Here is a 71,820-nt window from a genome sequence, read left to right as displayed (position 1 = left end):
TTTCTTAGTTCTTATATTACTATAGTAATTTTTTGTTTAGTATTAGCTCCTTATATTGTTGTACCATATGATATGATAGATTAATATTGAAAGAGAACTGCTTCTTCTCTCCATATATATGCATGATTTTAATTTCTTCTGTGGCAGAAATTGTTGTGCTGGTAGGTTATTATCAAGGTCCTCCAGTGATGGCACCGCCACAATATGCTGCTGCACCACCACCAAGAAGAAATACTGGCTTCCTTGAGGGATGGTAAGCTTCCCAATTTCATATTCTGCCATCTTTTATTATTAATTAAACCTACGACTATGTTACGAGTGCACTAAAATTATAAAATACATGTTAAAATATAAATTTACATTTGAAAATAAATAATTACATATATATTTATATTGGTGACTGATTTTAGTAGTCGATTTTGATGTACGAATAGTATTTTTTTTATTCAAATGATAAGATGAACCTAAAACTGAATAAGATGATTAAGATCAGAGAATATTTTAATTGGATAGCAATTAGTGTGTATTTCAATTAAATGCATTAAATAAATAAAATTAAATCCTAACAAATATGTTATATATCTTTTTTTGTTTTTGTGTAACTGATGTTTTTTCCTTTTTGGTTCCCTCTCAGTCTTGCAGCTTTGTGTTGTTGCTGCCTCCTAGATGAGTGCTGCTGTGACCCGTCCATCATATAAGTTGATCATGTGAAATTATTCCTAATAAAAGAAGGAAAAAAAAATAAAAAATGTTCAAGCTAGTATGCAGTTTGATATATATTTCCAGTTAGAATATGTGTAACATGAATATAGTTTGTTAATAGATACTAACTTCTTTATTAATTCACTTCAATTAGGAATTCTTTCTCTAGAGCAAGTTTTTGGGATGGAACTCACACAAGAGACCAAAAAATTAAGGCAAACTTGTTTTAAAGTTAATTACAAAAGGAGAAAACTTTTGGCCTCTAAATCTTATTCATCACTTAGCTAAACTACTTGGCTTGTATATTCATATTCTAAGTAGTAAAAATAATACTTATTAGATGGTTTAAATACATTATTAGATATTAACATATTTTAAGAAACTAGATGATAGATTTGACTAATTAGTGCTTATTGCAATGCTTGTATTTTAGTTAGTTTAGTAAGACAAGTTTTTGTATAGGAATTATTATTTTTTATTTTCAATACTAAAAAAATCATATATTATATTTAATACTTTGTTTATGAGTTATAATATTTCGTTTATGGATTATGATTTTTTGTTATTATGAAATTTTAATCACAAAATTATTTGTTTAACGCAATAAAAATGATGGTAAAAACCGTCTTTTTAAACGATAAAAAATGTCACTTTAACCAACCAATGTCAAGGTAAATACGGCGGTTCAAAAATATTGTTTTAACTAACAAAAAACGTCGTTTTAACCCAGTAAAAACGTCGGTTTTAAACACCGTTTTAACCAATAAAATGGCACTATCAGGAAAAAACGACGGTTTAAAAACGCCATTTTAACCCGGTAAAAAATGGCGGTTTTAAATGCCATTTTAACTAATCAGAATGCTACTATCAGGGTAAAAATGGCGGTTCAAAAATGCCATTTTAACTAACAAAAACCGCTGTTTTAATCCTGAAAATAACGGCGGTTCAAACCGCCATTTTAACCGACAAAAAATGCCGTTTTATTTGGAAATAATTGCGGTTTGAACCGCCGTTTTAACCTATCCAAATACCGTCATTTTAACCCAAAAAATTGTGGCGGTTTTAATTAGAATAGTGCCCAGAATTACGTCACTTTCTGAAACTGCCGTTCTTGGTAATAATGGCGGTTCAAACTGCCGTAAATACCCAAAAAAACTGCCATTTTAACCAAAATTTTTTGTAGTGGAGGAAGAGAAGCCACGTTACCGTCAACTTGTACCGAACAAAAATAACGCCAACGTGTAGAGGAGGAAGATATGAACACTTTTATCGTATTAGATTATTGATTCGAATTACAGATTTAAAGAAATCGAAGCTGAAAGTCATGGAGGTTTCACATTTTCTCTCCCTCATTTTCGGTCACTTCTCTTTCAATTTTTCTCTTATTTCCTCAAGTTCATCCGGTGATAAATGAATGAATGATTATAGACAATTGGTGATAAGTTATGATTTGTGGTGTTTTAGGCATTATAGATGTCATTAGTTATATATATATATATATATATATATATATATATATATATTACAAGCCACTTTTCTTTTCTTTTCTTTTTTCTTTGGGTCTCGGCCAAATGAATGGAGCTAATCAACGGATAATAATATTAAATAATGATTAAGGACAATTTATGATTAAGTGATTAAGTGGCATTGGTTATATATATGTATATATACATATAAGCCATGTTTCATTTTCTTTCTTTTGCTCCCAAATGGCTTCGGCCAATTTTTTTTTCCCTTAAATCAATTATGTATTTTATTTTATTTAGAAAAATCATATAATAATTTTAATTAATCCAAATTAAAATGGTAATAATAATTATAAAAATCAATTTAATTTTGCCTATCAAAATAATTTCTAATAAATAGTTTAAACTAATAGAATAAGTCATAATTAAATTAAATTTCAATAATTATAAAATTCTTTTTAATTACTTTTGGTAAAATAATTTTTTTAAAAATAAAATCTCAATAAATATAATAACTCATAAATAACTAATTATTTAATTTTTAAAAACTCAATATGTTACATTAAAATTCTTGAAAAGGATCACTAGTCTACTAAGTACAATGTTATTGAATTAAAAGTAGATGATAGATAAGAAATTTTTTTTGGATTCTTTAGCTATAAATTTAAGCTTTTTTATTTTTGATGAATAAATTTATTTTTTCAACTGGTCTTTATAAAATTAATTAATTTGGATAATAAGTAATACTCCAAAAGTACTTAAAATTCAATTGTTCTTTTTATGTGAGTTTTTACTCTTTGTGTAATAAACTAAATTTGTTATGGGAGATTGTTTTACAAAATTTTATGTATGACACAAAGATATTTTTCAATCTTAAAGATAAAAATGTCGTCCAATTTAAAGATAGGCGTATATAATTTTTTTTAATTCTTGAGTTTAAGTTTATGTGTGTGTTATCTAATGTAATTTTTTTCACTTTATTTATTTAGCTTTGTAAGATATGAACAACTTAGGAGTAATATTGGGAATATTTTAAATGAGACTGCATTCTTAAAAATTTTTGAAGCCAAAATCAATTTATTAAAGGAGATAGATACAGTAATTTTCTTAGCTGAAAAAAAATTTGAAAAAAGAAAACAATTTCAATTTATTGCACAGAGATTATTTTTATTTATTCATCTTATTTATTTCGATAAGTTTTTTTTTCAAATTGCTGTTTGTGTTGTCTTGGCTACCATAAGTCATATTATAGATCCTCTAGACTGGTGGTACGGCCAATGTGAATGCAACAAGTCTATCTATGCTTTTACAAAAATTGTTAAGTGATCAAATTGTGACCGTCTTCTTTTATCCATAACTCCAAAATTTTTATTTATTTTTTAAGTTAAAGTCTAATCACAGTGGATTAAATATTGAATAAGTCTATATTTAATTTTTTTATGCTATTTTTTCGCTAACCAGATACTGAATCAAGTTTGGTGTCATTGATGACTATAACTGCATATTTTGTAGTCTTTAATAAAGAGGCAAAATAAATTTTAAAAAATAGCTGTGTAGAGATACTTGATCCACTTTTATTGGTAGGTTATAATCAATATTTACTTTTAAAAACATTAGTGGAGGTATTTTTAATAATAGTTTTTATAATTTTTTATTATTAATATGTTAAATGATATTCTACACAAAGGAGATATATGTGATATACCTAAACTTTTGCTTAACCTAATTGACAAGACTTTTTTTTATCATTGAAATTTAAATATCTGATAATTCATATTTTTTAATTTATAAAGTTAGAAAGATGACCGATGATGTGAACTTCATAAATAAATTCGAAGAGGTTCATCCTATTCAATTGGAGGTGCAGTTACAATTAATTAATTATAATTTCCATTAAAAATTAAATAACTTTTTTATTTCTTGGTCATTGATAGTATCTAATTTATATAAAATAATTAATAATTAATTATAATCTTAAGATATTGACAACACCGATGGTTTACTTCCAACTTTAAACAGGAGGAAGTAAAAGGTGCAAAGGAAGTTGGTGCACGTGTACGCAAAACTCACACTATTTCGTACAACAGCAGCAGTACCAGCAAGTGCACTGGGTCGTCCAAGTAATACCTGAGCGAGTTAGGGTCAATCCCACGAGGATTGTGGCTTGAAGCAAGCTTATGGTTGTCTTGCAGGTCTTAGTCAGGCAGAATCAGAAGGTAATTGGATTATATTCATCAAAAGAAACTATTTAATGCCGAATGAGTAAAGCAAGTATTTTCAGGGATAGGAATAGAGTTGAGAGTCGGAGTTGCTTCATCTTTCTTAAGTAACTCTGGTACTATCATCTTCTTTGCTTGTGAATGATCTTCTTCTATGGCAGGCTGTAAGTGATCAAAGCCACGCCAATGGTCTTTGATCTCCTCTGCTACAGAATGAACGCCAGGGCCCTTGGTATTCAATCCAATGGAGGGTGAAGCGCATAGCAATCCATTCTCTTGGCAATCCTACTCAAAACTCCACAGACAAGGTAGAATCTTTCGGATCATAAAATGTTGCTTCTTGGATCTAGCCTATACCACGGAGATCGTAATCTCCCCGAAGACCGTAATCTCCCCGGAGATCGACTAAACTGATGTCACGAGAAGTCCCCAATGAAATCGTAGATTAACCATCTGAGAGATGTAAATCCATAGCTGTTGATTCGTGCTTTCCAACCAAGTATTCACATGAACCCAAGTAGACGCGGGTGTTTGTCAGGCACGTTCGTCTTAATGTGATGAACAGAGCCAATTTGTCAGATCGTCCTGTTTCGATGAAGATCGGAATATATATCTTAGAGATAGATCAGACACGGATCGAAGAAGAAGAAATAGTACTTTTATTAATTCATAGGACTCAACTGGCCTCCTCCCTCAACCTAAGAGGTTTAAAAACTCATACTGAAAATGAAAACAATGGAAAAACGTAAAAATGGCAGACCTCTCTCCCAAAGGATGAGGAAAGTTGAAGAAGGTCCGAAGATCCCCGGGAATGGTTGTATTTAAATTACATAAGTTTAATCCCTTAAATAGATGACTAGTAGGGTAAAATAGTCTAATTAGTGCAAAAATATACTTGGAGCCCACTTGGTGAGTATTTGGGCTTAGCTTTGATGAGGTCCACATGCATTGAGGTCTCTTGGGCTTGGATTGCCAGCTAGGGGTCCTTTCTGAGCCTTTTGGACATTGGGCTCTGCTCTTTGGGTATTGGACGTTTGGAAGGGGGCTGGAAGCTAGCGTTGGATGCTAGTTTTGGGCCTTCTAATCCGGAGAAAAGTATGGACTATTATATATTGCTGGAAAGCTCTGAAAGTCAGCTTTCCATAGTTGTTAAGAGAGCTCCATTTGGACTTCTGTAACTACAAAAAAGCTCTTCCAAATGCAGGTAGGTCAGATCTAGACAGCATCTGCGGTGCTTTCTCTATCTCTGAATCAGACTTCTACTCCAACTCCTCAATTTCAGCCAGAAAATACCTGAAATTGTCCAAAAACACAAAAACTCATAGTAGAATCTAAAAATGTGATTTTAACACTAAAACTTATAAAAAATTATTAAAAACTACTAAAAACTATATGAAAATGATGTCAAAAAGCATATAAAATATCCGCTCATCACAACACCAAACTTAAACCGTTGCTTGTCCCCAAGCAACTAAAAATATAGTAGGATAAAAAGAAAATTAAGATACAATAAATTTCTAAGTTTCAAATGAAGCTTAGTTAAAATCAGATGAGCGGGACTTAGTAGCTTTTTGCTTCTGAATAGTTTCGGGATCTCACTAACCATTGAAACTCAGAGATGTTGGCATCCTTAGGAACTTAGAATCCAGATGATATTATTGACTCTCTTAGTTAAGCTTATTTTGATTCTTGAACACAAATTTTTGAGTCTTGGCCATGACCCTAAGCACTCTGTTTTCCAATATTACCACCGGATACATTCATGCCACAGACATTTTACCTGGGTGAACCTTTTCAGATTGTGACTCAGCTTTGTTAGAGTCCCCAGATAGAGGTGTCCAGAGTTTTTAAGCACACTCTTTTGCTTTGGACCTCGACTTTAACCACTCAGTCTCAAGCTTTTCACTTGACACCTTCACGCCACAAGCACATGGTTAGGGATAGCTTGGTTTAGCCGCTTAGGCCAAGATTTTATTCCTTTGGGCCCTCCTATCCACTGATGCTCAAAGTCTTGGGTCCTTTTACCCTTCTCTTTTGGTTTAAAGGGTTACTGGCTTTTTCAATCTGCCCTCCTTTTCCTGCATTTTTGGGCAGTAATGGATTTTTCTGCTTTATAATTTTTTTCTTTTTTCCATTTTTCTTTCTTTTTCGCATGCATATAAATTTTTTTTCTTTTGCAACATGATTTTTCTTTTCCTTTTTGCTGCTTTTTCTTGCTTCAAGAATCAATTTTTAGATTTTTCAGATTATCAATAATATTTTTCCTTTTTTCTTATTCTTTCAAGAGCCAACATTCTAAAATTTCAACTTCAAACATGCACTATTTAATCATACATTCAGAAAACAAAAGCAAATGACACCACATCAAGCTAATTTAACTAATCTTATTTTAAACTTGAAATTCATGCATCTCTCAATTTTTTAAAAAAAATTATTTAAGTAAGGTGAGAGATATATGGAACATTTTACAACTTAAAGACATCAATGCAAATGATCATGCAACTAGGACAAGAAAACAGGAAATAAAACAGACAGAAAATAGAAAAATAACAGACAAAGAGATAAAGAGAACGAATCCACCTGGATGATGATGGCTACTACTCCTCCTTGAGGATCCGATGTAGTACTTGATCTCTTCTATGTCACTCCTTTGTCTTTGTTGAGGCGGCTGCACAGGCTCTTGGGCATGCTTCCTAGTTTGCTCCATCCTCTTCTTCCATACTTAAGAGTAGTAGAAGTCAAAAAGCAAAGCTTTTGCAACACCAAACTTAAGAGTTTTGCTCGCCCTCGAGCAAAGTAGAGTAGAAGAAGGTGGGGTAGGTGGAGCTTCTGTGGGACCTCTTGATCTTGAGAGGCTAGGGAATTCCAGATTCCCTGCTTCTTTGCACTGGCGTTTGAACGCCCAGGGGCTGCTCCCTGGCTAGCGTGCAACGCCAGCAATGCTCCCCTCTTGGGGTGTTGAACGCCCAGGAGGGCTTCCTCACTGGCGTTCAACTTTAACACTCCACTTGGAGTGTTCTGTTTTCACTACTGTGAAATCTGTCTCTTGACTGATGCACATGATCATGACTCTAATAACTGAAAGAAAAACAAAAAGAAAATAAATGGTTGAGTAAAGTTGGGTTGTCTCCCAACAAGTGCTCTTTTAAAGTCACTAGCTTGACCTTCAGCTCCTTAAGGAGGTGAGTAAGGGCTCAGATTTTCGCCCCTGATGGTGAATTTTCTGCCTATCCTCTCATGAATGAGCTCTACATGCTCTAGAGATAGGACACAGTTCACTATATGTGGTAGGACTAGATTCTTAGTGAAGACAACTCTCATGCCATGTGAGAGGCCTTCAGTTGGGACTTTTTTGTCCTTCCAGCCTTTAGATACTTTCTTATTAGTACCTTTGTGCTTAGAGCTTGTTGAGGGCTGCCCAACACCAAACTTAGAATTGATGTCTGGGGGCTTTGCAGAGCTCTGCACAGAAAGAGAGGGTTGTCACACCAGGTGTTGTACTATTATCTCTCTTTTAGAGGGAGAATTAGGATGAGGCATCTTGAATAAGATGTGATCCTCTCCTAACTTTAGGGTTAGTTCTCCCTTAGCCACATCAATGATAGCATTGGCTGTGGCTAGAAAAGTTCTTCCAAGGATGACATAGTCATCCTCATCCTCTCCTATGTCCAACACAATGAAGTTTGCAGGGATGTAATGGTTTTCAACTTTAACTAACACATCCTCTACTATGCCATATGGCTTCTTCATGGTCTTGTCTTCCATCTCTAAAGAGACGTGTGCAGCTTGTACCTCAAGAATTCCCAACTTCTCCATTACTGAGAGTGTCATGAGGTTAATACTTGATCCTAGGTCATACAGAGCTTTTTCAAAGGTCATAGTGCCTATGGTGCAAGGAATCAGAAAGCGTCTAAGATCTGGAAGCTTCTGAGGTAGCTCTTGCTGAAGCAAAGCATGGAGTTCTTTCGTAAGCAGTGAGGTTCTTCCTCTAGAGGCTTTGTACAAAATAGTTTGGCGTTCAGCTTCATTAGAGCTCCTAGGAAACGAGCAACTCGCTCTTTCCTAGTGTCTTCATCCTCACTGGAGGATGAGTAGTCATCAGAACTTATGCACTACAGAAGTTCATTCAAAGGAACCTTTATAGTCTTTATGGTTTCCTTTGGTTCTAGGCTAGAGGGTTCTTGAGTGGGCTTCAGGCACTCAAAGGGTGTGCTTCGGTTTGGCGTTCAATGCCAGCTCTGTCAGCTTATTGGGTGTTGAACGCTCTTGCTATCTACCCTGACTGGCATTAAACGCCAATCTCTCTAGCATTCTGAGCGTTGAACGCCTAGCAGGGATGTCTTTGCTGGCGTTCAACGCCAGCTTCCCTGTGCTAGTGGGCGTTGAACGCCCAGTGAAGGCTTCTTCACTGGCGTTCAATGCCTTCCTATTCTCCTCCAATTCGGCCTCAACCTCCATGGTTATGGCCTTGCACTCTTCTCTAAGATTAACCTCTGTATTACTGGGAAGAGTGTCTGGAGTGATCTCAGGGATCCTCTTGCTCAGTTGACCAACTTGTACCTCTAAATTTCTAATGGAAGATCTTGTTTCATTAATGAAACTGTGGGTGGTCTTAGTGAGGCTGGAGACTAGAGTGGCTAAGTCAGAGAGGCTCTACTTAGAGGTCTCCATATTCCCTTGAGAAGATGGGAATAGTGGTCTATTGTTGAACCTATTCTGCTTCCTACCACCTTTATTGAAACCTTGCTAAGGTTTCTAATGATCCTTCCATGAAAGGTTAGGATGATTCCTCCATGAAGGGTTGTAAGTATTTCTATAGGGTTTTCCCATGTAATTCACCTCCTCTATGGTGGGTTGATCAGGATTATAAGCTTCTTCTTCAAGAGAAGCTTCCTGATTACTGCCAGCTGCAGTTTGCATCCCAGTGAGATGTTGAGAGATCATGTTGACCTGTTGGGTCAAGATCTTATTCTGAGCCAAGATAGCATTCAGAGTCTCAACTTCATGAACTCCTTTCTTCTGAGAGGTTCTATGGTTTACAGGATTCCTATCAGAGGTGTACATGAATTGGTTGTTTGCAACCATCTCAATGAATTCTCTAGCTTCTTGGTATGCAAAATTGTTATTCAGGTTGTGAATTATTGTTCGAAATTGATTCCCTGGTGATGGCACCAAAAACGGATGCACAGAACCATGGTCTAAACATATCTTCACAACTTCGCATAACTAACCAGCAAGTGCACTAGGTCGTCCAAGTAATAAACCTTACGTGAGTAAGGGTCGATCCCACGGAGATTGTTGGTATGAAGCAAACTATGGTCACCTTGTAAATCTCAGTCAGGCGGATATAAAATAATTATGGAGTTTTCGAAAATAATATAATAAAATAAGGATAGAAATACTTATGTAAATCATTGGTGAGAATTTCAGATAAGCGTATGGAGATGCATTCATTCCTCTGAACCTCTGCTTTCCTGCTGTCTTCATCCAATCAGTCTTACTCCTTTCTATGGCTGGCTTTGTGTAAGGATGTCACCGGTGCCAATGGCTACTTTCAATCCTCTCGGGAAAATGGTCCAAATGCTCTGTCACAGCACGGCTAATCGTCTGGAGGCATCACCCTTGTCGTTGGTTGCATCCTATTCCTCTCTGTGAAAATGGTCCGATGCGCTGTCACTGCATGGCTAATCATCTTGGAGGTTCTCGATCATACTGGAATAGAATTTACTATCCTTTTGCGTCTGTCACTACGCCCAGCACTCGCGAGTTTGGAGTTCGACACAGTCATTCAATCCCAGAGTCCTACTCGGAATACCACGGACAAGGTTTAGACTTTCCGGACTCTCATGAATGCCGCCATCAATCTAGCTTATACCACGAAGATTTTGATTAAGAGATCTAAGAGATACTCATTCAATCTAATGTAGAACGGAAGTGGTTGTCAGGCACGCGTTCATAGGGAATGATGATGATTGTCACGTTCATCACATTCAGGTTGAAGTGCGAATGAATATCTTAGAAACTGAATAAGTTGAATTGAATAGAAAACAGTAGTACTTTGCATTAATCCTTGAGGAACAGCAGAGCTCCACACCTTAATCTATGGAGTGCAGAAACTCTACCGTTTGAAAATACATAAGTGATAATGGAGTTCATTGGTCTCGGCCCTAGAGGGGAACCGGAGTAACCAAAGCTACGAATACAATGATAAAAAGTTCTATTTATAATAAACTAGTCACTAGGGTTTACAGAAGTAGGTAATTGATGCATAAATCCACTTCTGGGGCCCACTTGGTGTGTGCTTGGGCTGAGCTTGAAGTCTACACGTGGAGAGGTCATTCTTGGAGTTGAACGCCAGCTTTTGTGCCAGTTTGGGCGTTGAACTCCACTTTGCAACTTGTTTCTGGCGCTGGACGCCATAATTGGGCAGAGCTGGCGTTGAACGCCAGTTTGCGTCGTCTAAACTTGGATAAAGTATGGACTATTATATATTGCTGGAAAGCCCTTGATGTCTGCTTTTCAACGCAATTGGAAGCGCGCCATTTTGAGTTCTGTAGCTCCAGAAAATCCATTTTGAGTGCAGGGAGGTCAGAATCCAACAGCATCAGCAGTCCTTCTTCAACCTCTGAATCTGATTTTTGCTCAAGTCCCTCAATTTCAGCCAGAAAATACCTGAAATCACAGAAAAATACACAAACTCATAGTAAAGTCCAGAAATGTGAATTTAACATAAAAACTAATGAAAACATCCGTAAAAGTAACTAGATTCTACTAAAAACATACTAAAAATAATGCCAAAAAGCGTATAAATTATCCGCTCATTACTTCTGCAGGTGTTTTCTTCAATTAGAGGGATCCACCTGCAAAGCTATCCAAGGAAATATTAGATATCTCAGATAAGCCATCACAGAACACGCCTATGAGGGACCATTCTGAGAGCATATTAGGAGGACGTCTCCTGATCAGCTGCTTGTATCTTTTCCAAGTTTCATAGAGTGATTCACCTTCTCTTTGTCTGAAGGTTTGAACTTCCACTGTAATCTTGCTCATCCTTTGAGGAGGAAAGAACTTAGCCAGAAAAATATTAACTAGCTTTTCCCAAGAGTCAAGACTCTCTCTAGGTTAGGCATCCAACTAGAACTTAGCTCTGTCTCTTAAAGCAAAGGAAAAAAGCATAAGCTTGTAGACTTCAGGATTAACTCCATTAGTCTTTACAGTATCATAGATCTGTAAGAACTCTGCTAAGAACTGATGTGGATCTTCTACTGGAAGTCTATGGAACTTGCAGTTCTACTGCAGAAGAGAGACTAACTGAGGCTTAAGCTCAAAATTGTTAGCTCCAATGGCAGGTACAGTAATGCTTCTGCCATAAAAGTCAGAAGTAGGTTTGGTAAAATCACTAAGGACCTTTCTAGGCTCCTCTTGTGGTTCGGCTATATCCTCTATTTCTTGTTCAAAACTTTCTGAAAGGTCTCTTCCAGAGTGTTGTGCTTTAGCTAGTTGTAAACGCCTCCTTAAAGTCTTCTCAGGTTCAGGATCAAGAGTTAAGAGGGTTCTTTATCCCTGTTCCTGGTCATAAACAAGAAAAAAAGAAAAAGAAATGAAAGAGACTGCCAATAGACAAGAAGCTCCTCCTTAAAGTCAAAAGTAGATGAAGAAGAAGAAGATAAAAAAAATAAAAATAAATAAAATAAGTAAAGGAAAAATACCTTGGATATAGTAGATAAGAGTAAATAAGAGAGGATGAAAGTTGAGAAGAAAGAATAGAGAAATCACAAGAGAGCTTTCTGTGCCAATTGGCAAGAAGCTCCAAATGAGAAGACAAAGAATTGTAGGCAAAGAGTCTATTATAGTAGAGTTGAATGAATAGAGATGAGAAGAGAAGATGTATAAATAGAAAATGTAAATTAAAATATTTTTATTTTTATCTAATTTATTTAATTAATTTTTGAAAAATAGCTTAATTAATTTAAAAAGAATTTGAAATTTAAATGTTAAATTTTCGAAAATAGAAGGGAGAGGGAGAATTAATTTTTCGAAAATTGAGAGAGAAGGGAGTTAGTTAGGTGGTTTTGAAAAAGATGAGAGAGAAGAAGAGAGATATTTTCGAAAATTAAGGAAAAGAAGAGTTAGTTAGGAGGTTTTGAAAAAAAAGAAGAGAGAGAAATAGAAATATATTTTCAAAAATTAAGATGAGAAGAGTTAGTTAGGAGGTTTTGAAAAAGAAAAGAGAGAAAGAAGAATAGAAGTGATTTTCGAAAATTGAGAGAGGGAAAAGTTAGTTAGGTGGTTTTGAAAAAGATGAAAGAGAAGATAAGATATTAATTAAGAAAAGATAAAAAAACAAAAGATAGGATAAGAAAAGATTTAAATTTAAAATAAGATAAGAAGTAAGATAATAAAAGATTTTGAAATTAGAATTTGAAATTAGAAAAAAATAAGATATGAAATTAAAAAGATTTGAAATTGATTTTCAAAAAAGATAAGATTTTAAAATTTGATTTTGAAAAAGATATGAGTTAAAAATTAGAAGTTAGAAAAGATAAGGTAAGAAACAAAAAGATAAGATTAGAAAATTGATTTTGAAAAGATTTCATTTTTAAAAATTTGAAATTTGAAAAAGATAAGATGAGATTTTTAAATTTTAAAAAAGATATGATATGATTTTGAGAAAGATAAGATTTTTTTGAAAAAGATATGATTTTTAATTTTTGAAAATATTTGATTTTTTGAAAACTTGACAACTAAGATATGATAAGATAAAATTTTGAAATTAAAATCTGAATTTTTAATGCAAAAATTCGAAAATTAAGTTAAAATTAAGTTAGAAAATATATATTTTTTTTATTTTTGAATTTTATGATAAAAGAGAAAAACACACAAAACACACAAGACTTAAAATTTTTAGATCTATCACCCCTTTATTTTCGAAAATTTTTGGAGAGAAACACCAAGAGACACCAAACTTAAAAATTTTAAGATCAAGACACATACAAGACTCAAGAACACTTTGAAGATAAACAAGAACACAAAGAACAAAATTTAAAGACTCAAAGAACTAAAGAACATTAAAAGAACACCAAACTTAAAATTTTTAGAAAACTAAAACCAAATTTTCGAAAATTGCAAGAAAAAAAAAAGAAAACACCAAACTTAAAGACTTGACACAAGAATTAACCAAAGAAAAATTATTTTTGAAAATTTTTTGAAAGAAAGACTCAAAGAACATGAAATTACCAAGAACATACACACATTCAAAAAATGTAAGGATTAAACAAAAATAAAAATATTTTTGAAAAATTTTTTGAAATTTTTGAAAATTAAAGAGGGAAAAATAAATTTAAAAGACACAAAGACTCAAACTAAGAACAAAAATTGAACAAAGAAAAGAAAAATATTTTTTGAAAAAGTTTTAAGAAATTTTTGAAAAAATAGAAGAAGAAGATGAAGAAAACAAAAACTAAAGACTCAATTAAAATAATATAAAATAAACTTACCTGATCTAAGGAGCAAAACAATCCGGCAGTTTGTCCAAATTCAACAATCCCCGGCAACGGCACCAAAAACTGGTGCGCATGTATGCAAAACCCACACTATTTCGTACAACAGCAGTAGTACCAGCAAATGCACTGGGTCGTTCAAGTAATACTTGAGCGAGTCAGGGTCGATCCCACGAGGATTGTGGCTTGAAACAAGCTTATGGTTGTCTTGCAGGTCTTAGTCAGGCGGAATCAGAAGGTAGTTGGATTATATTCATCAAGAGAAACTATTTAATGCTGAATGTGTAAAGCAAGTGTTTTCAGGGATAGGAATAGAGTTGAGAGTCGGAGTTGCTTCGTCTTTCTGAAGTAACTATGGTACTATCATCTTCTTTGCTTGTGAATGATCTTCTTCTATGGCAGGCTGTAAGTGATCAAAGCCACGCCAATGGTCTTTGATCTCCTCTACTACAGAATGAACACCAGGGCCCTTGGTATTCAATCCAATGGAGGGTGAAGCGCATAGCAATCCATTCTCTAGGCGATCCTACTCAAAACTCCACAGACAAGGTAGAATCTTTCAGATCAGAGAATGCTGCTTCTTGGATCTAGCGTATACCACGGAGACCTTATTCTCCTTGGAGATCGGCTGAACTGATATCTCAAGAAGTCCCCAACAAAATCGTGGATTAACCGTATGAGAGATGTAAATCCATAGCTGTTGGTTCGTGCTTTCCGACCAAGTATTCACACGAACCCAAGTAGACGTGGGTGTTTGTCAGGCACGTTCGTCTTAATGTGATGAACAGAGCCAATTTGTCAGATCGTCCTATTTATCACGATGAAGATCGGGATATACATCTTAGAGATAGATCAGACACGGATCGAAGAAGAAGAAATAATACTTTTATTAATTCATAGGACTCAGCTGGGTTCCTCCCCTCAACCTAGGAAGTTTAGAAACTCATACTGAAAATAAAAACAATGAAAAATGTAAAAATGGCAGACCTCCCTCCCAGAAGGAGGAACGTTGAAGAAGGTTCGAAGACCCCCAGGAATGGTTGTATTTAAATAACATAAGTTTAATCCCTTAAATAAATGACTAGTAGGGTAAAATAGTCTAATTAGTGCTAAAATCTACTTCTGGGGCCCACTTAGTGAGTATTTGGGCTGAGCTTTGATGAGGTCTCTTGGGCGTGGATTGCTAGCTAGGGGTCCTTTCTGAGCTTTTTGGATGTTGGGCTCTGCTCTTTGGGCGCTGGACGTCTGGAAGGGGGCAGGAAGCTGGCGTTGGACGCCGGTTTTGGGCCTTCTAATCCGGAGCAAAGTATAGACTATTGTATATTGCTGGAAAGCTCTAGAAGTTAGCTTTCCATAACCATTGAGAGCGCTCCATTTGGACTTTTGTAGCTTCAGAAAAGCTCTTCCAAATGCAGGCAGGTCAGATCTGGATAGCGTCTGTAGTGCTTTCTCTGTCTCTGAATCAGACTTCTGCTCCAACTCCTCTTCAACTAGAAAATACTTGAAATTGCCCAAAAATACAAAAACTCATAGTAGAATCCAAAAATGTGATTTTAACACTTAAACTTATAAAAACTTAATAAAAACTAAATAAAAACTTCTAAAAACTATATGAAAATGATGTCAAAAAGCGTATAAAATATCCGCTCATTAGTAGTTATTCAAAAAATGAGTTTTTTTTCTTAAAGTTAAATTATAATTTTATTCAAAAAAATTATTGAGTTAAAATAAAATATGAGAAGAATGTCTTTAATTTAACATAGTGTTTTATACAAAATTTATTGCTTTCATTTTCCAATGAGGTTGCAGACAATGGTGAATCCGAAGTGTTGAAAAATACTATTACGCCAATGAAGTGACTATCGTCGGAGTGGAAAGATTCGAGGGCGAAAGTAGATACCTCAACTTGAAAGATGATCAAGGTTGAAAATAAAAATTGAGAATTTGAATGCACATGTTTTTGAATTTCTTTTTAGAGTCTATCTAATAAAATAATGCCAAACATATGTTTGTTTTGGCGAAAATATTATTTTTTTTCTTGCGGTGCTATTTTTCTTTTTTTTTTTTTTTTGAATTTTTATGTTTGGAATTTAGAATTTTTTTACAATATAAGTTAAAGTTATTTGGTTATTACTTGTGATTTCATTTTCAATTCACACAGTTGATATTTTGTTAATTTCTAATTTAGTATTTGATGTCATAAAGTTTTAAATTTGTAATATAAATCATTGTTGATACAATTAAGTTGGTTGTTAATTTTTAATGTGTAACTATTTAAAAGAAACTATTTCTAATTTCTAATCGCTAATCAAAGTATTGTGTTTAAAATTTTAAATTTAAAATATAATTTTTTTTGAATTCTTATGTAAGCAAATATGTTTAAAAATATTTTTAAAAAATTTATATAATTTATAAACAAATGTGCTAACTACAAAAAATTATATTAAATTGAATGGAATTACTTATTTTGTAAACATGTGAGAGTATTTATGCTATTTAAAAGAAAATTTTAATTTGACATTTCTCTATACTTAATTCTGTTTCTAATGTTGGTCCTAAAAAATTGAATTAATTTAGTAGTTTGAAAAAATTTAAATTTTTTTCTAAATTTATTAATTTCTAAAGTGTAGTTAATTTTATTTATTTTTATGAGCAAATAATAGGATTGATACATTTTACGATGAAACTAAAAAATCATTCCTATTTAACAATTTTTCTAGCTTTCAAGATGCTTGCTATTCTATGGGACTACTGTGTGACGATAGGAAATTCATTACAACTATTAATGAGGTAACTGAATTTGTATCTGGTCATCAATTGAGAAAACTATTTGTAATGCTACTGATATCTAATAGTGTTGGCAAACCATATCGTGTTTGAAATGCACTTAAATATTATTGTGTGACGAGATACTATATGAGAGGAAAAAAGTATTTAAAAACCAATATATTTCACTATGTCTTATTTTTTTATATCAATATTTTATTCTCTTTTTAATTTTGTTTTTATTAATAATATTAATGGGTTTTATTTTGGAATTACTTATTAAATATTTCATAAAACCGTTGTGTGCTTTTACTAGGACTAAACATGATTGATGACGAATTAAAAAACCTCTAACTTATTGAGATCGAAAGGATACTCAATAGCAATGCGAGATCTTTAAGAGACTATCAATTAATGCCATATCTGGAGCTGTCTAATATTCGCCTTTTTCAAAATTAGATAATAGAAGAGGAGTTAGCATATGACACAAATGAGTCGACTCATTCAAACTTATATACAGAACAAATGATGACTCATGAGCAAAGTTTAGTATTCGATAAGATACTCAATGCTATTATTACTGACTCTGGTGATTTTTACTTCTTTTATGGGCTTGATAGGTGTGGTAAGACATTTATTCTGCTATTCAGTCTAGAGGAAAATTTATTTTAAATGTTACATCCAGTGAAATTGTGTCTTTACAAAGGTTCTGTAAATCGAACCGATCATCAAACCGCTCGAACTACTGGTTTATCGATTTAGAGGTTCAACTATGATTCAACCAAAATAACCAAATTATAATAAAATAACATATCAAATTATAAATAAATATACAAACATATAAATATATTCTGATATAAATCTTAAATAAATACAAATTAAAAGTATAATTCTAATTAAAATCTCATAATCACATTTCAATACAATACATAAGTCAAATATAATATTATATGAAAATTAAGATAGTCACAAGAAACAAAAAAATTCATTGAATTAACAAATCAATAATAAATATTCGATCATCTACTTATCTAGTTAAATGAGTTAATTCAATTCATCTATTTGTTCATTAAAAACAAAAATGACAAATTTATTTCTTCTCTAACAAAAAACATATCATAATGAACAAATAGAAATCCTGAAAAATTTTTAACAAAATTTTCAGCATAATTTTAATAAAGATTAACAAGATTTTTAGCTGATGACAATTTTAGCAAAATTTTAGCACAATTTTAATAAAGATTAACAATCTTTTTTCTAAAAATTAACCCCAAAAAAAATCCAACAGTGAATTAATCATTCAATGATTCAATCAACACCAAAAATACAGAATATAGAGTACAGAACAGTAGTGGAGCATAGCTAACCATTCAATGATTCAAGTTATGGGAGGAAAAGCTCTAAGATAGTTCAATGATAGCTAACAACCAGATATGCGTTCAATTTTGTCAGAATCAAGTAACAATTCAACAATCATCAACCATAATTTTATATCTAAAATCAGTAACAACAGAAATTATGTGATAGCAAATTAGTTATTACAATGAAGCAGCAACACAAATTTGGCAACAACAAAACCAACTGCAACAATTAAAATACTTTATGCCAAAATTAAAAAATTAGAGATGCAATAGAAGAAGTAATAGAATTGCACATTGAGAGTTTAGATCTCAATTGAGCAAAATGTGACCTCACTGTGGATCTGTTGTCGCATGACGGAGCAAAGCAATGGCACCGAGGTCGTTGCCTCGGTGAACGAGGAAGGAGAAGATACCGCGATTGAAGGCAGCGACAGGGTGCTAAATGGCAATGAGGACGGAGGTGCGATGAACGGTGGTAGCGCGATGAACGAGAGTGGTGCTAGTGGTTCTGCGGGTGTGCTTCACCGAAACCTCACAAACAAGCACGATGGAGCTGTCGCAATGCAAAAAAGAGACAAAGGGAGCACTGAACACTGACCTTCAGCAAGCAGACGAAGATGATGGCGACCAGAGGGTAGACGAGGACGACGACGACCAGCGGGCAAACAAAGACGAAAGTGACCAGAGGGCAAACAAAGACGACAGCTACCACGAAGAAGCTGCTCGACAAAGACGACGGTGGTGGTGGAAGCTAGGGTTGCCGTTTGAGCCTTTAAAGTTTGGAGGCTAGGGTTGGTTGGGTTGCTTTCTAATTCAGGAAGGGGCTGGAAGGAGGAGTGAGTGAGTTAGGTTGTGAGGATGCTGTAGTTTGATTAGGGTTTATTTGGTTTGAAACAAAACGGCGCCATTTGGAAAAATTTTTTGAAAACCGGTCGGGTTTAGGGTCGGTTTGATTGATCGGTTCTTGCCCGGTTCGACGATTCAACAGCGATTTTCAAATTTGGCAATTATAGTTTCTAACCGAACTGCAAATCTCATCGGTTAACAATTTGACCGGTTCGACCGGATGGTTCGAACCAATTTTCAGAATCTTGGTCTTTACTCCTACCTGGTGGCAAAAAAAACTCATTCTAGATTTTTAATACCCATTACAATTACTGATGAATCTACTTGTCACATCAAACATGGTAGTTTGAAGGCTGGGTTGCTCATCCAAAGTAGCTTAATAATTTGAGATGAAACTCTAATGCTCAATAAAATGCACTTTGAAGCACCTGATCGGATACTCAGGAATTTTATGTCAATTACCGATCAACATATGACACATCAATCATTTGGTGGTAAGGTTGTGGTTTTAGGAGATGATTTTAGATAAATACTTCCGGTGATTCTTAAAGAAAGTAGATCCGATATAGTGTCATCAGCTATTAACTCATCTATCTGTGATCGTTCTGTAAGGTTCTGAAGTTGCATACGGACATGAGGCTTCTAATGTCTTCTTCAGATCAACATGATAGTAAAATAAAGAGATTTGCTAATTGGATACTTGAAGTTGGAAATGGAAATATTGGTTCTGCTGTTGGTGATGAGTCAAAAGTTAAAATTTTAGATGATCTGCTATTTACAACAACTGATGACCCTCTCTCTCACTTGGTAGATTTTGCATATTCAAATTTGTCACAAAATATGTCAGATTATAGGTATTTTTAGAGTAGGACAATTCTTGCACCCACACTTGAGAGTATCGAGAAGGTAAACGATTTCGTCTTACAGATTTTTCAGGGATAGAAAAGGAGTATCTAAATTCTAACATAACATGTCAAGCTTATGAGAATGAAGACATACAACACGAGTAGTTCACACCACAGTTCCTAAATAACATCAAATGTTCGGGACTATCAAACTACAAGTTAATTTTGAAGCTAGTAGCCACAGTAATGCTACTGCAAAATATAGACTAGACTTTATTTTTATGCAACGGAACAAGGTTAATAGTTAATGAACTTGGCAACAATGTAATTGGAGCGATGGTAGTGACCAGTTGAAATATTAGCGAACAAAGTATACATTCCAAAAATGAACTTGATCCTTTCAGATTTAAGGTTGTCATTTAAGTTCCAGCAGAAACAATCTCCATTAAGAGTGTGCTTTACAATGACAATAAACAAGGATTAAGGTCAATTATTATCATATGTAGGGTTTTATCTACTAAAATCAATGTTCACTCACAAGCAATTTTATTGCTTTGTCGAGAGTTAAGAGTCGTGGTGATCTAAAAGTTCTAATTCTTGACGGAAAACACAATATAAAGTCATTAATAACAAATGTTATATTTAAAAAAAAATTAATAATATTTAAATAAAAAAATATTATTTTACTAACCATGTTAAATTAAAACTAGTTTACCCATATTTTTTCTTTCTCCATGTGTAACAAAAATTAGCCTCATTTCTCGTTTGGAAATCTACAAAGATGTGAGAGTGAGAGAGAGAGAGACAGGCGAGAGAAAAAAAAGGGGGAGGGGCAGAAAGTAGAAACTGCGAAAACCGAAACGGGAGAGAAAGGAAGACAGTTGATTCTGATTGGGACAAGAGAGAAGGAATTAGCAATGGGCAACTCTGAGTCTCAGTCAGTTCCAACCGATCCCCGTTTTGTTTCAGCTTCCAGGTTCCTCTTTCTTTCGTTATTTCTCTCTCCACACACACTCTCATTCGATCTGAGTAATCTATAAGATAAAAAAAAATGTTAATTCTTGCAGAGCCTTTACTCACCACGAACTTGAAGACTTAAGGTCTCTCTTCGATTCGCTCGCTGCCAAGTCTCAGAGCAATGCCCAATACATCTCTTCCTCTGTTTTTCAGGTTTTCTTTTCTCTCTCTCGTGTGTTAATTGTTCAATAAACCCTAATATAATCCCTTCTTTTTCATTGTAGTCATATTTTGGACTCCATGGCCCGCTTGGGGATAGAATTTTCCATTTAGTTACTCAAGAGCGCAAGGATCAGCATTTAACTTTTGAAGACCTCGTTGTTGCTAAGGTCACTTACATAATCATCATCATCTTTTGTTGTTATATCCCTAAATTAGATTTATTTGAAGTTTGATTATCTGTTTCGCAGGCTACTTACGAGAAAGGAACAAGAGATGACATTGAAGAATTCATCTTTCGCTTATTGGATGTAAATGGGGATAAATTTGTAGGGAGGTGAATTTGCTATTCTTGCTACTGCTAGTTCTATGCATTTTAAAAGTTAACTCTATTTGTAGGTCTGATCATAGCGGAACACCCTTTTTCTTGTGTAAACAATTAAACACTAATGCTGTTTTACTTATTTTCTGATTCTTATTCTTATATTGATCGTTATATATTTCTTTATGAATAGGTGAACTTTAGTCACTTTATATCTTGATGTCTCTCGCCTCTATAATTATTCTATCTCCAAGCAGCCGGATTTCATTCCTTAGATTTAAAAAACTTTGTTAGTTTTAATCAGCTGATATTTGTGATTTGCTTCTACAACTGATGGTATTGTCATCCCTGTTGATATGTTATTTGTGATTTCTTATTTAGAATAATGATATAGCCTCCTAGACATCTTTGTAAATGCTCACTAGAATAAAAAGCAAATATTTTCAATGTATTGAAATGTCAAATATTCAGTTATAATACTCTGTTGAGTATTGATTTACTTTCTTTTCTGCCCCTTTTTATTTTTTTGTTGATGCATGTGGAATTCGAGGTGCAGGTCTGATTTGGAGTCTGTTATGATTTCCATTTTTAAGGATATATTATGCATAAAAGATAATGAAGCTAGATCAAGTTCAGATAAGGGCATTGTCAACATATTTCTAAATGCTGCAAATTTCTCAATGCATGAAGAAGGGTGCACTGAGGAGTCTATGTCTTTTGAGGATTTCAGAAGTTGGTGCACTCATGTCCCATCTGCTAGGAAGCTTCTTGGGAGCTTGCTGATGCCACCTGATTCAGGTATCTGGTATTTAGTTTCCAATGTTTTTGTCATCAAATCACAGTTGTATCAAGATGCTATGTTGTTTCAATAGAACAAACAGTCTGTCCATTTGATTGGATATAAATTGCTAATTGAGTTTCATGTAACATCACTTCAGTCTTGAAACTGTTCACATGCTGTCCAAATTATACGTAAGCATTCCCAAGCTCACATAAAACAAGAAAATTGTGTAAAGGATTAGATGTTTGGCATCTATTTGATGTAAAGCTCATGATCCTTGGTTGCTATGAGTGCGTTTCTATCATTTAGGTGCTATTATTTTCAGAACTATAATGTTTCTGGTGCCAAAAATGGTGGTTTACCCTTTTTGCTATCTACCTTGTTTTGCTTAGAAGTTAGAACTCTTGTATGTATATGTTGGACTGTTAACATGCAATTCATCACGCCATATTCTTCAATTTTTGACCCTATTCAATTTGGTAACTGGTACCATTGTTTAGATGAAGTGCTACTGGATTTAATTTGAGTAAATCCATAGTAAGTAATTGTTGTGAGTTCTTATTTCCATAATTTTGCCATGTTCTAGGACGACCAGGTTCTCAAATTCCAAACTTGTTGACCTCAAACGACATTGATCCTAGCATTTTACTTTTGAGAAAGGAATATGCTTGGCATATAGGAGGTGCACTTTCTCAGCACGAGCTGGAAGATTGGATGCTTTTATATCATAGTTCTATTAATGGTCTTAGTTTTAATACATTCTTGGGAAACATTTCGTAAGTAAATTATTTTTGGCTTTCAAACCATTCTACTCCTTTATTTATTTATTCTTAAATCCCTGAAGATGCATAATGAACAGTGACTTGTGTCTATGGTTGAACATTTCTTTTCTCCCTTTGTAAGTTGTAGCTTATGGAGCATGGCTTTAGCACTTTGTTTTTTTCTTTTTTTTTTAGCATGAACATAAGTTAATTGTGGCAAAGATGAAGATGTTAAGTGGATGAGTGGTCATACGCGATTGGATAGAATAAGGAACGAAGATATAAGAGAGAGAGTTGGATTAACATCTATTGTGGAAAAGATGGTAGAATCGCGTCTCAGGTGGTTTGGACATGTGAGAAGAAGACCGACAGAGCATCCAGTCAAGAGGGTGGATGAGATGGAAGATGGACAAGGGGTGAACGACAGAGGAAGACCATCTATGAGGTGGTCAAACGAGATTTACATGTAAACGGTCTCTCTGTAGACTTGATACATGATAGAACTCAATGACGTCGTTTGATCCATGTAGCCGACCCCACCTAGTGGGACAAGGCTTTGTTGTTGTTTTTTTTTTTTGGGATTTTTTTGGGGGGGGGGGGATGATTTTTAGCGAAGCCACAACTCACATTGAAGCTAAGATAAAGTATGTGATATAGTTCTTCAGAATGATCATATCTGTTACAATTCAAAAGCCAGCCTGTCTTAACTGCTATTGGAGATTTATTTCAATTTGCTCATGATACATGGGCTACAGATGATGTTTTTAGGTAGTTCAGGCCTAGGCAGGTCCAACTGACATAAGTTAACATTCAGTACACTGAATGGCATGAAATTGAACAAAGAGAACCAGAAAAGCAAATTCCATTTGTTGTGTAACTGTATTAAATAGAAGATAAATACACATTTTGAGTAAATGCTCGGAAGAGTATTGGTTCAAAGCTAGCAAGCAGCCAAGCAGTTGGTATTGTACATGACACTTATTAGCAATGTTGTCTCTTGCTTGTCATTAGGTTTAGAAGCTAATAACTATACATAGAATTAACTTCTATGTTGTTGAACATAAACTATCATCATTAGGAGTTTCATTGTTAGAGTCCAAAACCTCATGGCTCGTTGGTGGTAATTGCAAAAGTTGGATGTAAAATGCAACTTATGTTTGGTGATAAAAACATTTGTGATAGAGCATAATTTGTAGCTTATCATTTTCTATTGTTTTCTTATGGTAGTGACAGATAGTAAACTTTCTGTTTCTTGGTATGATTGGAATGCATAACTCTTAATTCCAAACTGCAGAAATCATCAAGGCCCCAGTGTGTTAATTATTAAGGATAAAGAGGGTTATATATATGGAGGATATGCTTCTCAGCCATGGGAACGGCATGCTGATTTTTATGGAGATTTGAAATGTTTCCTTTTTCAACTGAATCCAAAGGCATCCATTTTCCGGCCTACTGGAGCAAACCATAACCTACAATGGGTAACTTCTGCTTCTAATTACGGATTTTAACAATCACTGATTTTGGTTAGGCTGCATACATTGTACCCTAGATGTGACCCTTTCCCGGACCCTATGTTAACGCCAGATGTTTGTGTACTGATCTGCCTTTTCATTTGTTCTGAATTGTAGAATGTTATTGTTATTCTCTCCTTTCATTTTGCATTAGTGCGATAGTGTCATTTAGATTAAATAACATCAATCCTGCACTAAGAAGAATAATTAGCATCAACATGAACATTGAAAAACTTTACAGATTGTCTTAAAAGGAAGATGATAAATTTGGTTGAACATGTGAGACTACAAAATGTATTGATCTCAAAATCTTTCATGGGGTTTTATTTAGTTGCTATTAGGTAACTATTTGCTATTGTGTGGATTAGAGTTCTGATGCTGTTATTCCTCTCTTGAATGTCCATGTCTTGCAGTGTGCCATCAATTTCAGTTCGGCAGACATTCCAAATGGCATTGGATTCGGAGGACGAGTTAGTCACTATGGTGTTTTTATCTCGGCAAACTTCGATCAAGGCCATACATTTGCGTGTTCCACATTTGGTAGCCCGTGCCTCTCTAAGACCAACCGCATATTGCCGGAAGTAATAGAGTGCTGGGGAGTGACTCAAGGAACGGTTCTAGGCAAGAATGATGCCGTCAAAGGCACCATACTCGAAAGGTTTAAGGAAGATCGCCACATGCTCAACATGGTTGGGCTAGCGAATTCCAGTGAGTGAGCTAGCCCTTCATCCTTTCTTCGTGTAACTCTAGTCCCATAACATGACACCACGTTTATATATAGCATTTTGAGAAGTTTTTTATTCCGAGATTATTGCATTCGTACAAGTCTCACCAGAAACTGTTGAATATATTGCTATATACCCAAATTCTGTTACTACCTCGTATGTTGCACCGTAAACACTTGATCATGTAAATGTTTTGAGAAGCTTGCTTTATATATAGATTGTATTCGAATCAATTATCCAGTGACGCACTCAAAAAGTAATGACAATGAATCGTTATTGATTAAAAAGGAGATGAAGACAAAAAGGAAACCTATGCCGCAGTAAGATGTGTAACCTAACAAAATGGAAACAATGTACGATGAAAAACATAAACAAACTTCCTCTCCGTCTTCTTGTTAATACCTAATCCTGGGAGCAGTACCCCGTCCAAAAGCGGAGAGGTTCTGGTGGACGGGGACAGGGTCAACCTCAATAATGCCGGGCGTGCCAGAGATGCCGAGGGAGGAGACCATGTCAAGAGTCTCTTGTCGACAGGGATCTCGAAAAGTGGTGTTGATGGCGGAGACGTTGGGGACAAAGTCCATGCGGCGCTTGCACTCTACCTCCTGAAGCTTGAGAGAGATGCCCCTCACAGGCCCTTTTGGATGCACTTCATGAGGTGGGTTGAGAATCCCCCAATCTTGTTGCCGAGCCTCTCAGGCTACGATGGCCACCTCTTCTAGAAGCTCATTCGAGAGTCCCTCTATCACCTACCTTCACGACGCTTCATCATCTTTGACTCTTCGTACACACTCGTCCCATCCCTTTTCTTTATTGCCTATTTTTAGGAATGGATCATCTTAATTTCCTCCTTGATTGTTTGGTAGTGTAATTTCTCACCTTATATGTCTTAAGTGAGAATATGAGAGAAAATATTAAATATAAAATATCACACTTTATCAAACAATTAAGGGAAAAAAAAAAAGGATGCACTCTATTCTCTGTGAAACTCAAGACCATGCCCCTACTACTAACTACTACTACTAGGATTTTATTTCTCTGAGTTGTGTATGATGCTATGTATACTAATATGTATACTAGGACAATGGAGTAGGCTCTAAGCAATCAAAATCAATTGTCTACTCCAAATCAAATTCGATAAAAATTATGGCTTTTTGGATCGATGAATTTAGATATTTCGAAGTGAAGAGATTAATAAAGTGATAAAGAGGAGATAATTTTCGTTTGTAGCTTTTACTATATGTGAGTTTTAAAATCTTAATTTATGAATGATTACCCTCTTATTTTATTACTTTACTAACTCCCTCACTTTAAAAGATTTTGGTCTCGAATCAACTTCTTATAAAGTGCATATTTTACTTAAGGTTAAAATGTCACAAACAACAGCATGATGAAAGTGGTGAGAAATACACTGCTATCGATGGTGCCAGATTTCAACGGCACTAATTTCTTTGAGATGTGTATGATGGTATGCAAAAATCGTGCTCACCGATTTTTATTGTTTAATTCTTTTTCGGAAAAAAAAAATCCACCTTCCGATTTTTATTATTTAGTTGTTCTAAAAAGAAATTCAGAAATCGCATCTAACAATTTCCTTTCTAATTTTTTTTTTAAAATTCAAAAATCTCACCCAACAATTTTTCTTTTTGAATTTTACATAAAACGTCCCCCGGATGTTTATAAAAGAAATTTGCCTTAAACTGTATTCATCCTAATCCTGGAAATAATTAATAGTTTAGATAATTTTACTTTTATAAATAGTTAATTAATTTTTTAAATGAAAATATAAAACATTCCCACCATAATTAAAAAAAAATTCACCAAAATAATATAACCACTTGAAAATTTTTATGAACACTAGTCGATCATTATGCTATCACTAACAAATATTTTCTCATTCTCCTTTTAATCAAATCCAACAAAAGTTATGATGTTACAATGAATAACTAAATACTCCGAAAAACTACTCTAAAATCCATGAATAACTAATACATTCCACTGAAACACTCAAAACAAATGTTAAAGCTATTGAATTGAAAAACATATAAGTTCCTAACTTAAATAAATGATGAGCAAGTCCAACCTTTGCCAAATGGTTGTGAGAAAAAAATAAAATAAAATAAAAAGTGATAGTATCATCCATGCAAATGATAAAACAAGAACTTGTTTCCATGGTTGAATGCTTCTCCTAACGAGACAATCGAACTTGATCCCTTGAAGAAATTAAGTAATTAGTGATCAACTAAAATTTATAGGTAGTTACAATTTTTTATTTTATTTTATTACAGGTGGTTAATGCACTTTTAAATATTTTTTATACATTATTTTAAAGAAAGTGATATTGACTAAATTATAAGAATAAAATAATTCCACCATTAATTATTTGAAAAGACAAATATGAAGGCACTTTAACCTCTAAAGTGCAATATGCATTTTGCACTTTAGAAGAGCTGTTTTCGTGTTTTTCTATTGATTTTTTAATATTTATGCGTGTGTGAAAGATATTTTTTAATGGATAATTCAATTTAAATCTCAAAAGTTTGTATTAAATAACATTAATAAAAAAATAAATCAAATTAATCTATTTCAAATGGTGACTATTTCATATCATGTTTGTTTTCTCTTCAAAATCAATTCAAATTACACCACAAATATTTTTAATGAGAAAAAAGCTCAAAGAGTAGCAAAATTTATTGTTGGCCAACACTTTTAGCTATCATCCCAATTTCTTTAGTTTAGCAATCAAACAACATACTTTTAGCTTTCACTTTTAAACATTACTAATTAACCGCGGACAAAAAATTCCAGCATTCTTCTAGAATATATTTGTGCAAGGGGAAGCTGAAAGGTATCTGATCTTGTATTTGATGCAGAGCTTCAGCGAGAGAGAAGGGAAGAATCAGAGAGAGAGAGAGAGAGAGGAGAAAAGTGTGGAATGTTATTGAATCAAGCCAATGTGTGCAGTTACAATTAGGGTATATATACAGTAGCTAAGCATAACCAATAATTGTCAATTGGGCGTAACTGCCTAACAACTATTCCTCTAATTTGTATAATCTACATGCTCATCTATATTGGTTATTGTGGACTCACATATACTATCATGCCCCCTCAAACACAAGGTTGGTGAGACAGCAACCTTGAGTTTGTCACGGCAATCAAGGAACAGGGAGGACGAAACTGCTTTGGTTAGAACATCTGCAAGCTGAGCAGAGCCAGGAATATGGTTAACCCGAATGGTGCCCTTGTCTATATAATCCCGGACAAAGTGGAGGTCTAACTCAAAATGCTTGGATTTAGAGTGGAGAATTGGATTAGCAGCCAGTAATACAGTACCTTGATTGTCACAAAAGAGCTTAGGAGTAGTAGTTAAGGAAAATTGCAGCTCAGTTAGCAGGTTTCTCACTCAAACCACATCAGCCACAACAACTGCCATGGACCGGTATTCTGCCTCAGTGCTAGAGCGTGCCACAACAGTTTGCTTCTTGGATGACCACGAGACTGGATTGGGACCAAGGAAGACACAGGTCCCACTGGTGGACTTGCGATCATCAGGGTCACTGCCCCAATCTGAGTCACAATTAGCCAAGATTGGTAGATTCCTCCCTTTCTGCAAATGCAAGCCATGATGCAGAGTCCCACTCAGATATCGAAGAATGCACTTGACCACCTTCCAATGGTCCTCAGATGGGGACTGCATAAATTGGCATACTCGATTTACTGAGTATGCAATTTCAGGCCTAGTCATGGTCAGATACTGTAAGCTACCAACTACACTTCTGTATAAGGAAGTGTTATCAAAGGGAACACCCCCAGTAGCAGTGAGTTTCAGTGTGGAAGGCAGTGGTGTGGAGCAGGATTTGCAACTTTCTAGCCCTGCTTTCTTCAGTATGTCCTGAATATATTTTGTTTGTAAGAGGGAGAGACCTCCATCTGCTGTCTTGATAACCTGCACGCCAAGGAAATAATGCAAGTCCCCAAAGTCCTTGAGAGAAAAGTTGAGATTCAGCTGCTGAATGACCTGACTATTGGCAGAGCCAGAGTCACCTGTGAGAATTATGTCATCAACATAGACAAGTTCATACAACCTGGACTGAGGTGTGACTCAAGTAAAGAGGGAAGTATATGATTTGGTGGGGATGAAGCCCAGGCGCTTGAAGGCACCCAACAGTTTCACATACCAGGCCCGAGGGGCCTGCTTCAGACCATAGAGAGCCTTGGTAAGCTTACAGACCAGGGTTCCATCTCTCTGCTCATAGCCCTTTGGCTGGGACATATACACATCTTCAGATAAGTCATCGTGAAAGAATGCGTTGTTGACATCTAACTGCTTGATAGGCCAGGAGTGTGCAAGAGCAAGGGACAACATAATACAAATCGAAGCAGGTTTCACTACAGGACTAAATGTTTCCTTGTAATCCAGCCCTGGTCTCTGATGAAAGCCCTGGGTAACCAGCCTGGCTTTATATTTGTCAATAGATCCATCAGCATTGTACTTGATCCGAAACACCTATTTGCTATCAATGGGCTCCCAATTTGGTGGCAGTTTCACCAAATTTCAGGTATGATTCTGCATGAGAGCGGAGTATCTCAGCATCCATGGCAGCCCACCATTTTGAATCAGAGAGAGCTTGTTTCACTAAGGTAGGCTCGAGTTTAGCATGAAGGGCCCGGGGCTTAAAAATGCCCAATTTGCCTCTGGTAACCATGGGATGACTGTTTTGAGTCACATGGTTGGTAGATGGAGGTAAGACATGTTCAAGAGACTGAATGGGAATGGGGACAGCCTGGACAGCCGGTGCATCTAAGAGTGTAGTTGTTGGGGGTCAGAGCCACACAATGAGGTATTTGTGGGTGAGAGTGTTTGAAGAGATGAGGAAGTAGTAGGAGGTTGATGAGTGGTGTTAGTGGATAGACTTGGTGTTATGGTGGAGGGTTGATGTTGTGCCAAGGGATAAGCAAGAGTGGGGAGACGAGGAATGGTGGGGAATGAGGGATTGTTAGTGGAGACTCTGGTGATTTTGGGTGGAGGCTGAAAGTGGAGAGTTGAGTCTTTGAAAGGAAAAGGAGTCTCATTAAAGATCACATTTCTAGTGATCACAAACTTTCCAGATGACAGTAGGCACTTGTATCCTTTGTACGAATTTCCATAGCCAAGGAACACTGCTGGTTCAGATCGAAACTGAAGCTTGTTGTGGTTATACGGCCTCAAGTGAGGATAGCACAGACAGCCAAAGACTCTTAAGGCATTATAGGGAGGCTTCTTGCCAAACAAAACCTCCATTGGTGTTTGGTTTTGCAGTGTGGGCATTGGTAGTGCATTAATCAAGTAGACAGCAGTTTGGAAGGCTTCACCCCAAAATTGTGTTGGCATTCCAGTTTCAGCCAAGAGTGTGAGTCCCATCTTAATCACGTGGCGGTGCTTACGTTCAGCATTGCCATTTTGTTGAGGGGTATGAGGACAGGAGAACCTGTGAGTCACTCCACGAGACTGTAAAGACTTTGACAAATTAACATATTTAGGTGCATTGTCACTTTGAAGCATTTTAAGCTTAGTATCTAATTGCAATTCTACCATTTGCTGAAAATGATTAAACACTGATTTGAGTTGAGACCTAGATGTTAACAGGTAAAGCCAAGTGTATTTAGAGAATGCATCAATGAAGTTTGCAAAATAGACATTTCCATTAGAGTCAGGGGAGGGAGCTGGTCCCCAAATATCCAAAAAGACAAGTTGTAATGGAGCTGTGTACACTGTCTTAGAATCAATAAAGGGCAATTGATGTGATTTTCCTAAACAACAAGAAGCACAAACAGAATTAGGAAGTGAAATTGACTTGTTACAATTTTGAAGGACTGTAGAGAGAACTTTATTTGAAGGATGGCTGATGCCAAGGCATCTTAGGCTAGTTTCACTAGCCTTTTTCTTTTATTTTTAGTTGTTTTATGCATTTTCTTGAGCCTTAAGTAATCATTTGGGCCAAATAGTCATGCTTGTCTTAAATCATTCAACATGAAGATTTTGATGCAAATTCCATGAGTTTTTAGTTATATTACTTGAATGCTATGAATGGAAGATTTCTCATGAAATTTTGCAAGACTTTGATGCAATTGTTTGGATGATTTCAGGGAAGAAGAGGCTAAGCAAGGAAGCAACAAAATCAATAAAGGAAGCTTGAATATCAAATGTGGAGTTTAAGTTCCAGTTTAAGCCTAAACTGGAGTTTAAACGCCAGAATCATGAAGGCTAAGAAATGCTAGAATTGAAGTTTAACCTCCAGTTTAACCTTAAACTGGAGGTTAAACGCCAGAATGAAAAGTCTCACCAAAGAAGCATTCCACGTTTAACCTCCAGTTTGACCTCAAACTGGAGGTTAAACGCCAGAATGATAATGCCACTCAGGAAGGAGTTCCACGTTTAACCTCCAGTTTAACCTTAAACTGGAGGTTAAACGCCAGAATGGGAAAAGCACCAGGGAGCCATTTCCACGTTTAAGCTCCAGTTTGACCTCAAACTGGAGCTTAAACGTGTTCGACCAAGTTTTCCCCTCCAGGGTTGCTCTCTCCATTTCCACGTTTAAGCTCCAGTTTGACCTCAAACTGGAGCTTAAACGTGTTCGACCTCCAGGGCTACCTTTTCCATTTCCACGTTTAAGCTTCAGTTTAACCTTAAACTGAAGCTTAAACGTGCTATATGGAACAGCTTGACCATGCCTTCTTCAAACATAAATAACTTGAGCTACAAAACTCCAAATGAGGTGATTCAAAATGCATTGGAAAGAAGACATCTAGAGCTTTCCAAGCATATATGGCATGCATGGTGGATACTAAAAATTGAGGGAGAAAACAGCCCCGTAATGTGCATAGAAGAGCATAGTACCAACATGCAATCAGGCCAGCTGACCTCTTCACCTTCCATGGAGTATAACTCGAGTTGTAGAACTCCAAATGATGCGCTTCCAGTTGCATTGGAAAGTAGACATCCAGAGCTTTCCAAAGATATATAGAAGTATGGGGTGGACAATGCAACTGAGCTCCCAAAATTGGCATTTTCGAGCACGTTTAAGTGACTTAAACGTTGGCTTAAACGCTGTAGAACCAACCAGCAACCTTGTCACCTTCAATCAAGCATAACTTGAGCTATAGAGATCCAATTGAGGTGCTTCCAGTTGCGTTAGAAAGCTGACATCTATAGCTTTCCAACGAGGTATAATAGTCTATATTTGGCATCAAATTGGCAAGGTTGACAAGAGAACAAAGTGACGACTCAAGAAAGGGGGTGCAACGTTTGAGTGTAGTTTAATGGATCATTATCCTTTTTGGATCAATTATGTCACTCTACCCTTCAAGCAAGCAAGGCCCATCAACAACACCAAATCAAGGCCACAAGAATCATCTAGAATAGTTTATTTTCATTTGATTGTAATTTGCTTTGAATTTCATTTTCATTTTGTAATTTAGGGAGCCTATTTAAAGGCCTTAATTTCTACATTTGACAGAGGGGGATTGAAGGGGAATCCAGCCCCTGAGGGGGAGAGAACTGGAAACCATTTTCTTTTAGTTTTGTAATTGAATTCAGAGCTATGACTCACTAAACCCCTTTCATTGGGTTAGGGAGCTCTATTGTAATTCAATGAATCAATAATAGTTTATCTTCTTCTTCAATCTTTTCTCTTGAATTTTGTTAGAAAGCTTCTCGATCTAATTCCATTGAGTAGTTGTCTTGGGAAAGAAACTACTCATACTTGGAATCCTTCGGAGCCTTGGGAAAGGAATGGAGGATTCATGCTAGAGAAGCTTTCTCACAGTGGATTGGATTGGGGTTTGGATGGATATTGTGACATGTAATCCTACCAAATTGTGGTTCATGAAATTGTGTGGTATAATCAGTGATCAAGCATCATCTCTTCTTATGAACATTTAAACCAAGGGATTGGGAATTTGTTTGTTTTTAGAGAGCATTGGTGAGCCAAGGAATTGGGATCCAATCATATAAGATTGCCAAGCAAAATTCAATGAATGCATTGGTTGAGGAAGAGATATACATGTTTTGATTCGGAGATTTCAATATCTCCTAAACCCAATGAATTCCCCATTTCTGATTTCCACTTTCTCTTTACATTCTGCAATTCAATTCTTGCAATCATCCCCATTCCCTTTTAATTTCAGCAATTTACATTCTGCTCTTTAATTCATGCAATTTAAGATTCAGCCATTTAATTTTCTTGTCATTTACTTTTCCCGCCAATTTTACATTCCGCAATTCTCATCTCAAATCTTGATTCCGCTCAACTAGAACACACTTCTAATCCGAATTGCTCACTCAACCAATCCTTGTGGGATTCGACCTCACTCTATTGTGAGTTTTTACTTGACGAAGATAACCGGTGCACTTGCCGGAAGGAATTTTGCCGATCGTGCAATTTCCTAAATCGTAGCATAACACGTTTATGCGCATCAAGTTTATGGCGCCGTTGCCGGGGATTGGTTTTCGATTGACAATTCTCCAATTGGAAGTTAACTAGATTGAGCAATTTTTCTTTTCTTTTGTTAATAGTTTTTGTTTCAGTTTATTACTGCTAATTTCTGCAAATTTTAATTTGTTTTCTTTGCTTATTCACTTGTTAGCATACTGACCACTAGCTGTTTGTGATATTGCCTCACTATGGGATTTCCACTATCTTTGGATGAGTATTGTTTGAGACTGAGCACATTGCAAAAAAGAAAGGAGTATCCATCATCTTTTGGTCAATCAAAATTCATGAGAAACTCTCCACCACCACAGAATGATTCATGTTATTATGCTCATGGTGGGTGGGAGTATCAGGAACAGGAAACGGGGTACTTCCCAGAGCCACAAAATGGTCCATGTTTTGGTAAATTTGATCACTACTCAAGTTGTGGCTGGGAAGATCAAAACCAAAGAGATTTCACTTATTCACACCCCATTCATCAAGAGCCATCACCTCTGAATTATCCAACCTCACCTCCTAGTTTTACATATCCAAATTCTTCATCACTTGAGCATTTCTCAGCACAAAATTCCTTCTCAAATTCATACAATTCATTTCATTATCCACAAGACTCATTCCACTACACACAAGAGTCATACCACTACCAACACTCCAACCAAAGACTCTATCAGCCCACACAAAACACATACTCCCAACCACCATATCACAGCCAAGATAATCAACCTCATCAACCCAATCCGAACCAACAATTTCAAGATCAATTAAACAGGATAGAAGGAATGCTTGCAACTATGGGCAGAGATGTGGCCGATTTGAAAGGCTTTAAGGAAGAAGTGATATCCAACTTACAAAATCAAGGTGCTGCCATTCAAAAGCTAGAAGCACAAATTGGATATCTATCAAAGCAAATCCCTACCCACAATTCTTCTAGTGATACCATGGCAAACCCAAGGGAGGAATCAGAAGAACAAGAAAGGGAGAAAGTCAATCAAGGGAGATCACACTCCAATGACACAGAGAGTTGCAAAGAGGAAGGGTTCATTGAACCACAAATTCAGGAAGCTTTTGATGAACAGGATACTCCAACTGTCCAACAACAACCAAGTTCTGAGATCAAGGATGTGAAGGCAGTAGAAACAAGCACCAAAATGAGGATTGTGACCGAGAAACAAAGGACCATATCCATGAAGAAGAGAAGGTCGAAGAACAATCCAACTCCTGAGCCAACAAGCAAGTTCACTCAAGCCAATCACAAGGGAAAGCTTGCTGGAAAGAAGCATTCACAACAAGGGGCACTAACTAGCTCCTTTATCCACTTGAAGTCATTCCTCTTAACAAACTGGAGGAAGAGGAAGAAAGTCAGGAACAGCATGTCAAGCTAATGACGTTAAAGAAGCGCTTGTTGGGAGGCAACCCAACCAAAGGTAGTTTTTCTTTTCTAGTTATTTCAATAAAAGAGTTAAGTAGATTTATCTGTATTGCAAGGAGCTAAGTTTGGTGTTGCACACCAAAACAATTCAAGGGTGAATGTGAGATTCTAAGTTTGGTGTTCCACCAAAAACTTCATTAAAAGCACATTTCTACCTCAGCATGACTAGTCACTAGCTCCAACCAATCAGGGAAACTACTTAAACAATAGTTTAATTTCTAGTTCATAGTTTCTTTTTCTAGTTCATAGTTATTTTCTTAATAAAAGCACATGAGGTTTTCTGCATATGATCCAAATTGCTGCATATGGCAAGGAACTAAGTTTGGTGTTCACACACCAATCTAAGTTCAGAGGCCTACAAACATCCATGCATGCTAACCAATTCTCAAAGTGCTTGGGGAACAAGCAACTTCTAATAGCTTTGCAGGAAGACAATCAATCTCATGGAAGGAATATACATCATCATCAAAGAGAACACCAAGGCTAGGAAGGATGATGAACAACAAAGAAGATGATAAAAGGTTGTATTGTCACTTAATTGCTTGTACTTTGAATTGCTGATATTGGAAGTTTGCATGCACCCCTGCTTTAAGTTTGAGTCATTGCAGTTTTTGTTTGTCTGTTTGTTTAATTTCCAAATAAGTGATAGTCTAAGTGTCTGGATAAACTTCACTTGCTTAAATGTATGCTTGCCATTCTTGTTCTGTTTCCAAAAAAATAAAAGAAAAGTTTGAACAAAAGTAACTCAATTCCATTTAGTAAGAAATCAAATAAGATTAAGTGGTGGTATGCATGTTTGATTGAATAGTCAGCTCACTAAGAAATAAAGTTAGAATTGCCACTTTTAGTGGAAATTAGGATGCTGTCTATGGATCTTGATGAATAAATGTCTTTGGCCATGAAAAAGAAAGAAGAAGAAGAAGAAAAAGCCACTGAAAAAGGGCAACCAAAAAGAAAAAAAATTGAGAAAATAAGCTAGGCACCAATGGTTTGAACTTCTGAGACAAATACCTGTGGTGTTTATGTATTAAGGATATGCTTGGATGAATAGGTTCTGAGGAGTGTTTCAACACTTGGTAACTTGGGTTAACTAACCCGGGATTATCAACCAAAAGTCCATTATCAAGAGCAACCTAAATACAAAACATTTAGTCACACAAAGAGGTGCTGGGTACCAATGTCTCAAGAAGAAATGTGAACTAAAATGCCTGTAGTGGATATGTGTAGTGCACTGATAAGAAAAAGAAAATGCCAAAGGCTTGTGCAACACATGACACTGAGCAACAAGGAGCAAATAAGCTCAAAGAAAAAGAAAAACAAAGAAAAGAAACTTGCCAAGGATATGTGAATAACAAGAGGCCATAGCAGTGTTTTAGTGGAAACATAAAAAGTGACATTCTTACCTAAAAAACAATAAAGTGATGCTGCAACAACTTTCTGCATGAACACCCCATTAATCAATGTCAATTACTTACTGATATGGCTAATGAATTTACTTTCTGTTTCATTCTTTCTTCTCAATAATTCAGAACTTGCTTGGGGACAAGCAAGGATTAAGTTTGGTGTTGTGATGCCAAGGCATCTTAGGCTAGTTTCACTAGCCTTTTTCTTTTATTTTTAGTTGTTTTATGCATTTTCTTGAGCCTTAAGTAATCATTTGGGCCAAATAGTCATGCTTGTCTTAAATCATTCAACATGAAGATTTTGATGCAAATTCCATGAGTTTTTAGTTATATTACTTGAATGCTATGAATGGAAGATTTCTCATGAAATTTTGCAAGACTTTGATGCAATTGTTTGGATGATTTCAGGGAAGAAGAGGCTAAGCAAGGAAGCAACAAAATCAATAAAGGAAGCTTGAATATCAAATGTGGAGTTTAAGTTCCAGTTTAAGCCTAAACTGGAGTTTAAACGCCAGAATCATGAAGGCTAAGAAATGCTAGAATTGAAGTTTAACCTCCAGTTTAACCTTAAACTGGAGGTTAAACGCCAGAATGAAAAGTCTCACCAAAGAAGCATTCCACGTTTAACCTCCAGTTTGACCTCAAACTGGAGGTTAAACGCCAGAATGATAATGCCACTCAGGAAGGAGTTCCACGTTTAACCTCCAGTTTAACCTTAAACTGGAGGTTAAACGCCAGAATGGGAAAAGCACCAGGGAGCCATTTCCACGTTTAAGCTCCAGTTTGACCTCAAACTGGAGCTTAAACGTGTTCGACCAAGTTTTCCCCTCCAGGGTTGCTCTCTCCATTTCCACGTTTAAGCTCCAGTTTGACCTCAAACTGGAGCTTAAACGTGTTCGACCTCCAGGGCTACCTTTTCCATTTCCACGTTTAAGCTTCAGTTTAACCTTAAACTGAAGCTTAAACGTGCTATATGGAACAGCTTGACCATGCCTTCTTCAAATATAAATAACTTGAGCTACAAAACTCCAAATGAGGTGATTCAAAATGCATTGGAAAGAAGACATCTAGAGCTTTCCAAGCATATATGGCATGCATGGTGGATACTAAAAATTGAGGGAGAAAACAGCCCCGTAATGTGCATAGAAGAGCATAGTACCAACATGCAATCAGGCCAGCTGACCTCTTCACCTTCCATGGAGTATAACTCGAGTTGTAGAACTCCAAATGATGCGCTTCCAGTTGCATTGGAAAGTAGACATCCAGAGCTTTCCAACGATATATAGAAGTATGGGGTAGACAATGCAACTGAGCTCCCAAAATTGGCATTTTCGAGCACGTTTAAGTGACTTAAACGTTGGCTTAAACGCTGTAGAACCAACCAGCAACCTTGTCACCTTCAATCAAGCATAACTTGAGCTATAGAGATCCAATTGAGGTGCTTCCAGTTGCGTTAGAAAGCTGACATCTATAGCTTTCCAACGAGGTATAATAGTCTATATTTGGCATCAAATTGGCAAGGTTGACAAGAGAACAAAGTGACGACTCAAGAAAGGGGGTGCAACGTTTGAGTGTAGTTTAATGGATCATTATCCTTTTTGGATCAATTATGTCACTCTACCCTTCAAGCAAGCAAGGCCCATCAACAACACCAAATCAAGGCCACAAGAATCATCTAGAATAGTTTATTTTCATTTGATTGTAATTTGCTTTGAATTTCATTTTCATTTTGTAATTTAGGGAGCCTATTTAAAGGCCTTAGTTTCTACATTTGACAGAGGGGGATTGAAGGGGAATCCAGCCCCTGAGGGGGAGAGAACTGGAAATCATTTTCTTTTAGTTTTGTAATTGAATTCAGAGCTATGACTCACTAAACCCCTTTCATTGGGTTAGGGAGCTCTATTGTAATTCAATGAATCAATAATAGTTTATCTTCTTCTTCAATCTTTTCTCTTGAATTTTGTTAGAAAGCTTCTCGATCTAATTCCATTGAGTAGTTGTCTTGGGAAAGAAACTACTCATACTTGGAATCCTTCGGAGCCTTGGGAAAGGAATGGAGGATTCATGCTAGAGAAGCTTTCTCACAGTGGATTGGATTGGGGTTTGGATGGATATTGTGACATGTAATCCTACCAAATTGTGGTTCATGAAATTGTGTGGTATAATCAGTGATCAAGCATCATCTCTTCTTATGAACATTTAAACCAAGGGATTGGGAATTTGTTTGTTTTTAGAGAGCATTGGTGAGCCAAGGAATTGGGATCCAATCATATAAGATTGCCAAGCAAAATTCAATGAATGCATTGGTTGAGGAAGAGATATACATGTTTTGATTCGGAGATTTCAATATCTCCTAAACCCAATGAATTCCCCATTTCTGATTTCCACTTTCTCTTTACATTCTGCAATTCAATTCTTGCAATCATCCCCATTCCCTTTTAATTTCAGCAATTTACATTCTGCTCTTTAATTCATGCAATTTAAGATTCAGCCATTTAATTTTCTTGTCATTTACTTTTCCCGCCAATTTTACATTCCGCAATTCTCATCTCAAATCTTGATTCCGCTCAACTAGAACACACTTCTAATCCGAATTGCTCACTCAACCAATCCTTGTGGGATTCGACCTCACTCTATTGTGAGTTTTTACTTGACGAAGATAACCGGTGCACTTGCCGGAAGGAATTTTGCCGATCGTGCAATTTCCTAAATCGTAGCATAACACGTTTATGCGCATCAATGGCCTAAACGAGCATGCCACAACAAGAAATTATTGGCTGGTTCAATATTTGTAAAGAATGCAGCAGCTGCTTCAGCACTACTTTGAGTATTTGCAAGGTTGAAATTGAGAAAGCCGTATAGACCGTTATCAACAAATCCCTTGAGAACAACTTCTCTAATTTCCTGTGATTTAACACAACAACTATCATGATGAAATTCAAAGTAAACATTATTTTCACAGCAGAACTTATAGACACTATGAGGTTCTTGGTGATATCTGGAACATGTAAAAGTTTCTGCAATAATAGTTTCTTGCAACTCAAATCAGTTTTAATTAATGCATTTCCAACAAGATTGATATGCAAACCTGTACCATCCCCAATTATGACTCGCTCATGACCTGCATAATCTGCCTGATCAATCAAATTTCTTGCATCATATGTCATGTGATGAGTGGCTCCAGAATCAGGATACCAGTTTTGATCTTGAATAGGTGGTGAATTAGCTAGAACATTGCTTAAGTTGGCTCTTGGAGCTATATTTTCTTGAGAGGCAGATTTGGCATTGTCTACCTCATCATATCTGTACCAGCAATGAACTGCAGTGTGACCTCTTTTGCTACAGAGTTGACACTGAGGTCTTGAGGATTGGCCTCTATTGCCTTCATATCCTCTTCCTTGCCTTGCGTCATAATTTCTGGATTCAGCATACTGGCCTCTATTTCCTTCATATCCACTTCCTTGCCTTGTATCATAACTTCTGATTTCACCATAGTTTCTATCATAATTTATGTTTTCACCATAGCCTCGACCGTAGCCTCCTCGCGTTGTTCTGCCACCATACTTGCCTCTTAAACCTCTAAACACTCCTCTGAAATGCCCTCTATTGCCTCCTCTGCTGTCGTGATAGGCCAAATTTGCTTGTATAAATTGCTCAGGCTTTCTGTATCTCTCTAGCATGCTTTCATGAGATAATAGTACTGCTTCCAATTCTGGAACCGTGATTCCTCCAGGTCTTGTTACAATTGATGTGATTAGAGGCACAAATTCTTCAGATAAACCATGCAAAATAGCATTCACATGATCATCATCTTTTACCTGTTCACCATCCGAGATTAGCGCATCAACTGTGCTTTTTATCTCCAGCAAATACTCGCTCACCGAACTAGAGATCTTGATCAAACTGAGTCTGTTCTTGAACTGCATCACTTTTGCCTTAACGTGAGAAGAAAAATGAGCTTCTAGTCGCTTCCAAACTTGATACGTGAACACACACCCAACCATTCTTGTTGTAAACGGTTTGGTCATGGATGCAAGCAACCAGGACTTCAATAGTGCATCATGTCTCTTCCATCGCGTATACTCAGGATTGATAGATTTAGAACCAGCAAGATACATCGTTGGAATGTTCTTACCAGTGAGATGATCAAGGAGCTCGTTTCCTTCAATTGTTGATTCGACTTGATCCTTCCATTGTAAGAAGTTGTTTTCATCGAGCTTCATTGAAATTGGTACTCCTGTGAAAGTGTTCGATTGTGCAGTAGAAGCCATGATTTTCAGATCGCAAGCTCTGATACCATGAAAGGTATTAGATCTTGTATCTGATGCAGAGCTTCAGCGAGAGACAAGGGAAGAATCAGAGAGAGAGAGAGAGAGAGAGGGAGAAGAGTGTGGAATGTTATTGAATCAAGCCAATGTGTGCAGTTACAATTATGGTATATATACAGTAGCTAAGCATAACCAATAATTGTCAATTGGGCATAACTGCCTAACAACTATTCCTCTAATTTGTATAATCTACATGCTCATCTATGTTTGTTATTATGGACTCACAAACACTATCAGAATCCTTCACCAAATGGTCTAATTTGGTTATCTACTATGCGATCCATTCTAATTTATCTTTACATGAAAATCATCCTTAGACCAAAAATTTGTTGTCCACTTTTGTTTGGCAAATTTTTGTTGAAAAATTAACATGTTTGGGCAACACTACAATCAATAAAAAATTACATACTCAACCAATTTGGATTGGACTAGTGATTAGGTCACTAGTCCATTTAAACAAGTGTCGGGGGTTGGAATCTCACCCTGTGCATGCAACAACCTATTAGCCAGTGACAAACCCTTAAATGGAACTTCGATCCGTGACAAATCATTCCTTAACCTGCTGGGCTAAGAGATACCGTAAAAAAAAAATTACATACTCAAGATAGTTCCACATATGACCTCAGGGTTTCTTTTCTCTTACTATGGGGTGCTTTTTTTGCTTATTAGGGCGACTTGATTTAAAGTGTGTTATAAAGAGAATTTCTTTGGCTATACTTTTTTATTTGAGTAATACACATTTTTTCATTTTCTATAATAACATAGTTAAAATTGGATTATATTTATCTGAATTAGAATATGATTTAATTATTTCTACGCTCACCTCCAAATCTGTTAAAACATACCCAACTCGGCCCCTAACTATTACCTCGAAGGACAAAGCGCCTCCTGACGAAAAAAGAGCTCAAATCATCCCCTATTCCTGAGCTTCGTGAAACAAAGCAACCTTTCTATCATGTCTCGCATTGAGGGCTAACATAATTTGCTTACGTGATTTGTTAAGTTGATGATGTGTCTGTTAAGTGCTTCATTGGCAACCCGAAATCGTCAGGAACCGCAAGGTACAAAAAATTAAAACAAAACGAAAGCATTTGCTAATAGTTCTCTTTATTAAGAACTTGTTCTTCTTCGTGAGCCATTGTTCGAGTGAGTGATCAGTCTGTGAAACCCTTAAAAATGAGCAAGGGTCAAGCCAAAGGAAATGGAGGCGACAACCAAAGTTGGAGTGGAAACGTTGAGTTTTGCTGGGAGTGTTGGCAATTGAAATTGGTTGTTCTTTCATTTTTTTTTATCAAAGATAGGAGACTCGAACCCGCAACCTCTTAATTGAGTATGGGGAGACTATGTCATTTGAGCTATAACTCATTGGCAAATATCAAAGATAGGGAGACTCGAACCTGCGACCTCTTAGTTGAGTATGGGGAGACTATGTCATTTGAGCTATAACTCATTGGTTGTTCTTTCATTGCTCATATTTTATGATATTGTGAAATTTGTGTTTAAATTTTCATTAAATGATAATGAAATCAATGTTAATGTTGTATATTTATTATTGTAGACTGAAAAAGATCACTTCAATTTCTATTCATGGCTTGATGAATATGTTGTCTCTGTATTTGAAAATTCTAGTAGTGCTGCTCATTTTGGTGTTCAAAGAAAAATTCAAAATCAAAATTATGTGGCAGCGACAAATATAAGGAGTTGGAAGAAAAATTATTCGAGTTGGAATTGAAATTCAAAAATAGTGGGTACAAAAAAAAAGGAGTGAGCAACAATAAGTTTCTTAAATATTTTTTTTTTCTTGATAATGTTATTTGTAGTTGGAGTTATAATTGGCAAGTTCTAAATGGTATATGTTATGAATTCAAACTTGTATTTTGTATTTGCCTAAGTTGGCAATATGATGGATTAAAAATTTGTGCAAATGAAATGAAATGGGATGTTGCTTTTTTAGTGTTGACCTACTTATATGCAAGAAAAAGTCTTACTAAGTTAATAATTGAAGAGTAATACAAGATAATTGAATAAATAACACAGAAATAGTCATTCATTGTTAGGTAATTCCATATATGCTTAAAGCATATATAAGAGTTGAGAGTCATACAACTTCAAAAGAAGACATGATGATGCCAAAACAAAATATAACATACATAGTTAAATTCAGTAAAACTTTACTAACGATCTTGTGGTATTGCATCTTATTGGGTTGAAAATCATACTTGAATTAAATTGGTTATCTAAACATAAGATAATATTAGATTGCTATAACCATTCAGTCAAGGTCACATCTTAACACCTTTACAACACCCATAGTCTCTACTATTTGTATCTTTACTCAAAAAACTTGTATTGTAATGGGAACAAATAATAAGAATATACGTTGCTCACCACAAATATTGTAAAAACTCGTTTTTCGGCAAAAAAAAAATTTAAAAATTCAAAAATTATAAATAAAATAAAAATTCTAACTTCACAGATACTTTTATCTGTTACCCTCTTTAAAATATTCTAGAAATATTCTAAAATTAGGATCATAATTAATACCGGTCTTAGTCAAACCATAATTAATTAGTTTTATGAAAAATCGTAAAACTTGTGAGTAGAAAATTACTACCTTGGTAATTCTCTTTCTAAGGACAATTTTCAATCACTCATTCTTATTCTCTATTCTCATGAATAACTCTTTTCTACCTAATATTTTATACCATGTGATGAAACTCCCTCAAGATAAACCTAAACCTAATTCTCTCTCTCTCTCTCTTCATTGCTGAACTCCCCCCTCTTTCTCTAACATTCCCATTAATTAATTTTTTTACCTTAGAAAAATAACCAAGGTTAATAAGAGATAAGAATGCTCACTATTAAGTGATTACTAGGATAATTAAATTCTATCTTATCTCTTCTCTAATTTCAATAAGTCATACGTTCTCTTTTTTCACCTTTCTTAATTTTCACCTCATATCATATTAAACAAAATTAGTAAGTGAGAGAAGAAAGAAAATAGAGAAAAAGAGAGGAAGAGGCTGAAGCTTTACACTTTGTTTGGATAGAAGATGGAAAATGAAAGGAAAGAAAATGGAAGGAAAGAAAATAAAAGAAAAAGTTAATTTTCTTTTATGTTGTTTGGATGAAGAGAAAATGGATGGAAAGAAAATAGAAGAAAAATTTTCTTGTGTTTGGATGAAAGGAAAAGTAAAAAGAGAGAAAATCATAACCAAGTGAAATTACATTAATATCCTTCTTTATGTTATATATAAATTATAATATACCAATGAATTTAAATTATTTTTTTAATAAAAAATTATCTAAATTATATTTCAAAATCTTCATGTGTTATCTTCATTAACAATAATATTTTTTTAAATTCATTCTTTTCTATTATCTTTTAATGTCATAAATAAAAATATAGTTTGTTCTTTTTAAAAATATATAAATAAATAATCCTGTAAAAGAATAATAAAAACTACTCATACCTTATATCATTAATCTCCTTAAGCATATTTAAAAAAAAGTTTCACTAAATTGTATTTACAAAATAAAATATTATCAAAAGTGGGTAGTATTTCTTTCCAAGTACGTACGACCAAAAATCATATACAATTTTTATAAACATATAACAAAAGCCCAAAAAAGTAATAACCAAAAGAACTCCTAGAGAGTACTATTTTATCACCAGACAACACTTTTCAAAAGGGTAATTCTTCATGGTCAGCGTCATCGCCTACTTCCAAGAAATCAATTCTACATAGCTTGAGCTATCTGCACCCACCTACTTCAAAAAAATAAAGTTTCTCCGAGTCAAAAATATTAACACATGATCGATAGCTACTTGTACTAAGCAGTGTACTTGTTGTTCCCAAACATTTTCAAGTATTATGATTCCTGCACGAGCATATACAACAAAGACCAATTAATTCAAAGATCAGAATTGATGATGATAATCTATTTTATTGATGTCTTTCTATCTAAACAACCAATCAATCTCAAAGTATATATAAATAACGTGATTTTCTACCATGGTTAACATAAATAAAACAGAAAATGATTTCTTCTTTAAATACATCAAGATATACCCATAGTAGATGGCACTCAGAAACACATAATCAATTAATGAAAGCAATAACCTGATATTAATCAGAAATTAAATGCATATAAAAGTTATACCTCTAACGGTTAACGTTTTATGGAAGTACCATATCTCCTAAGCGAACACCAGCAGCTGTCATGAAATGAAAAAGAGCATCCAATCGCATTTCAAGTGGGATCCCAAAAATTTGGCGCTTTTTCTGCTCATTTTCACATAAAAACTGATAACACTGCATTCGAGCTGAACCAATCAGACCCAATTCAGTCAACATATCCCATACATCTGATTTGCTATAAAAGCGAGGCCTACTTTGTTGCATAATAGCTAACCCTTTTTCAGCAATTGCAACTTGTCTTTCAATTAATGACACTTATTTTTTGGCAACCGAAACTTGCCTCTCAGCCACGGAAGCTTGTCTCTCAGCTGATTCAACCTGCCTCTGAGCTACGTCATGTAGCTTGCTAGATAGATAACTACCCTCTTTGACAGCATCGGCCATGGTAGTAATTCCCAAAGCAACTTTCTCATATCGTGCCTCCAAAAAATCATTCATAGGAGACTTACGCTTTGTTCCTCTTGACGTTGAAGTCCCACCTAATTGATTTGGTTGACTATGAGGAGCACTTGGTGAATCTAAATTAGCAGAAAATGTTGGGGTATCATGTCCCATATTAACATCTATGTCAGAAAATCCAGTGTTTTCAAATGAGTCATTCAAATCAATGTGATCTCTATCAAGTTGTTGAAGTCTTTCTCGTGAAGTAGCAGCCCCTTTACCGGTAGCTCTATCAGCTCCGAACAACTCCTTCAAAGTATCATAATGCTTAATTTGCATTTACTTCCATTTTTCTGCATGTGGTTTCTCCTGCATAAAGAAATGTTAAAGTTATTGTGACTAACTTGGTCATTCGTATAAGTAATAAAAAAGTATAAGATACCTTAATAAAGTCTTGCCACACTTCTTCTTCAGCTTCAAACTTTCTAGTAACAGGATTCCATGCAAATCCACTTAAATGATGAAATAAGTCATATGCCTCAGCAAAATGATCTTTCAACGTCTTCATTCTATTCTTAATGTGGTTCTTTGTTATGTGTGGGCCTATTGCTAAGTTCAAAGACTTCACAATATTAGCATATGCTTCAGTTGTCCACGAGCCATCGTGTCTATTACCTTTCAATGCTTCTTCTGCTAATGCATTCAACAGAACTTCATCCATCTCATCAGACCATCTTAAGTTGTCTTTAGAAGGTTGATTAGCTTCTGTTGTTTTGTTTCCTTTATTTGGCATTACTTAACCTGTAAAAAAATCCCTAAAAAAAATCTAATTAAATAATTCTGACTGTAAAATACAGATATTTACATATTCATATAAAGGAAACATATAATCACATAATCACTTATAAAGTTTGATACACATTCCACATTTCAGCTGCAATATTATCTCGTAGCATTGCTGTATATCTATATTCCTCATCACGTTGTTGATTTGATTGTGATCTATCTATGTTGCGTTCTTGTAGCAATTCTCGGTCAACCGCCTCAATTATAGATTGATCAACATCGACACCCATCAAAAAGTTATGCAATATACAACATGCCAAAAAAATGTCTCTCATAGTTTTAAACGAATAATAAGGTTCAGTGTCACCAGCTATAATTGGGAATCTTTTCTTTAGAACTCCGAAACATCTTTCGATGACATTTCGTAATGAAGAATGGTGATGGTTGAATAGTTCTTTCGGATTTTGGGGCTCACGTACTGAATACTCTTTTAGGTGATACCGAACACCTCTATATGGTGTAAGTACCCCAGGCTTTAGCATAAATCCAGCATCGCCTAGATAAAATTTTCCTACAACAGTTATATACACAAATTAAAGTATGACATACTGTCTCTATGAATTTGAATTTATGGAGACAATTTTATAAATTACACTATTACAGACCTTCGGGGATTCGAAGTGGATATTCCCTACTTAGAGCATCTTTTAAAATTCTCGAGTCAGAGGCGGTTCCTTCCCAACCAGACAACACATATGTGAATTTCATATCAAACCCGCAGGCAGCTAACACATTTTGTGTGGGGTGATCTTTTTTTCCGCGAAAACGAGGGGCTTCCATCCTTGGTACCTTCACACGACTATGAGTACCATCTATGGCTCCAATGCAGTCCTTTTTTAGAAAGTATATGGACATATTAACATAACAATTTCATAATTATTTCGTTGACAATTACATAAAATTCACCAAGTAAATCAAAAGATTTAGTACCTTGAAAAATGGATAGAATCGACTATTATGAAATATTTCATAAGGAACATCCTCACTAGACAGTTGCTTGAAGAAGTCTTCCTCTAATGATAGAATAGCATGTAGGACGTTGTGAAAGTGGCGACTAATTGTCTCCCCTGAGCGGTGAAAGAAGAAAGACATGGTCCTAGTTTTTACATTGTGCCCTATAATATGTAGGAATTTAGCTACTTGCTCTTCAACCGTAGATCGAGTTGAATCCTTTACTCTACCAGTTCCTCTTAACTTTTGACACAATAGTTGAAATGCTTCAGGGCTCATACGTATGACATCTCGACATTTGTCAGATTTCAATAACTGTATCATTAACTGAGCACGCCTGTTTTCTCTTTCCAAGTTTTCGTCATTAATTTGCCTAGGTCTATATCGTGATAATAATTCCAAAGTACACAATGCATGCACCATAACACATGTAAGAGATGTGACACAAATATTTTGTCTCTTTTCTAACTCTTCATTAACACGAGTTAAGATTTGTATTGGTTCAGGTTGATATACGTCAGTAGAAGTGACTTGATGTACTTGAATTTCTAAGTCATGTATGACGTTCGTTCTATCTTCTAAATTAGCATCTTCGATATTTTCGTTATCCATCTATGAAAATATAATGTTTAGAATGGACAGATCGATAGTAAAAATAAACAGAAAGTAACATATCTTGTCACATTCTAACAATTCATTTGTTGAAGGAAAAATAAAACGAAACTAAATGCCGAGAAAATATGGTTTCACCTTACGCAATATAAACATACCTTTATGAGACACTTATCTCCAACGCCTAAATGGAAAACTCAATGCCAAAGCTCTCTGCCATAAATAATAAACACACTGTAAAGCACATGGCATATTAATTAATGCATTGATTTATCAACAAAATTAAGTGGACTTAGCTACCAACAACACTTATTAATTTATACGGTAAAAAATAAGTTAACCAACACAGGATTTAGTATAATTTCTGAAAGAATGGGTTCAAGATACGTTGAACAAACGCTTTTTAAGTACACCAATGAAACAAGCACACTATTTTGCTTAGCTATTTAGAAATTAGTAACAACTAAACCATCGACAATTAATAACACATTCTAGCCAGAGACAAGTAAAAAAAGCCATTTAATTTAAAGAACTTTTGTATAATTTGAATTTCATCATAAAAAGAGAGATAAACTAAAATACTCATGATGACATTCAAAATAAATATAAGGTTTAAGCATGTATGTGCTATGCTCTATGTCCATTAATTTTTTTTAATTTCTATCAAAGATCCTAAAGAGAGGAATGTCCAAATATTTTGTACCTATAGTAATGGTCGCTTTTTTTCATGTTATTTTAATACAAAAATTTAAAATAAAACAATCATAAAGATAAGATCTAACCAGTTGAAAAAATGAACATACTTTCACACAATAAATGTTTTTAGTATTAAATTTTTAATCTTTAATTATTTACTGGTTTATCCTATAATTCATTAATTATTTCATTTGCCTCGTTTCAATTTAAAAATTCTTAACCTAAAACAAAACTAAAAACTCAAATAATAAATAACAATTTACAAACAATGTTTAAAGATAAAGGATGATATGTACTTCCATGTAGGTACTCTTAAGTTAGTACCTTCTCTTTGAAGTTCGAACACAAAGCTTGAACCTATGAACTTGAACTTGAAACTAAAAGTGATCTTATTCACAAATGAAATAAAATAAAAAATCCTAACAAAATCTAAGCATTCTATAAACAAAGTTTTTCACTTTCAGTTCAACCACTTTCACTTTCAGCTAATTTATTTTTTTTCCACTATTTGGTTAAAAGAAGTGACCTTTTTTCCCTTGTTATTACAGTTTTTTTTTGCTCTTTCATGATGGGAAATTTGGGACTGGGTGTATTCAATTTTAATCATATTTTATGTCTTTGGGTCATCAAAATTTTTTTTAATTTATGATTTTTTTTACCATTTAGAAAGTTTTGGACTTTTGAATAAACTATAACTATAATATTAGTTCAGTTAATCACTACAATTGGTTGCAAATGAAGCAGGTAATGAAGAAATCAAATCAATTAAAAAGAGGAGAAGAAATAAAAAATAAAATTACGAAATCAAACATGCAGAAATCAATAAAGAAAATAATTCACAATATCATATATATTAATTCAGCTTTTGAATAGAACAACAATACCTAAACGGGGATCACCAACACACAAGCCAGACACTAGGCAGCAGCACCCTCTACTGTCGAACTCTATAGAGTATCCAGATTTCACAGGCCAAACCCTAGCAAGCAAGCATGCATAAAACGGTAGATTTGAGGAACAACAACAAGAAACCAAAGCAAGAGGATCTCAGTTGAAAAAAAAAAGAGCACATACTATTTGCATGATTATTTTCCCAGTTTGTTTTTGAAAAAAGTACAAAATCAAACAAAAAAGAACTCACCTTTGGCTTAAATTTGTAAGGATGAAGAGGAGAAGGAGCTGCCACGATGATGACGAAACTGCCGTGGCTTGTGGAGAATGAAAATGAAGTCGCGATAGCACTGTCTGAGTACAACGATGAGATGCGGTGGAGAAGAGAAGTCTCTCCAAGTTTCAGAAACAGATAGCTTACATTAGGAGTTTTTCTTCGATGTTAACAGTATGGGTAAATTTGTCATTTTACTTTCATTGTAGAGTGGTCATTAATTTTCTTCGCAACTTTGGAAGGAAAAGTTAGATGTGGGTCCCACGCCACTATTTTCCCTTTCCTTCTAATTTCCATTCGCATCCAAACCACGGAAAATAAAGTTTTCTGTCCATTTTCTTTCGTTGCATTTTCTTTCTTTCTGTTTTCTATTAAACCAAAGCAAGCGTTAGTGAGGAAAAGAGAGTGAGTTAGCTTTGTTTCATACAAATTCTACATCACTGGTTTAAGGAGTACTTTTCCATTTCTTCAAGAATCAAGCTTTCTAGTTCATTTCTCCACTCTTTTCTTATCCTTCATCCAAAAAATTCAGCAAGATAAGTGCAAGAATATCCCTAATTTTTTCTTCCTTTTTCGGTTTTGAGAAGCCCTCCATAAGAGACCATGTTGCTCTCTTTTTGATCTAGCTAGCCATTACTAGGAGCCACAAAGAGCATGCATAGGAGACCTCAAATTTAAGCTCAAGATGATTGCAATTCATCCTCTTCATTCTTCTAAGTTTTGGTCGTAACCACCTCAATTCAATTAATTAACAAATTGTCCTTATCTAGGAAATTCTTAGTGTTTAACGTGTTCAAGAGAGTAAATAAATAAAAAAAAAAAAAGATAAGAATTAGGAATAGTTGTTTAATCTCTATGTTTGAAAATTGAAAGTGATGCTTATATTTTCTCTTGAAAAAACTATAATATGTATGCTTGTATGAAGTTTTGATTAAGTGATGAATTGCCTCTTTGTGAATGCAATGTATGCTTTATGTGAAAATTATATTTATGCCTAATGTATGAATGATGACCGAATATGTGATGCACTTGGGATTGAAATTTTATTTCATAAAAGACACCAAAAGTTAATATAAGTCAATATAAAATTTTAAGAAAGATGATTATGAAAAAGAGTAAAAGATGTGTAAAAAAAAAGGGGTCAAAAGAGATCAAAAACACAAAAGTATAACTTTAGGAAAAAAGTATGATGCACCAAACGTGACACTTAGGTAAATTAAAATACTAAGAGGGTAAAAATATAAATAACAAGAATTAGATCTAAAAACATGAATGTAGAAGTCTTAAGGGTAAATATATAATTACATGAAAGAATTGAGTCAAAATTATAATTAAAAAAAAGTGTCGAATCTAATTAAACACTTTAGCAAAAATTAAGAGTAAAAGTGAAATTACAATAATTAATAAGATAAAAATAAAGAATCTAGAAGCCGGAGAACACTTTATGCTAAAAAAAAAATATAAAATTGGCATTACTCTTAAAAATTTTGCTAATGTCGATTTTATCCCCTTTTTAACATAAAGTATTATCTTGTCCCTAAATTCTTTGTCCTTATCTTATTATTAATTATCATAGTTTTACTTTTATCCCTAATATTTGCTAAATTTTTAATTAGACTCAACACTTTTTTTAATTATAATTTTGACCCAATGCTTTCATATAATTATATATTTATCCCTAAGACTTCTACATACATTTTTTTTAGGTCTAATTCTTATTAATTATATTTTTAACTCTTCAATTTTTTAATTTACCTAAGTACCACTTTTGGTGCATCATACTTTTTTTTAGAGCTATACTTTGTGGTTTTAACCTCTTTTAATCCTTTTTCACACATTTTCTACTCTTTATCATAATCATTTTTCTTAAAACTTCATCTTATAACTTATATTAACTTTTGGTATTTTTTATGAAATAAAACTTCATCCCCAAGTGCATCACATATTTGGCCATCATTCATACATTAAGCATAGCCATAATTTTCACATAAAACATACATTGCATTTATAAAGAGGCAGTGCATCACTTAATCAAAACTTCATACAAGCATACACATTATAATTTTTTCAAGAGAAAATATAAGCATCACTTTCAAACATAGAAATCAAACAACTATTCCTAACTTTTATCTTTTTTTTTTATTATTATTCACTCTCTTGAACGTACTAATCACCAAAAATTTTTCAGACAAGGACAATTTGTTAATTAATGGAATTGAGGTGAGTATGGCCGAAACTTAAGGAATAAATGGGATGATTTGCAACCCTCTTGAGCTTGAATTTGAGACCTCCTATGTATGTTCTTTGTGGCTCCTACTGATGGCTAGCTAGATAAAAAAAAAAGAGAATAACATGATTTATGATGAAGGACTTCTCAAAACCAAAAAAAGAAGAGAAAAATTAATTAGGAATGTTCTTGCACTTATGTTACTGAATTTTTTGGATGAAGGGTAAGAAAAGAGTGAAGAGATGAACTAAAAACCTTGATTCTTGAAGAAATGCTGAAGTGCTCCTTGAACTAGCTAGTGATGTGAAATTTATATGAAACAAAGCTAACTCTCTTTTTTTCTTGCTAAGGCTTCGACCTTTTCCTTATTTTTTCTCTATTTTCTTTCTTCTCTCACTTACAAATTTTGTTTAGTGTGATATGAGGTGAAAATTAAGAGAGTAATCAAAAAAGAGATTATATGATTTATTGGAATGAGAGAAGAGATAAGATAGAATTTAATTATTCTAGTCATTACTTAGTGAGCATTTTTATCTCTAATTATCTTTGGTTATTTTTTTCTAAAGCAAAAAATTAATTGAGAGAGAGAGGAAGAGAGAGAGGGAGAGAAAGAATTTTGATATTTAAGAATAGAGAAAAACCCAAATCAGCCTCTGACAATTACCTCGAAAGACAACGAGGTCCCTGACAAAAAAAAAAACCCCAACTCGGCCTCTGACAAAAAAAAAACCCAATTCGGCCCCTGACAATTACCTCGAAAGGACAACGAGGCCCCTTTGCCAAAAAAAATCAATGTTATTTTTTTTGGTACAGGGGCTAATCAGTCCCAAAAAAATTATCAGGGACTGGATTGGGTGTTTTTTTTTCTTGGGGGCCTTGTTGTCCTTTCGAAATAATTTTCAGGAGCAGAATGGGGTATTCACTCTTAAGAATAATGTACTAGGCTTAGATTTATTTTAAGAAAATTTTATCACATGATAAAATATTGGGTGGACAAGATTTATTCACAAAGATAGAAAATAAGAATGAGGGGATGAAAATTGTCTTTAAAAAGAGAATTACCAAAGTAATAATTTTTTACTCACAAGTTTTACAATTTTCTGTAAAATTAATTAATTAATCCGATTTAATTAAGACTGGTATTAATTATGATTCAGGTTTTAGAATATCTCTAGAATATTTTAGAAAAGGTAATTAAGAGATTAAAATATCTGTGAAGTTGTATTTTTTATTTTATTTATAATTTCTAAATTTTTTTGGGGACAAAAAACGAGTTCTTATATTTTTTATGTATAGTTTTCTGACGATATACTCTAGTTTTTCTAAGAAATTGAATTTGATATAGAATTTGTACCAGCAACCTGTCCAATTTCTTACATACCCGTATCACATGTCTCCTTTAGAGAAGAGTAAGTTGTAATCCCAATTAGAAGAACTTATTGGAAAAAAAAAAAAAAAAAACTTTATCAATCCTATTGTTTCACCATAGGAGCACTAGGATTATTAGTTAATAAAAAAGACAAATATATATATATATATATATATATATATATATATATATATATATATATATATATATATATATATATATATATTATCGCCAATTGAAATAAGTATTTTTTCCCAAGAATTAATTATCATATGGAATAATTACGAAGGGTTAAAATATTTCTTAAAATTGACTTTATATCATAATATCACTAGATTAAGATAGATATACTTAAGATTGTGTTTAGGGTACATTACGATCACTACGAATTGCATGAATTGTATGTTCAAACCTTACTTAACAAGTTTTTGGTAGTTTTATCAATCAATGCCAAATCCACCGATTACAACCGACAAGTGATTACCATATTATTATTTGCAAACCTTTAAAGCCTTTGGTCAAATATTATAGTTCAACCACGATGAACGGCGAGGCTCATACCGAGAAAAATTTTTCTTTTCTGATAAGCTCATATTTTGAAAAGTTGTTAGTCTTTTATTTCAAAGTATTATTAGGACGGCTGCACGTCCAATTAACGTTATTGAAACGAAGTCCTTAATAATTAATGAAAGCCCAAATTAAATTTAATGAGGCAGCAGCTCTTAAGCATGCATGCATGATACTAGAGGAGAGAGATAGGATTTTGTATTTAAAATTGGAAAAAGAGTAATTACAAAGGTATTTATATTTAAAATGGCTTAAAAATCTAAAGAAAACGTTACTTATCTCTAAAAAATGTGCCGCTTTAGTTTGGTATAAGTAAAATATATTTTTTTTAATTTAAAAAAAATGACGTGTACCAAGCACATGACTCCAAATATATAAAATTTATATTTTTTAATAAAATAACAAATTTTAAAGAAAAAATTTGTTGGTAGTCAAATGAGTTCCTCAAATGGAATGAGCCTTAATTTTGTATTAGATTGATCATGAGGAGAGTCGACGTTAGAAACCGTATGAAAAAAGGATTGACTAGTGGTTATTATAATATTCTGAATTTTTTGAAATTAAATAATAAATTATTTATGAATTATTATATTTACAAAAGATGATATTTTCAGAAATTTTTATATTAATTGGATAACTTTTTATTTATGATTTAAAATTTTAGTAATAGAAAAATAATGAGAATTTTATATGCTTCAATTTAAAAAATTAGATTTTGAACCTTATTTTGTAAATAAAAGAAAGTTTATTTGAATATCTCTAATTCTTGAATTAGAATATTTATCTGAAAATAATTTGTAAGTTGATGAATAATTAGTATTTTTATATATAATTATTTTTTTATTAAATTGGTTCTCAATTACTACATTACCACTATTTTTATTAAAAATATACTAGTCCTAATTCTCCAAAATAGAAAACCCTAATTTTGACCAAAATGGCACACACTCCCTCACCCCTTTTTCACTTAAACAGCCGCTATCCCTAACACCCACCCACACAACAGAGAAGAAGAGAGAAAAAGAGGGAAGAGAGGATGGCACAGCGCTAGCGAGGAGCGTCGTTGCTGTTGCCGTCGCGGGAAAGAGGAGACGCACGAGCCAGGGATGCTCCAAGGGAGAGAGATCGATGGAAGGAAGTGCTGAGAAAGAGAGAGAACCGCGCCATGAAGGACGAGCCCGTCACTATCGTGCTCGTCGTCACCGTCCATGAGGAACCGTCGCCATCGCTATGGAAAGCCGAGGAGCGACAGCTTGCGAAGAAAGAGAAACACAATAGAGCTCCACTGCGACTGCTGCCATGGCTGGCGCCCTTCCAGTTGCTGCAGTGGTTGTTACCGCGCCTTTGGTTGCCGGGAGTAGCGCTGACGTTGTAAGACCCATAATTTTTTTAAAATTCTTATTATGAGTCAATTTTAATTTATTTATTCATTAAAGACTTTATTTTCAAAAATTATTTTATTAAAAATAATTAAATCAAGTTTCGATAATTAAATTAAAAATTTTATTTAATTTTATAATTATTGGATAATTTTCTATACTTAAACTATAAAGTTTAGTAGTTGTAAAATAGTAAGAATTTCATATGAATTGATTTAGATAATTGAGATTTTGGAATTTAATATTTTAAATCTTGTTAATAAAGAAAATTAATTATATTATTGTATATTTTAAATTAGAGTACTTGATTGAAGGCCAATTAGTAATTTGATATAAATTAAATTAGATTTCAAATTAATACAACATACCCTAAGTTTATTAAAATTACCAAACTACCTAAAAATTCCCAAATTGAAACCCTAATTTACTTTAACCTAAACCTAACTGAAACACACTCTAATCCTAATTCACCATCGTAATCTTTTTCCCTTTCTCCCTATCCACACACGTGCCAAACACCACCCACATCCCCCATTCTCTTCAATCTTCTCAACGTCACACACACATACATGAGGAGAAGAGAGTGAGACCCGAGAGAGGGCTGAACGGGAAGAGAGGGAAGCTGCTAGCGCCGCCACCGTCCCGTCATTGCCCTGTCACTGTTGTCCGGGCTGTCCTCTTCATCGTTGCCATGGTGCTCGCAGGCGTGGAAGAAATCCGTTGCCGACAGCTTCGTCGCGTCCCCGCCGCCGTCAGCTGTATCATCATCACCGCGTTCTGTTCTGCCGTCACCTTCGCAGAGGACCAAGTCGCGGAGCTATACGCCGCCTCTGCCGCTCGAAACCCCACTGCCGCCGTCGCACGAACCAGAGAAGGAGGAGGAGCCGTTCACGTCGGTTGCTGCGACCTCGCCATCGGGATCCCTACTGTCGCGCACCGCCGTTGTTTGTGGAGTAGTCGCCATCAAGGCCACGTCCAGAGGAGGGAGAAAGAGGCTATCGCGAATCAGAACTGAGGAAAGGGAAAGAACCATTGCGAAAGAGGAGGGGGAGGACGCTCTCTCACTGTGCGCCGTCGTTGCAGAAGCTGACCTCACCGTCGCCGCTGCAATCTCCTCCCCCGGCTGTGGTGGTTTTGGTTCTGTTCTAGCCATGGTTGTCGAGGAATACCGCTGTTGTCGTTGAGGTTTTTCCGTCATCATCAGAACCGCTACGGATGTTACTGTCGCTCTGTTGCCCATGATTTTCCTTTATTACAGTAAGCATCTCTATTCCGAAACCCTCACATCTAGTGTGTATCTACATGTGTTATGTTAAGAATTTGGTGAAATTCTGAGATGTAGGTTACGTAGGGTCGAGTTCTGGGTCTTGTATGTTGAGTTGTATAGTTGTCGCATGCAACACCTAGCTTCTGCGTCGCCATCGGAGCTCTCTGCCACTGTGCGGATCTTTGGGAGTTGTAACCAGAGCTGCTATGGTTCCATTCTCTTGTCCCTTTGGTAAGGTTAATTTAGTTGTACCTTATGCCGCTATAATGTTTCATTAATTAAATATGTCCTAGCTTGCAAAAATGTTCCTTCACCTCCTTGCTCTGAACTCTTTAAGTTACTTTCCTGTTATAGATTATTGAATTTTTAGGCGACGATAATATTTCAGGGTGGAGTTACTGTTGTTGGCTGGTGCCTTTGTAGTTGTTGCCGCTGCGAAATCTAGTTGGAGTTGACGCCGTTGTTTTCGGGCTGAGGGAAAGGAGTTTAATTGACGCGTTGGGTTCGGGTTTCGAATATTCGAGGTAGGGGTTTTCCTTAAAATATATTTTACATTACAGAGTTGTGATAAATAAATATTGATGCAAAGAGATATACTTCTGTGATTATATTTGTCTTGTGGATGTGATGGTTTGTTGGACTAGATTATTGGTTGTTTGATTGCTTGAGTAATGTACGGTTGTTGATAAGAAAATGGGTTTGAAAAGTTAATTACTTGATTATTATGAGAAGTGCTTTTCCTTGGTTTGGAGTTAAAGCGGTTTGAATGTGAGTTGGTCTGATTTTATAAATGATTTAATATTTGAGTTGATTTGATTTTAAAAAGAGTTTTATTGTTAGAATTGGTTTGATTTGAAAATAATTTGATATTGGAACTGGTCCAACTCTGGAAAATGTTTGAGATTTGGAATGGTTGAGAAAATGTTTGGGAAATGTTTGGATGGAACCCAAAAAGGGTGGCAGTGTCCGAGTCTTAGAGGAGATGCTGTCGAAATTTTATAAAATTGGAAGTTTTATTTGAAGTAATTAATTAAAAAAATTTGTTTTTAAATATTAAATGTTTTAAGATTGCTTTATTTATCAAAGAAAGAATTATGTTTTGAATTGGGATTGTTAATGGACGGAATCGAAAGAAGGATGATGAGGATTGATGAGGATTTTCTTTGAAATATGGTTTTTGAATGAATTTGGAAATGAGATTTGGATTGATGAATGATTATGATGTTGAGAATGTTGAGATATGATCTTTGAATTATTCATATGGCTTATAAATTTGAAATATCTGAGACACGAGGTTCCCTGGATTAAGTGCCGTGGCTTGCCACCACGTGTACCAGGTTGAAAACTCGATACTCTGTTGACCCTACGACTTAAGTGTGACCGGGCACTATATAAATTTCCGGGAATGTTACCCCCATTGAGCATATTGATTATTTGAGAAAAGCTATGCATAGACTCTTGGGGATACACGTCGGGGGACAGTCTAAGGACAATTCAGACTTGTCGGATTGGCTGGATAACCGACAGATGAGCCTCATCAGCCATAGGACAGGCATGCATCATATGCATTTATATGCTTTGCTTGGGTTTGAACTTTTTTTGGTTTGCCGAATTGCTAAACTGTTCTTAACTGCTACTTGAACTATTTGCTGTAACTGCTACCTACTTGTGCTTTCCTTGTCTGTCTTGTCTGTGTTTGTCCTGGCGTGCTACATTTGAGAATGAACTTTGGTGCTGAATTAATGATTGTGTTGTTTGATTGCGTGGTTGGTTTCTGATTGAGATTTTCTTATAAGAAAGGAAAGGTTTCGGATTTCTGAAAGATTTAACATTATTTCTTTGAAAAGGTTTTGATCGATTATGTATTGGTTTTTAAAAGATTCATAAGGCAATAATAGTCACTAAGCTTGAAAACAGTTTTCTTATTAAATATCTTCTTATGACTACTTTGAAACTCCGTGGTGAGACCGTGTGGTTAGGTTCTCATCCCTCTACAGCTTTACCTTTTCAGGAACCGGATGAAGAAGCATTAAGAGAAGTTATACTGCGTTTGGTTTATATGTTGTTGTATTAATTAGATTATTTTATTTTCCTTCGTCTTTGTTATTACAAGTCTGTAAGAGGGATAGGAGTTGTATGTTTTATATGTTTATTATATTATGAGATATTATGTAAGGAGTCTTGTATATGAATCTATGCCTGCTTGTATTTTTCTTAAGATAAAGTATTTATTTCCGGTTTTCAAAGAAATCAGCGATATAGTATCGAGTCACATGCTCCAATTTTAATATTTAGTATGTAAAGTAGTCGTAATACTTCTTGCTATCAGAGTAGCGCAGCCGGAAGCGTGATTTCTGATAGTGAGGGTGTTACATTATGGTATCAGAGCGGTCTTTCCTGTAGAGCCTGAGGAATGGATCGACTATACTTCAATTGCATATTCTGAGTGTCTGTCATGTAATAGGTCTTGTTCAGATAACAAGAATTAGAGCTTTATACACATGACGGTCTATTGATTAATGCCATTAGTCTTGCATTGCATAATTCCTGGTATTAAGTTTGGCCGGCTTAAGACTAGTGAATTATATATATGTAAGCATTAATGGGTTATCATAGACGATATGCGAGTCATAGATAACGCGAGTCGTGGATTTTGGAAACGTTAGAAATTGAGCTCTAGAGATTAGTTCCGTTTCAACATATAATCTTTATTCGTGCTTGACATTATCTTTTTCTTTATCAATTATATTGGAATCCCTAGTTTTTTATTTTTTTCTTGGAATGTGATTTGGATATTTTTCTACTATATCTTGTCATTCATATATATCTTTTCTTGATTATGTTCCTAATTGTTGCTTGAATCTTTAAAGAACATTCAATTTTGATACTATTCATAAATTTAGTATTTTTTTTATTTGATCTCCAATTAGTTTTGGTGCAATGCATAATCCTTGATTCCTAAATCATTTGAAATCTTAAGGGTCGCGATTCGTAGTAAACTGATTATGCGATTTAGTTCTCCTGTTTCGTGTTCTGTAACTATTGTATGTCCTGCTCGGATTACAATCTTTGGTTTTGTGTTTCTTTGTAAAAATGATAAAAGCTGACCTTGTTTTGATAAAATGTATAAATTATAGTAGTTTTCTTCTATATCTTTTATCTTGGAATCTTTTTTAAAAAAAAGTTCCATTTTGGTTCTTTTTTTGTTTAATTCTGATTATAACCATTATTTGAATTCTGAATACGACAACCTTTGATTTTGTAAGTACTTTCCTATAAAAAAAAATAATAAATAAATAATTTCTTTATATAGTTACAACATGCTTCTATTTAAGAGTACTACTTAGTCTTTATTTATCTTTACAAGAGTACTTTACTTTAGATTTTCTTATTTGAACATAATTTAATCCTTTTGTAATATTATCCCAAATTTTTGTGCATATATATATTTACTTAACTATGTATCTACGAACTCTTCAAACTTTCTAAAGCAAGATTTCTATTTTTATTTCAGTTAATTTTCATTTAATAAACTTCACACAAATCATTTTAATTTGAATTTGATCTCGTATAACATAATATTTACCTTTGTTTAATTTTTTTTGAAAAATATTGTATTTATATACTTTCATTACACAAATCATACATTATGCTCAAGTTCGACTTGAAATTGTTTTAATATGACATAATATTCATGTTTTTACTAATTCTTTTGAATTTTGTAAATAATTGTCCTGTTCTCTTTTAGTATTTCTATTGAAGTTCTTTGAAATCGAAATTCTTTCCTATTTGTATTTCAATTCTTTCTTCTGACATACTTCACGACTTTTGACCATTCTAGTTTGTTGGTGACTAGAATCATTCCTTCATATTTATGTGAACTTTGTACTTCTCTAATTTGGTTTCAGTTTGTTTTGATCTAATTTACCATTACCCTTCTCTTGTTTTCTTTGGAGTTCCTAGATTCAATATTTCCTGTTAGGATGCGCAATAACTCTTTCTGCAACATTTTCTTATGTCTATACATTGTTGCTTAGTTGTAATCCTACACCTCCTTCCAAATTCATATGAATCTTATCCTTGTCGCTTATTCTTCTCTTCCTATGATTTGTATCTCTTTGAACATACTTAATGCACCTTAATATTATTGAATATCCTTATAAGGTGTGATTTCTAGTATATTCTTAGATTATTTTAAACTTTTTTTTAAAACCTTTTTAAGCAAGGTTTGATTTATTTTTATGCAAGGTTGTTCTTGACTTTGCATTCCTTTACTTGGGCAGTGCCTCTCTTTGCTGTAACTTGAATTTGTTTTGGAGCGACACAACTATCTCTTGAAATTTTAATAAAATCACTTTTAACTTAGCTTACACTCCCTTACTTTGAAAATTTTTGTATGTGATTTAAATCTGTTTCATTGTAATGCATCTTCTTTTCCTTTTATAAGCAAAACTTTATTTCGAGTTTCCTTCCAACAAGATCATAATTTTAATGCATGCTTAACATAAAAAACGAGAAAAAATAGAATTTTTCTCTTAGCCAAATTAGTCTCTCCTTTTTCAAATTTTATGTAATCTGTTTCAACTTGAATTTATATTGAAATAATGTTACATTCATACTTTTATTATTCTGTTGGAATATGTTTGTTACTTATCTTTTTTTGGTAAAACGTGAAATGATCTTCCCTTAAGATTTCCATTCTTCAAGAACAATGTATTCAGAAATATTTTTAAATCTAACTCGAGTTCTGAGAGCTTTGCCTTTAGTTTTGGATATTCTCCTTTTGTAAACCTCATATTTACTTGACTTCGCTTGAATTTGTTTCAAAATACTGCATTATTTTTCATCTTATTGGTCTTATCAAATTCCTTCAATTCAAGAGTTACCCTTAAAGTTATCAATTGATTCTCTTTCCAGCAGTCTTTATTGCTTATTCATCATTGTCTACTTGTGATTTCCACAACGATTTCAAATTCTCGCGAACATGGTCCTTGTCACTGTTCTTTCTTTTCTATGGTCTATTATCCTTCTGATTATACTCAAGATTAGTTTTGGTGTCTTGTGCGACCGTTAGACTTAGTAAATGACAGATTAGTCCTTTAGGACACGTTTGGTGAACGCAGAAGGTGAAATTTGTAAACAAACGACGTAGCAAAGATTGTGGAATCTTGTTTCATGTGAAAGAGTTTTATTGATGTTAAGTTTGTGACTACTAAGATTTGCAAAGTATTTGATGAGGTTGAGAACCCTCGGATGAATTGATTGATGAAGTACGATTGAGAATGGTGGAGATAAGTTATGTTGAAATTTGAATAGTTAAATCTCTGAAGTCGGTGCGAGATCAGTGTTGAGAACGTTAGTCACGTTGTTTCAATACCAGTATGCTTTGTGATCTTTTGCACCAAGCTTCTTTTGTAGCTTCTATTTCGCATCACACCTACATCCTTATATCCTCATACCATATAAAAATCTTGGTATATGAAACTGTATGTATATATATGCTGCAATCTTTTATTTTTCTTAAAATGTGTTTGAAAATAAAGTGATATAAAGTCTCTTTCATTTTGTATCAATTTTCGAGGATGAAAATTCTTATAAGGTAGGTAGGATGTAAGACCCATAATTTTTTTAAAATTCTTATTATGAGTCAATTTTAATTTATTTATTTATTAAAGACTTTATTTTCAAAAATTATTTTATTAAAAATAATTAAATCAAGTTTCGATAATTAAATTAAAAATTTTATTTAATTTTATAATTATTGGATAATTTTCTATACTTAAATTATAAAGTTTAGTAGTTGTAAAATAGTAAGAATTTCATCTGATTTGATTTAGATAATTGAGATTTTGGAATTTAATATTTTAAATCTTGTTAATAAAGAAAATTAATTATATTATTGTATATTTTAAATTAGAGTACTTGATTGAAGGCCAATTAATAATTTGATATAATAAATAATATTTTTAAAATAATTTTAAAAGATTAAATTAGATTTCAAATTAATACAACATACCCTAATTTTATTAAAATTACCAAACTACCTAAAAATTTCGAAATTGAAACCCTAATTTACTTTAACCTAAACCTAACTGAAACACACTCTAATCCTAATTCACCACCGTCATCCTTTTCCCTTTCTCCCCATCCACACACGTGCCCAACACCACCCACATCTCCCATTCTCTTCAGTCTTCTCAACGTCACACACACATACATGAGGAGAAGAGAGTGAGACTTGAGAGAGGGCTGAACAGGAAGAGAGGGAAGCTGCCAGCGCCGCCACCGTCCCGTCATCGCCCCGTCACTGTTGTCCGGGCCGTCCTCTTCATCGCTGCCATGGTGCTCGCAGGCGTGGAAGAAATCTGTCGCCGCCAGCTTCGTCGGGTCCCCGCCGCCGTCAGCTGTATCATCATCACCACGTTCTGTTCCGCCGTCACCTTCGCAGAGGGCCAAGTCGTGGAGCTCTACGCCGTCTCTGCCACCCGAAACCCCGCTGCGGCCGTTGCACGAACCAGAGAAGGAGGAGGAGCCGTTCACGTCAGTTGTTGCGACCTCGCCATCGGGATCCCTACCGTTGCGCACCGTCGTCATTTGTGGAGTAGTCGCCATCAAGGCCAAGTCTAGAGGAGGGAAAAAGAGGCTATCGCGAATCAGAACTGAGGAAAGGGAAAGAACCATCGTGAAAGAGGAGGGGGAGGACGCTCTCTCACTGTGCGCCGTCGTTGCAGAAGCTGACCTCACCGTCGCCGCTGCAATCTCCTCCCCCGGCTGTGGCGGTTTTGGTTCTGTTCTAGCCATGGTTGTTGAGGAATACCGCTGCTGTCGTTGAGGTTTTTCCGTCATCATCAGAACCGCTATGGATGTTACTGTCGCTCTGTTGCTCATGATTTCCCTTTATTACAGTAAGCATCTCTATTCCGAAACCCTCACATCTAGTGTGTATGTACATGTGTTATTGTTAAGAATTTGGTGAAATTTTGAGATGTAGGTTACGTAGGGTCGAGTTCCGGGTCTTGCATGTTGAGTTGTATAGTTGTCGCATGCAACACCTAGCTTCTGCGTCGCCATCGGAGCTCTCTGCCACTGTGCAGATCGTTGGGAGTTGTCACCGGAGCTGCTATGGTTCCATTCTCTTGTCCCTTTGGTAAGGCTAATTTAGTTGTACCTTGTGCCGCTATAATGTTTCATTAATTAACTCTATCCTACCTTGCAAAAATGTTTCTTCACACCCTTGATCCGAACTCTTTTAGTTACTGTTCTGTTATAGATTATTGAATTTTTAGGCGACGATAATATTTCAGGGTGGAGTTACTGTTGTTGGCTGGTGCCTTTGTAGTTGTTGCCGCTGCAAAATCTAGTTGGAGTTGACGCCGTTGTTTTCGGGCTGAGGGAAAGGAGTTTAATTGACGCGTTAGGTTCGGGTTTCGACTATTCGAGGTAGGGGTTTTCCTTAAAATATATTTTACATTACAGAGTTGTGATAAATAGATATTGATGCAAAGAGATATACTTCTGTGATTATATTTGTCTTGTGGATGTGATGGTTTGTTGGACTAGATTATTGGTTGTTTGATTGCTTGAGTAATGTACGGTTGCTGATAAGAAAATGGGTTTGAAAAGTTAATTACTTGATTATTATGAGAAGTGCTTTTCCTTGGTTTGGAGTTAAAGCAGTTTGATTGTGAGTTGGTCTGATTTTATAAATGATTTAATATTTGAGCTGATTTGATTTTAAAAAGAGTTTTATTATTAGAATTGGTTTGATTTGAAAATAATTTAATATTGGAACTGGTTCAACTATGGAAAATGTTTGAGATTTGGAAATGGTTGAGAAAATGTTTGAGAAATGTTTGGATGGAACCCAAAAAGGGTGGCAGTGTCCGAGTTTTAGAGGAGATGCTGCCAAAATTTTATAAAATTGGAAGTTTTATTTGAAGTAATTAATTAAAAAGATTTGTTTTTAAATATTAAATGTTTTAAGATTGCTTTATTTATCAAAGAAAGAATTATGTTTTGAATTGGGATTGTTAATGGACGGAATCGAAAGAAGGATGATGAGGATTGATGAGGATTTTCTTTGAAATATGGTTTTTGAATGAATTTGGAAATGAGATTTGGATTGATGAATGATTATAATGTTGAGAATGTTGAGATATGATCTTTGAATTATTCATATGGCTTATAAATTTGAAATATTTGAGACACGATGTTCCTTGGATTAAGTGCCGTGGCTTGCCACCACGTGTACCAGGTTGAAAACTCGATACTCTGTTGACCCTACGACGTAAGTGTGACCGGGCACTATATAAATTTCCGGGAATGTTACTCCCATTGAGCAATATTGATTATTTGAGAAAAAGCTATGCATAGACTCTTGGGGATACACGTCGGGGGACAGTCTAAGGACAATTCAGACTTGTCGGGTTGGCTGGATAACCGACAGATGAGCCTCATCAGCCATAGGACAGGCATGCATCATATGCATTTGTATGCTTTGCTTGGGTTTGAACTTGTTTTGGTTTGCCGAATTGCTAAACTGTTCTTAACTGCTACTTGAACTATTTGCTGTAACTGCTACCTACTTGTGCTTTCCTTGTCTGTCTTGTCTGTGTTTGTCCTGGCGTGCTACATTTGAGAATGAACTTTGGTGCTGAATTAATGATTGTGTTGTTTGATTACGTGGTTGGTTTCTGATTGAGATTTTCTTATAAGAAAGGAAAGGTTTCGGATTTCTGAAAGATTTAACATTATTTCTTTGAAAAGGTTTTGAACGATTATCTATTGGTTTTTAAAAGATTCATAAGGCAATAATAGTCACTAAGCTTGAAAACAATTTTCTTATTAAATATCTTCTTATGACTACTTTGAAACTCCGTGGTGAGACCGTGTGCTTAGGTTCTCATCCCCCTACAGCTTTACCTTTTCAGGAACCGGATGAAGAAGCATTAAGAGAAGTTATACTGCGTTTGGTTTATATGTTGTTGTATTAATTAGATTATTTTATTTTCCCTCGTCTTTGTTATTACAAGTCTGTAAGAGGGATAGGAGTTGTATGTTTTATATGTTTATTATATTATGAGATATTATGTAAGGAGTCTTGTATATGAATCTATGCCTGCTTGTATTTTTCTTAAGATAAAGTATTTATTTCCGGTTTTCAAAGAAATCAGCGATACAGTATCAAGTCACAGGCTCCTATTTTAATATTTAGTATGTAAAGTAGTCATAATACTTCTTGCTATCAGAGTAGCGCAGCCGGAAGCGTGATTTCTGATAGTGAGGGTGTTACAGACGTCACCAGAGTCAGCCGCTGGAGCCTCTGCCAGCTTGCCCTGAGCTGCTGCGTTGTTGCAAAAGTTGTATGGAGCTGTGGTTGCGACTACCGCTGTTGCGGGCCGAAAAAATAAAGGTCTTGGCACGTCTTGTGGCTTACGGGATTTGACTATTCGAGGTAGGGTTTTTTTCTTAAAATTGTTTTGTTACCAAGAATTGTTACACGTCGATATTGATATGAAAAATATATTTTTCTGATTATGTGAGTCTTATGAATTGAATTGAGTTTTTTTTGGACGAATGTAATTATTTGCCTGATTGATTTATTGACTCGTTGAGAAGGCTGGGTATTTTGGTTTGTTTTTTTTTTTAATCAAAATAAGCTCAACACACTAATATGGAGCAACGAAACAAACAACAAGTACTTAAAAAATACATAAATTTTGTAACTTCCAGCAATGCCATCAACCACCTAAAGGATCACTCCTAGTCCATTCGTTGTAGCTCAGAATCGTCTTCCTTATTACGAACTCCACACCTGTTTCCTTATTATTAAAAATCCTAACATTGCGTTCCACCCAAATGTTCCAAATAACTGCAAAGAACCCCGGCAACCATTTCTTCTGATCTTGTTTCCGCTTATGCCTACCGGTCCACCGCTCAAATAGTTCCCTTATGGTTCTAGGAATAGGCCACACCTCCCCAAAAGACCTCAACCAACTATCCCACACCTTCCATGTTAGCTCACCTAGGAGAAATAAATGCTCCACCAACTCTATCTCCTTTTTGCAAAGTACACAGAGATTATCACTGGGCCTTATAACGCCTAGTCTACTCAATCTCTCCTTGGTATTCACTCTGCCAATAAGTACAAACCACCCAAAAAGCTCAATCCTCGGCGGTACCACTCCTCTCCAAACAGAACTTGTGAAACTGTAGCTCGTTATCTCATCTGACAGAGTCTCCGATTGTAGGACCTGCACAACAGACTTGGTAGAAAATACCCCTTTACTATTAAACTTCCAAACCATATTATCATCTTTTCCATCTGACAATTTCACCTGTCTTAGCCGCTCATGAAGTTGGTGGACAAGTTCCAGCTCCCATTGGAATAACTCTCTCCGCCACTGGAAGTTCCATATCTACTAAAGCCCATCCCAAAATCCACAATCCCCTACCATCGAACCTTGCTGATTCGACATAGAGTACAGTCTTGGAAATGCCACCTTCAATGGGCCATCTTGCAACCAGTTATCTTCCCAAAACAGGGTACTCCTCACATTCCCTACCTCCATCGCCATGCCAGTAAGCATTTTGTCTTTTATCCTCTGCCCTCTAATGTTTAACTGACATGTCTTTCCAGGGTCCTCTTTTAACCGGTAACTCCTGATTTACTAGCATTACAACAGGGTTCAGGTTGTTGCACGAGCATACTATCTTCTTCCACAAGGGGCACTCCTCTTTAGAAAATCGCCACCACCACTTGAATAAGAGCGCTGTGTTCCGGATCACCACATCCCCCACCCCCAAACCCCAGCCTTTTTCGGTGCCTGAACCAACTCCCACTTAACTAACAGAATACCATCATTACCATCTCCCTTACACCACATAAATCACCTTTGCATGGCAATCAGCTTATCCCTAACTGCTTTTGGCATCTTGTACAGACTGAGGTAGTAAATAGGAAGGCTATTCAGCACTGATTTGATAAGAACAAGCTTGCCCGCTTTGGTTAGAACCTTTGCTTTCCAGAGACTGAGATTCTCTTCCACCTTGTCAATTATCGGTTTCTAAGTCTTCACCAACCGAGGATTTGCACCCAAAGAGATCCCGAGATACCTCACGGGTAAAACCGCTTGCTTGCATCCCAGCTCACCACAGGCATGATCTATCCATTCCTGCTCACAATTCACCGATATCAAACTTGACTTCTCAAAGTTAATGCTCAGCCCCGACATCAACTCAAAACACCTCAACAGTCTTCTATAATTGACTATTGTCCCTGTCACCGGGTGGCAGAACAATATCGTATCATCCGCAAATTGTAAGTGCGACAATTCGATATGCTCTCCTCCGACCAATAGCGGTTCAATGCGCCCGTTCCTGACAGCTTCTCCCACCATCCAATTCAACACGTCGACAACCAACACAAACAAAAATGGAGAAAGGGGATCCCCTTGTCTGAGACCTCTTTCCATGTTGAACGGCTTGGATGGTGACCCATTTACCAGAACAGACATAGTAGCCGTGCTGACACACTCCTTCACCCAATTCCTCCAGCGCTGTCTAAATCCCATTTTCTGTAACACTATATCCACGAAGCTCTATCTGACTCTATCATACGCTTTATGAAAATCCAGCTTAATGATTGCCGCTTTCCTCCTCCGTGTCTTGAGCCAATGAACTGTCTCATAGGCTATGAGAGTACCATCATGAATTTTTCTACCTTTCACAAATGCAGTCTGAGTCTCACCCACCAATCCCAGCATAACCGACTTCATTCTTCTCACCAGCACCTTTGAAATCACCTTGTACACACATCCCACCAAGCTAATTGGCCGAAAATCCTTAATCTCCTTAGCACCCAGGAATTTTAGGGCCAGTGTCACCCATGTTATATTCACATCTGCTGGTAACTTTACCCTTTGAAAGAAATTCATTACTGACGCCGTGAACTCCTGACCAATCTCGTCCCAGCATTTCTTAATAAAATTCATATTGTATCCATCACTGCCTGGGGTCTTAGACGATTCACAATCCCATACTGCCTCCCTAATTTCCTCTACTGATGGGAAAACCTCCAATGCTTCTGCCTCAGCTCTATCAATTTGCTTCAGCAACCCATCCCGAACACCTATACTTGGTGCATATTCCTGACGATACACTCCTTGTAGAATCTCCTAATTGCATGCGTTATCCTTGCCTGATTCCTTACGAGCCGTCCATGGATCATCAGAGCATCAATCCTGTTATTCCTCCTTCTAGCCGATGCAATAGAATGAAAGTACCGGGTATTTCTGTCCATGTCCCTCGCATGTTTAGACCGAGACATCTGCTTCCAATGAATTTCCTTCCTAATGTACCACCTTTCACAAAATCTCACCAATGCTTTCCTTCTAGCCTCCGTTGTACCATCATAGATCCCTTCACTAACCTGCTCGTCCAGCTTCCTGATCTCATCCTCAAACTTTTGCAGTCTGTTGTCCATATCACTAAAGTTATCCTTGTGCCATTGCCTCAATGGTATCGTCAAGGCCCTCAGTTTACCAAGGAACGGACCTCCTCCCAAGGCCCGCCATTCATTTTTTACCGTCCTTAGAAAACCCTCATAGGTAAACCAGGAATCCAGACTCCTGAACGGTCTAGGCCCCCCTCTCACTTTTGTATCCTCCACAATCAACGGGCAATGATCTGACAATCCCCTTGGACCACCGTTCAGCCTAATGTCAGGAAACTCCTCTATCCATTCAACACTAACCAGCACCCTGTCAATTCTGCTACAAGATTGACCCCTGAACCAAGTGAACTTCCTATCCGTAAGGGGGAGATCCACCAACTGCATATCTTGCACCCAACTCTTAAACTCTTTCGCTGAAACCGGCAAACTCTGTAGCCCTTTTCGATCGTCAACTTGCAAAATCTCATTGAAGTCCCCCAACAAACAGAAAGGAACCTGGCACAAGCCTGCAATATAACTCAACTCCTCCCACACCACCCATTTTGCCTCCCTCCCATGTGCCCCGTATACCAAACAGTAAGCACACTGAAAGTTATTCTGTGTTATCACTCCTTCAAGACACAACCACCTCTCCCCTTTATAACAATTCCTTTTCTGAAACATGTTATCATCCCACATCAACAGAAGTCCCCCGGCAGCCCCAACAGATTCCATAAACTCCCAACCAACAGTATTATTTCCCCAAATCCTGCTAACATCATATCTTGAAATACCCTCCCTTTTTGTTTCTAACAAATCTAACATGTTTAAATTATACTTTTTCTTCAACGTTCTGACCATGCTCAACTTACCATCCCCCCTTAAACCCCTAATATTCCAACAGCTCATAATCATTTAACCAAATTATTGCTCACCTTATGTTTGTTCTTTGGACGACTCCTTCTTGCCTTTTCTTTTTGTTTCGCCAACTTCCGCTTTTTCGCTATTTCTTCATTCTGAATTTGCAATATACTCATGATATCCACGTCCTCATCATACAGCACAGCGCCAGATTCTACTGCCAGCACCCATGTAACCTCATTTTCCTTGGTCTGTGCTTCCATAGACATTCTATCATCCTCTCCCTCTGTGATTCACCCTCTGCCAGTTTCAGATCCAGCCCCTTCCTCACCGTGTTCATCATTCTCACCCAATCCTTGTTCGTCCCTCTCTTCTCCTTGATCATACTCAATGTTTTCAACATTTTCCTTGGTCATGAGCGGCAGTGCATCCTCTTCCACCCTATTGCCATCGAGCTTCCCCTCCCTGTCCGGCCGAACCTGCATCATGCCCTCAGGAAAGACACTAGTCTCCACCCTCCCCGCCGCCCCTCCTCCTACATCCACACCCACTTCCAGTCGCGCTTCCTGTGCACATCTTTGCGAAGCAGTCGCGTCTTCCTCCACAACAGCCGGTGACCGTCCCTGCTCCAACATCCTGGCCCGTCCGGCGTCCCCCTCCACTCTATGAATTGCTGTCCCCGCATCTCGCCCATCGCAGCCAGGCGCATCCGCAAAACCCTGCGCTACCCTCCTACCCTCTACACTCACAGCCTTCTCTTGTTCACATCCTAGCAACCCAATCGCGCCTTTCTCAGGGGTAGCCGGCCACCGTCCCTGCATAATTTACCGGTCCCGTCCGGCGTTCCCCTCCACACACACAAGATTGGTCTCAGCTTTTCGCCCTAGTCGCCTATACTCAGCCGCAGAAACTCGCTCAACCCTACCCTCTGTCCGTGCCACTTCCAAACGGGTTATGGCAACCCGGTCTGCCGCTTCCCAGCCCAAAATAGGCCCACCCGGTTTCCCCTACTCTACCTGCAACCCCTCACACTCCCGTGCCTCACTGCCTTGCTTAGTTAATATTGGGCCTATGGTTTCGTGGCCCAACCCACAACCATTTATGTAACGTCCAGCTTTAGCCCTGAATGGCTTATCCATCTGTACTAGTCCAGCACATGGACCGTTAGAACCACTAACCCTTTCTTCCCCAAAACAAAACCCCTGTGTAACCGTTCTGTCAGAATCCCCTTCCTCACTCCCACCAAATCTCTGCATAACCCCCTCCCCATTATTTTGGGTACTACTCTCCGAATCTGTTGCTTCTCCAAGCTTTTTAAAATTCAAAAATTTAACGTTCATATCATTCAAAAGTACATCTGAATTTACTATCCTGCCCTTCTCTTGGTCCCCCCTATTTATTGTCGGTGATCAGGTCTGCCGCCGGATCCCGCAGCACCTCCGCCTTCCTTAAGCTATGTTCACCATCCCCGTCAACAGCTCTCCCTTCGTAGACTTGCTTCTCCTCCACGGAATTCCCAGGCCCACCATCCTCCCACCCCATCTCTTTCACAAATATTGTAACCTCCTTCTCCCCAATAGCAAGCCGTACCCATTCTCTAATTTTATCAAACACGCACGTATCTACTTGAAACCTTCCTACCCGAAATGAAGCCCCTGCTCCTGTTGGAATACACAGTGGAGAACGTCTCCCCATAGGCCTCCTAACGCTTTGAATGTGTCTGACGACCATACATGAAGCGGCATTCCATAGCACTCCAACCATACTCTGCGAGATCCGCTGCGTTCTGTTTCCTCCCATGATCGGATTTGATGAAAAACTTATAGTAGAGAGTCCAGTTTAAACATGTACGCCTCAGCAGAATGCTCCACCGTATCAAACATCAATAGTACTTTAGTCTCCCCGATCTCCCGAACATCTTCCACATGAGACACATTTGTGTGAATGACCCTCTTCAAGGATCGGATGTCCATAGGTTTCAGTGTGTACCCTACTAAGCTCCTGGCCAACCATTCCATATTTGCTGCTACGACAGGTAATTCAATCCTTTTCGTACACCCATTGCCCTGCTGAACATGAACTTTGTCCCCTGCCAGCACTTCTCCTTCCACAGGATTCTGAACTACTTCATTCCGCACAATAATTCTCTCTGGCCTCGCTTCCATCTGTCTTTTTGTACCCACCAGCCCCCTTCGGTCCTCCTCCTGCACATTCCTCCGAAACTTAGCCTCCCCCACAGCAACAGTTTT

At 35.8% G+C, this 71,820-nt stretch overlaps 5 protein-coding genes and 1 long non-coding RNA gene across 37 annotated transcripts in view; 3 read left to right on the top strand and 3 right to left on the bottom strand.

Moving 5' to 3' along the window:
• Window positions 1–870, top strand: part of LOC112754568 (uncharacterized) — a 4,753-nt gene extending 3,883 nt beyond the window's left edge. For 27 of the 32 annotated variants that reach the window (XM_072220877.1, XM_025802243.3, XM_072220887.1 and 24 more), the window contains 2 exons: window positions 148–253; window positions 635–870. In XM_072220877.1, coding sequence (XP_072076978.1) covers window positions 148–253; window positions 635–698 — 170 coding nt within the window. In that variant the 3' untranslated portion in view covers window positions 699–870. The remainder of the gene's footprint in view (window positions 1–147; window positions 254–634) is intronic. The other 5 variants (XM_025802244.3, XM_072220900.1, XM_072220899.1 and 2 more) reach the window with 1 other exon arrangement.
• Window positions 871–20,420: 19,550 nt separating this feature from the next.
• LOC112754567 (uncharacterized) lies at window positions 20,421–25,214 on the top strand. The gene is made up of 8 exons (XM_025802236.3): window positions 20,421–20,681; window positions 20,773–20,875; window positions 20,947–21,051; window positions 21,133–21,218; window positions 21,760–22,001; window positions 22,571–22,760; window positions 24,040–24,223; window positions 24,670–25,214. The coding sequence occupies exons 1-8, from the start codon at window positions 20,623–20,625 to the stop codon at window positions 24,970–24,972; spliced, it is 1,272 nt and encodes a 423-aa protein (XP_025658021.1). The 5' UTR covers window positions 20,421–20,622; the 3' UTR covers window positions 24,973–25,214.
• Window positions 25,215–44,779: 19,565 nt separating this feature from the next.
• On the bottom strand, window positions 44,780–45,993 carry LOC140179828 (L10-interacting MYB domain-containing protein-like). Its single transcript, XM_072219587.1, has 2 exons — window positions 45,641–45,993; window positions 44,780–45,567 (listed from the first exon to the last, which is right to left on the bottom strand). The coding sequence occupies exons 1-2, from the start codon at window positions 45,989–45,991 to the stop codon at window positions 45,538–45,540; spliced, it is 381 nt and encodes a 126-aa protein (XP_072075688.1). The 5' UTR covers window positions 45,992–45,993; the 3' UTR covers window positions 44,780–45,537.
• A 107-nt stretch (window positions 45,994–46,100) lies between these two features.
• On the bottom strand, window positions 46,101–47,607 carry LOC112757298 (protein ALP1-like). Its single transcript, XM_025805893.1, has 3 exons — window positions 46,975–47,607; window positions 46,650–46,875; window positions 46,101–46,555 (listed from the first exon to the last, which is right to left on the bottom strand). The coding sequence occupies exons 1-3, from the start codon at window positions 47,605–47,607 to the stop codon at window positions 46,101–46,103; spliced, it is 1,314 nt and encodes a 437-aa protein (XP_025661678.1).
• A 14,883-nt stretch (window positions 47,608–62,490) lies between these two features.
• Window positions 62,491–65,446, top strand: LOC140179827 (uncharacterized). Its single transcript, XR_011873657.1, has 4 exons — window positions 62,491–63,182; window positions 63,269–63,424; window positions 63,582–63,717; window positions 65,194–65,446. It is a non-coding gene; the product is annotated as an uncharacterized lncRNA (long non-coding RNA).
• A 571-nt stretch (window positions 65,447–66,017) lies between these two features.
• LOC112757297 (uncharacterized) lies at window positions 66,018–67,850 on the bottom strand. Its single transcript, XM_025805892.1, has 3 exons — window positions 67,393–67,850; window positions 66,732–66,939; window positions 66,018–66,680 (listed from the first exon to the last, which is right to left on the bottom strand). The coding sequence occupies exons 1-3, from the start codon at window positions 67,848–67,850 to the stop codon at window positions 66,018–66,020; spliced, it is 1,329 nt and encodes a 442-aa protein (XP_025661677.1).
• Window positions 67,851–71,820: the final 3,970 nt, after the last annotated feature.

This window comes from Arachis hypogaea, chromosome 16 (genome assembly GCF_003086295.3).
Source record: "Arachis hypogaea cultivar Tifrunner chromosome 16, arahy.Tifrunner.gnm2.J5K5, whole genome shotgun sequence".
Taxonomy (NCBI): domain Eukaryota; kingdom Viridiplantae; phylum Streptophyta; class Magnoliopsida; order Fabales; family Fabaceae; genus Arachis; species Arachis hypogaea.
Note: the sequence above shows the minus strand (reverse complement) of the source record. Positions and strands in the feature narration are given on the sequence as shown.

Coding starts and splice junctions, on each gene's coding strand:
- LOC112757298 (XM_025805893.1), bottom strand. CDS start 47,607: ATGGATAACGAAAATATCGAAGATGCTAATTTAGAAGATAGAACGAAC. Junction 46,876..46,974: donor GATTCTATCCATTTTTCAAG/GTACTAAATCTT, acceptor TTTCTAAAAAAG/GACTGCATTGGAGCCATAGA. Junction 46,556..46,649: donor TCCACTTCGAATCCCCGAAG/GTCTGTAATAGT, acceptor TAACTGTTGTAG/GAAAATTTTATCTAGGCGAT.
- LOC112757297 (XM_025805892.1), bottom strand. CDS start 67,850: ATGGGATTTAGACAGCGCTGGAGGAATTGGGTGAAGGAGTGTGTCAGC. Junction 66,940..67,392: donor CAAGCGGTTTTACCCGTGAG/GTATCTCGGGAT, acceptor CTAGTAAATCAG/GAGTTACCGGTTAAAAGAGG. Junction 66,681..66,731: donor CGAATCAGCAAGGTTCGATG/GTAGGGGATTGT, acceptor TGGAACTTCCAG/TGGCGGAGAGAGTTATTCCA.
- LOC112754567 (XM_025802236.3), top strand. CDS start 20,623: ATGGGCAACTCTGAGTCTCAGTCAGTTCCAACCGATCCCCGTTTTGTT. Junction 22,002..22,570: donor GCTGATGCCACCTGATTCAG/GTATCTGGTATT, acceptor GCCATGTTCTAG/GACGACCAGGTTCTCAAATT. Junction 24,224..24,669: donor CAAACCATAACCTACAATGG/GTAACTTCTGCT, acceptor CATGTCTTGCAG/TGTGCCATCAATTTCAGTTC.
- LOC140179828 (XM_072219587.1), bottom strand. CDS start 45,991: ATGCCAAATAAAGGAAACAAAACAACAGAAGCTAATCAACCTTCTAAA. Junction 45,568..45,640: donor TGTGGCAAGACTTTATTAAG/GTATCTTATACT, acceptor TTCTTTATGCAG/GAGAAACCACATGCAGAAAA.